The sequence below is a fragment of the Ictidomys tridecemlineatus genome, chromosome 4 (assembly GCF_052094955.1).
Source record: "Ictidomys tridecemlineatus isolate mIctTri1 chromosome 4, mIctTri1.hap1, whole genome shotgun sequence".
Classification (NCBI taxonomy): domain Eukaryota; kingdom Metazoa; phylum Chordata; class Mammalia; order Rodentia; family Sciuridae; genus Ictidomys; species Ictidomys tridecemlineatus.
The window spans coordinates 57,748,184-57,820,272 of record NC_135480.1 but is presented as its reverse complement, the minus strand read 5'-3'; the positions used below and the strand labels follow the sequence as shown (position 1 = coordinate 57,820,272).

General features: G+C 33.4%; 4 protein-coding genes and 2 pseudogenes across 4 annotated transcripts; 3 read left to right on the top strand and 3 right to left on the bottom strand.

Annotated features, from left to right (window-relative positions):
- The window catches only part of LOC101975755 (olfactory receptor 52N4-like), a 966-nt pseudogene extending 454 nt beyond the window's left edge, over window positions 1–512 (top strand).
- A 5,310-nt stretch (window positions 513–5,822) lies between these two features.
- LOC101977996 (olfactory receptor 56B2) lies at window positions 5,823–8,190 on the top strand. Its single transcript, XM_005342296.2, has 2 exons — window positions 5,823–5,830; window positions 7,230–8,190. Exons 1-2 carry the CDS (start codon window positions 5,823–5,825, stop codon window positions 8,188–8,190), a joined length of 969 nt encoding a protein of 322 aa, XP_005342353.2.
- A 7,784-nt stretch (window positions 8,191–15,974) lies between these two features.
- LOC144376674 (olfactory receptor 56B2-like) lies at window positions 15,975–19,062 on the top strand (annotated as a pseudogene).
- A 9,396-nt stretch (window positions 19,063–28,458) lies between these two features.
- LOC144376822 (olfactory receptor 52N2) lies at window positions 28,459–29,415 on the bottom strand. Its single transcript, XM_078045096.1, has one exon. It carries the CDS (start codon window positions 29,413–29,415, stop codon window positions 28,459–28,461), a length of 957 nt encoding a protein of 318 aa, XP_077901222.1.
- Window positions 29,416–44,959: 15,544 nt separating this feature from the next.
- LOC144376673 (olfactory receptor 52N2-like) lies at window positions 44,960–45,931 on the bottom strand. The gene has a single exon (XM_078044927.1). The coding sequence runs from the start codon at window positions 45,929–45,931 to the stop codon at window positions 44,960–44,962; it is 972 nt and encodes a 323-aa protein (XP_077901053.1).
- Window positions 45,932–61,359: 15,428 nt separating this feature from the next.
- On the bottom strand, window positions 61,360–62,337 carry LOC144376672 (olfactory receptor 52N2-like). Its single transcript, XM_078044926.1, has one exon. The coding sequence runs from the start codon at window positions 62,335–62,337 to the stop codon at window positions 61,360–61,362; it is 978 nt and encodes a 325-aa protein (XP_077901052.1).
- Between the last annotated feature and the right edge of the window lie 9,752 nt (window positions 62,338–72,089).

Sequence of the window (72,089 nt, the reverse complement as noted above, 5' to 3'; positions counted from 1 at the left end):
TGAGAGCAGTGCTGCTCATCATTCCCTTGATTTTCATCACCAAACAATTACCCTATTGCAGAGGCAACATGATACACCATACTTACTGTGATCAGCTATCTGTAGCCAAGCTATCCTGTGGAAATATCAAGGCCAATATTATCTATGGTCTGATGGTTGCCTTCTTGATTGGAGGCTTTGACATCTTGTGCATCACAGTCTCCTACACCATGATCCTCCGGGCAGTGGTCAGCCTCTCCTCAGCAGATGCTCGGCAAAAGGCCTTCAGCACCTGCACCGCCCACATCTGTGCCATTGTTTTCTCCTACAGTCCTGCCTTCTTCTGTTTCTTTTTTAACCGTTTTGGAGGCCACACAATCCCTCCATCTTGCCACATTATTGTGGCCAATATTTATCTGCTTTTGCCTCCCACCATGAACCCTATTGTCTATGGGGTGAAAACAAAGCAAATACGAGACTGTGTCATGAAGATCCTTTCAGGTTCTAAGGAGATCAAATCCCAGAGTGTATGAAAGACACATTTCTCAGGAAAAGGAAGGAGGATCCAGGGAAAGAGAATAGGAAAAATGATACAGTTTTTCTATTTATTTAGTCAGAGGCTAGTGATGCCTTCCTAAGAGTCCCACTTTGTCCATGACAAGAGGGTGTTGAATGGTACATTCCTATTAAATAGCCTCAAATTCCAAGTCACTAACAGGTCCTTTCTCAGAGTTTTTATTCTCCACAATTCTATGGAAAACTCTTCTTATATTTAATCCACATTTCCATGAACAAACATGAGGGGAATTGGAGTCATTTTTCAGTAGAAGTGTCCAGAGGATGGAGATCATGAGACCATATGCTAATTCATCTTGTTTTCAAAATTGTGATCAGAATGTCCAGTTTGAAGGGCAGTTGTGACTTCCCCCTGGAAAATGCATGCTGTCATTACCAAAATTCCTCTACTGTCACAATGCTGTTTTCCTAATGGATAAGCTACGAAACATACACGAGGACTTTAGTGTGAAATTTCACTTTTTGGAGTTTTAATTTGTAAATATGTCAGCTGACCACATTTCTCCCAACTTGATCCAAACAATACAATTCCCCACAGACTAAAGAGATACATAGTTCTTTCCATGATCACCTTCAAAATCAAACACACTGGAGGGAAGTCCTTTACTTACATTAAGAAGAATAAAAATAAATATTATCTTAAGAACATAGTATAAGGGAGGTACAAAAATACTTACCTTGCCTTCTTCATATTTGAGAAGGAAACTCATGAAATAAGCTACATTCTCTAATTTTTAAGATTTTTACAAATTAATAATTAGAGGACAGACTTAAGAAATAGTGCTTTGATGTGATTCTATATCATGTACAACCAAAAGAATGAGAAGTTATACTCCATTTATGTATGATGTGTCAAAATGCATTCTACTGTCATGGATATCTAATTAGAACAAATAAAAAATAGTGTTGGATATTAATATCACCAAAGGGATACCAATTAAATAGGAATACACAATAAAGTCAATGATTTAATCTCTCTCCATTCAACAAATAAGAATGCAAATTTATTTACCTGAATCAAATTACATGTACTCATGAATTTTCTATTTAATGATGGTATTTCTTTCTGTTATTCTTATTTAAAAATCCTACAAAATAGCTATGCCAGTACTCAAAATACAATCACCCCTTTAACTACTTAATTAAAGGAAAGCTTCTGTTAAAAAAAAGGTAACATTCACTTTCTTCATTTTCTCCACCAAAATCACTCTTCCTGAACTTGCCATTCCTCCCAGTTATCTTGAATTGCTTTTGTCAGTTTAACCTGTGCTTTTCATGTTAAATTGCACAGATAGTTCTCTGTTCTCATCTAACAGAGCCTCTCAGAAACTCTATCAGAAAAAGAAAAACTAAAAAACCACTATTATTTATTTATTTCTTCTGCCTTGAAACACTACTTCAAAAACACTGATCAATTCATTTTTTTACTTCAGAAACACTAATCATTTCATATTTTCCTTGCTGAAGACATATCACAAGCACCAGAGTTATATGATGACATTGAATACTTTTGCCTTGCTTTTGAAGCAGATGGGAATGATTTTAAATAGTCTCAGTTGAGTGTCATGCATACTGGGTTTTGTACATATACTTTCTTAAGCTAACAAGACTTGATTCAACTGAGTGTTTTTCTTATAAATCAGTATAGAACTCTATAAAATAATTTTTTCTATGCTTTATGTACATATAAGTTAATTATAAGATTCTTAGTTTAATTTTAATATAGTGAAAATATTTAAAAGTAAACTTTGCCTGGTAAGTCATGCATTATCATTGTGGTGAACATGCTGTGATCATAATCTTATTTCAAAACATCACTATTGATAACTAATATTTCAATTATATTTTTATAAAATCATGAAGAAACTATGTGCATAATTTTGTTTTTACTGTCTGTAATGAAATTGCTTTTGAAATTAGTGTTAAATACTTTGCAAATGAATTGAACACCTTTTCCTATTTTACCAAGTTCTGGTGATACTTTATATAATCCAAGAATAATCTATCTTGAAGTGTACTCATCAAAATAGAGAAACAATATGGCTCTGTTGTTTTTTTAACAGCATATTTATTTATTAGAAGAAAAACAGTGAGCTGTATTGGTTTTGATGAAATACTAACTTCTTTAGTAAATTTGCTCTATTTGTATTTGTATTTGTATTTCTTGTGTTAATTTTTTTTTGTCAATTTTGTTAGGAGCTATTGTTTGTAATTTGATTGGCACTCTATCTTGAACTCATGTAGTTTATTTGTTGCAGGGTGATTTTACTTGGGAGGGAGCTCAAATGTGACTTATGCTCTGAATTTTCCTTATTTCCCAGAGATGTATCTAAATTAATAATATTTTTACATGTAAGCTTTTCTTTCCACTAATCTTATCTATTCTTATGCTTTACCTCTGGTTTTGTTGTATAAATTCCTGCCATTGTTATTTTTAATTAACACATATTAATTGTAAAAATAAATGGTATTTATTGTGGCATTCCCATACATGCATATATGGAACTTTGTGCAGTTCTATCCTCTTCTACACTCTGAATCTTATGGAAATCATCTCCTTCTCTACTTTCAGGATCCCATTTTTTGTGGTTTCCATATGTGAGCAAAACCACAATATCTGCCTTTCTGTATCTGGCATATTTTGCTTAACATGTTATCTTCCAGTTCCATTCATTTTCCTACAGATGAAAGAATTTCATAACTCATTACATTTCAATGATACCCTGTCCTGTATTATTGTGTTCTTTATCCATTAATCTATTGACAGTCTCATAGAAGATGAAATTATGCCATTTACTCCTGCAAAAGAGATCATCATTTTGAGCAAAATAAATCAGAAAGACATATATTACATATTTTCTGCCATATGATGAAACTAAAAAAAAATGGGGGTAAGTTTATCATGAATATGAATGTGGCACTATTAGTGTAAAGGAAGGGAATCAGGGTAGAGAAACAAAAAGACAAAATGGAGGTAATAGGGAGTGAATATAACCATGTTATAACCATGTACAATACATGACAGAATGAAACAAACTATAGTATATAAGAAAAATTTGAAGTAAATTTTGATGACAGAGTTTCATGTGATATTTAGCACATGTTTTGGAAAGAGCATAAGTAACTCAGTAACAACATCAAAAGCAAAAGGAAATGAATAAAGGAATATATGAATCGTCAAATGTGAATGATTGAATTATTTTGTACTTAAATAATTTCTATCTGTATCTCACAAGGCCTTATATACAAAGAAATGTCTCAAAAATACTACTGAAATCATGATTTTTATTAAAAGTAACATGATCATTCTCACTCCTTTCAGTATTCATATGCTCATGTGCAAACATGCACATAGGTAAACGCAAATGAAATTATTTCACTTTTTAATGTATTATCACATAGGCCATAGAAAGCTCCTGAAGTCTTTATTCCACTTCCCTAAAATTAATGTTGTTTCCACACCAACTCTGATATATCCTTCAGGATATATAAGATACACTTTCCTTTAAAGGTTCAGTTTAATTCTACAGATATCAAAGGATTTAGACAGTGAGTACCAGGTATATATATATATATATATATATATATATATATATATATATATATATATATATATATATATTAGAATTCTATATTGTTTGAATAAGACCCAGAATAGCTAAATAAGATTGTTTCCATCTCCCTGTTTTGTCATTCAAATGTGAGGTGTTAAAAGACATGCAAAGGGGATACTACTTACAAAGTATTTTTTGTTGATATCAGTAGATACATTGTTGAGAGCTGCTTTGAATATATCCTAGCTGGTAATTATAACCTCAGAAATACAGTTTTGATTCCACCCACCTAGTTTAAAAACAGACAACATTGAGAAGATTGCTTTGTCTTTGAAAATGTTTACTTTTTACAATTCTTAGATTTCTCTACAGTGCTACTTTTCATAATGAGTATGAATATTTGTTTTCGCTAGACAAATTGACAGTATTGGAAATGGTGGAAATCAGGTATAAATTGAAATGGAAAAGAACCAAATTAATGACATTTTGTTCTGATCTGACTCCATTTTATGGTTACTTAACAGGTTTCTTTTCAGCCTCCTGACATCTGGATCTCTGTGGACAGTACAGTAGGACCTTCCTGCATCTCTGACAATGGCCCTTATGTATAACAAAGATGACTATGAACTGTGTCATCAAACAATTTTCTCATGTAATCAAAATATCTCTCTCAACAGAGTCTTTCTGACCTATATGTGCTAATTGTTCTTGTGATTTTTTCCTTTATGAACTGAGTACCTCCAACATTCAGTTGCTGGGAGTTCTTTGAGGTGCTAGCCTGCCATACTCATTAAAGGACTTTTCTCCCCTTTCTCTTTGGCTCAATATGTGTGGTATTTTGTAATTCTCATGCACTCTGTAACAGAATCACCCATGACAAGAAGAAAGAGCTAGAGAAGTGTTGTTAATCACGGCCAGTACCCTATTGTTTTTACCTGTCATTCCTTGTTCCTCCAGAGAAGAATCTAATTAAACTGCTCTTTTCAACATAGACTTAGACATGACTATGTTTCACTCATCTTAGCAGAAGTGACTGGAATGAGCCCATAGTCACGTGGACAGAAGAACTTGGGTTGAAAAAATTGAGTATGATCAACTTTTGAAATAAACTTACCATTTATGGGTTTTGAAGTGAGAATAAACACTGGATGCTTTCAAAATAATATTTTGTAAGCAGTGATGCTCTTGTTCAGAGCTATTACTTTAGTTGACTTTATACAGAATAATGTGTGCCCATTTTCCCTGCAGAAATGTAAAGACATATGGTATTAAAAGCATTTTAGATGCATTGTATAATGTCTGATTTAATTTGTTCTTAGTTCTATATATTACTTGGTATCAGAATTTTAACCCAGAGATTTAAAAATACAATGAACATGAGACATAGACTTTTGTTACAATAAAACCAATATTACAAATTAAAATTATAACTGTGAAGGTGTGATGAGAGACATAGATAGGATATTTAGAGAGAGTTTGGGAATATAAACTCTTGAGAATACAACACAGGTCACTTCAGCTATATATATCCTTTTATCAACTAAGGGCATCCATGTTTTCCCCATTTTTTCTACTTGTTTTTGTTACATCAACACCTAATAGTTAAGAGTTGACTCTTAAGTTAAATTTATTGAGACAGAGTGTTATGGTTTGGATTTGAGGTGTCCCCCAAAAGCACATGAGTGAGACAATACAAGAAAGTTTAGAGGTGTAATGATTGTGTTATGAGAGCCTTAACCAAATCAGTACATTAATTCCCTAATAGGGATTAACTGGGTGGTAAATGTTGGCAGGTAGGGTGTAGCTGGAGGAGGTGCATCTCTGGGGACATGGCTATGAAGTAAATATTTTGCTCCTGTTGAGTGGACCTCACTCTCTGCTTCCTGGTGCTTTGTTCTCATCTGCTTTCCTCTGGCACACACTTCTTCCATGACATTCTGCCTCCCCTAGCCTAGAGTAATGGAGGCCACCATCTATGGATTGCTCCAAGACTGTGAGCCCCCAAATAAACTTTTCCTCCTCTAAAGTTGTTCTCATTGTTTTTTTTTTTTTTTTTTTTTTACCACAGGAGAAAAAATCAGATTAAGACAGAAATGAACAAGTAAAGATTGCAATTTTTCAGCAATTAGTGACAATGTTGAAGATAAGAGACAGGTATATTATACTATTTTATTTATTTTGTTTGGGTTTAAAAATCTGTATTAAAATTCTTGTATAAAAGATGAAGTTTATGTAACATTTACCTCTTAGGATTTTGCTTACCTTTGGGGACAAGGAAAGGAGAAAGCAATTTTCAGTGGGGTATAAGGGAAGCTGATCTGTTTCTAGTTTAAACAAGTGTTTTCACTGTATAATCATGCAGAGAACTTTATGTATGCATGGCTTGTGCATACATTTGTGCATGCATGTTATCTATGAATAAAAAATTTAATTATTAGGAATTGGGATGTAGCCCATTGTTGCAGTGATTGCCCAGTGTATGTGATGCCCTAGGTTCAATCTCCAATACCACCTAAATATTTACTATTAAAACCACATCTATATGTCTAGCTTAATTCCACCATCATTAATTATGACTTAAAGTATGTTTGTTTTAATATATATCTCTACACACACATATAAGTTCATAATATCTCAAATACATAATTTAAAAAAATTATTATGTAACCTCCATCAACCGAAGTTTCATACATAAAAAAAACCTTTATTGTGTCTGCACTTTAGATCTCTAAAGCAACCAATTCATTAGCAAAGCCAAACCTCACAGTCAGACTGTGATATCAGATCACCTTCATCTTCTGCTGCTATTATGACCTACAACATGAATGATCTTTAACAGTCCTGATTTTATCTAATAGTCAGTTCTTTAGTTAAAAACATGGAAAAAAATTACCAAGTTGATGGAATTTTAAAATGGTTTATTGAATAAATGAATGGATTGTGTCTTCTATTGGAATTCCCTTTTCATAGGAAAGAAGTATAAAAAGGGAGTGAAAGGATGAGAACCTGAAGGATCCTAAATTCTCTTTAATATCATGATCCTGAGTCAGACAATTTCCAACACTCTCAGATTGATATTTAAGAGGTGTAACATTCAGCTTTTATTTTCTATTACTAAAGGATGTTCCAGGATCTCAGAGATTCCAACAGCTCTCAGTTCCAGGTCTCTGAGTTCATTCTGATGGGATTCCCAGGCATCCATAGCTGGCAGCGCTGGCTCTCACTACCCCTGGCTCTGCTCTACCTCTTAGCCCTTGGGGCCAACATCCTGATCCTGACCACCATCTACCAAGAGGCAAGTCTGCATCAGCCCATGTACCATTTCCTGGGCATCCTGGCTGTGGTGGACATGGGCCTGGCTACCACCATCATGCCCAAGATTTTGGCCATCTTATGGTTTAATGCTAAGGCCATCAGCCTCCCTGAGTGCTTTGCTCAGATGTATGCCATCCATTGTTTTGTGGCCATGGAGTCAGGCATCTTTGTCTGCATGGCTATAGATAGGTATGTAGCCATTTGCCGACCTCTGAGATATCCATCAATAGTTACTGACTCTTTTGTGATCAAAGCAACCTTGTTCATGGCAGTTAGAAACTGTCTAAGTACAATTTCAGTGCCCATCTTAGCTGCTCAGAAAAATTACTGTCTTCATAATCAAATTGAGCACTGTTTTTGTACTAATCTTGGAGTCACTAGCCTCTCCTGTGATGACAGGAAAATCAACAGTATCAATCAGATATTTTTGGCTTGGCTGATTATGGGAAGCGATCTGGGTTTGATTATTGTATCATATGTTTTGATTCTTCAGTCTGTACTGAAGCTCAACTCCAAAGAAGCTGCATCCAAGGCCCTAAATACCTGCACTTCCCACCTCATCTTAATTCTATTCTTCTACACTGTCATTGTTGTTATTTCCATCACTCATAGTGGAGGAATGAAACTTCCCCTCATCCCAGTTCTACTCAATGTGCTACACAATGTTATCCCCCCTGCTCTCAACCCCATGGTGTATGCCCTCAAGAACAAGGAGCTCAGGCAGGGCTTATGCAAGTTGCTTAGGCTGAACATGAAGAGCAACTAAAATGGAGAATACATGCTTTTTATTTTCTCCACATAGCTACCCCACTACAGTGTTCAGCAACTGCAAATATGAAAAGTTAATAATAGACATACAGTAGCATCTTTTCAATTTTCATAGGAAAGCTATGGCAGCAACAGAAGCTTCTGAACAATACATGTGGAGCTAATATTTGAAATCTCTGTATTACCCGCAAAAATCTCATGACAAGAGTAACATATGATGCTATTTGTTTCAATAAATCCAAGGGAAAGATATGAAGAATTTACAATTTATTATATTATGTATTTTCCATGACTAGAATGTTCAAATAATGTTGAGTAAATATGGTTAGAGCAAATATTTATCAATATCTACTATTAAACTGAGTGTATAGTACTTTTATTTTGATGTAATTATTGATAAAATAGGAGCTATTTTAATTAATATTTATTAATGCATTATAATTACATGTATAATGAGATTCATTGTGACATATTTGTACACACATATAACAAAATTAGTCACTTTCACTCCCTAGTCCTTCCTCTTTTTTTCTCCTCTTCTGCCTCTGAATTCCCTTTCTCAGCTCTATGCCTTCCTTATAATTTTATGAGAACCCCATTTTTTCACTCACTTTTTTCTAACCTTGCACATATGAGAAAATATACAATGCTTGACCATCTGAGTCTGGTTTATTTCACTTAATATAATACTCTCAATTTTCATTCATTTTCCTGCAAAAGTCATAATTTTATTCTTATTTAAGGCTTAATAAAACTCTATTGTGTGTGTATATATATATATATATATATATATGTGTGTGTGTGTGTGTGTGTGTTTGTGTGTGTTGTATTATCACATTTTCTTTATGCATTCATCTATTGACAGACACATAGATTGGTTAAATAAATTGGCTATTCTGAATTGCACTGATATAAAACATATATAGACACTGGAGTTGTGTCTCAGTTATGGAACACTTGCCTTGCATGAGTGAGGCACTAGGTTCAATCCTCGGAATGGCATAAAGATAAATAAAATATGTATTGTGTCTATATACATCTAAAAAATGTGTTTGCATTGTATGTCATTATAGTATGCAGATTTTATTTCTTTGGGATGATTATTAAAGAACAATACTGCAGTGTCAAATGGTGATTTCGTTTCTGGTCTTTAAAAATGTCTTATTATTGCATTATAAGTTACACATTATAATGGTGTTAATTTTGACATAATCACACATGCATAGAATGTAATTTGCTCCATTTCAGTTCCCAGTATTTTCTCTTTCCTTTCTCTCCTTCATTCTCACATCCTCTTTCATCTATTCTCATCCTTTCTTCATCCTTTTATTTATTTGTTTTTAAATTGATGATTTATAAACATAAACAAAAATAGAATTCCATATGGCATATTTACTTACATGCTTAGCATAATTTGGTCAATTTCATTCCTTTTATCATTGCTGTTCTCTTCCTCCTCAATCCCTAGAACCTCTACTCTACAGATCTTCCTTTTATTTTCATGAGATTCCCCCCACCACACACATCCTTTTCTCCTTATTTTACTCAAGCTTCTGCATAATAAAGAAAAAATTTGACCCTTGACTTTCTGATCCTGGCTTATTTCACTTAACATGGTGTTCCATTATTTGCCCGCAAATGCCATAATTTCATTATTCTTTATGACTGTGTAAAACTCCATTGTGCATACATACATACCATATTTTCTTTATTCATCTACTGAAGGGTACTGAGAGCTGGTTTCATACCTTGGCTTTGTGTATTGTGCAGTTATAAATATTGATGTTCTCATATTAGTGCAGTGTGCTAAATTGAGTTCTTTTGGATAAATACCAAGGAATAGGATAACTGAATTACATTGTGGTTCCATTCCTAGTCTTTTGAAGAATATGGTAAGAATTAATTCAGCAGTTTATCATTTGTCTTATTATGTGTCATATCTTTATTTGAACGACAAAGGACTTGAATTTGCATTTCTCTGAGAAGTTATGCAAATCACTAACAAATAACTGGAAATATGCTTGATATTTTTATTCATTAGGCAAATTCTATTTAAAACCACAATAACATATCATTACACCTACTAAAATGGCTATAACTAAAACTAGAAAGAAATCAGCAGATGTTGATATATTGTTGTTGAGATGTAAAATTGTACCATAGCTGTGAAAAATTTAGACCATCACACAGTAATTGTAATGATGATAGGTTCCAACATTTAACTCTGGTGTATAAATCCAACATCACTGAGATCATATGCCAGAACAAAAACTTATACATGAATGTTTATAGTAGCGCTATTACTCAAAAAGTGGAAAGACACTATAAGTATATTTAAGTTCCTGAATGGATAAACAAAATTTAATATAATTATCTATACAAAACAATTATTCCATCAAAATATAACTGTGGGATAAGATATCAGTTTAACTATAATCACTATTTTGCTCTTTGTTATGTATCATATCACATCATCTTGTAAATCTTGATATACAGAATAAAACTTTATCTTTGAAAAGTTCTAGTCAATTAAGGAGTTAAGGGCTTGCTGCATATTACAAAAACAAATCAAACATTAGTGCAGTAATAATTCAAAATAATTAAAAAATTAATGAACCAAATGAATAAAACTGACAAAGTACTGGTACATGCTACACATACACTTGTTTTATGTATACTATATGTATAGTTTCTTTCCACATTTTTAATTGTTGTATTTGAGTTGTATATAATAATGGGATTTGTTGTTATGTATATACCCACAATATTAAAAGATATTTTGGCCAATATCACTCCTTAGCACTTCCCCCATTCCTTTTCTACCTTTCACGCATGGTCCTTTTCCTTTACTTATCTCCCTTTGATTTTTATGAGATCTCCAACCCCCCACATTTCTTTTCGTTTTTCCTCTCTACCTTCCACATAAGAGATAAAACATACAAATCTTCACCTTTTGAGTTTGGCTTGTTTCATTTAACACAATGATCTCTAGTTTCATCCATTTTCCTGGAAATGACATAATTTCATTTTTCTTTATGGCTGAATAAAACTCTACTGTGTATACATACCATCTTCTTTATTGATTCATCTTTTGATGGACATTTGGCTAGTTCTATAGTTTGTGTTGTTATAAACATGGGTATGAGTGTGCCACTATAGTATGATGACTTTCATTTGGATAAATACTGAGGACTGGTATATATGGGTTATATGGTAGTTTCATGCCTAGTCTTTTGAGGAACCTCTACACTGATTTTCATAATAGTTGTACTAATCACCATCCCACCAACATGTAAAGTGTTCATTTTTATCCCCTTACTCTCAATATTTATTATTAGTAGTATTATTGAAGACTGCCATTCTGACTAGTGTGAGATTAAATCTCAGTGTAGCTTTGATTTGCATTTTATTAATTGCTAATGAGTTAAATATTTTTCATATATTTATTAACCTTTCATATTTCTTTTTAAAAGTGTCTGTTTATTTAATTTAACCATTTATTAATTGGGTTATTTGCTTTTTATGTTTTTGTTTGTTTCCTTCTTCATCTATTCTTAATATTAATCCTCTGTCAGAAGAGTGGCTCACAAATGTTTTCTTCCACTCTGTAATTCTTTCTTCATATTCCTAAAGTTCTCTTTTGCTGTGAAGAAGTCTTTAGTTTTGTTTACATGCTTTCATTTTAATTATACATTACAGTAAAGTATATTTTGACATACTTATACAAACATGGTTGTTTTATGCTATCCAATTAATCAACTTTTGACTATTTCCTGAGCTTTAGGGCTCCTATTGAGAAAGTTATTGTCTATGCCTATATATTGTTTTTTTGACCCTACATTTTCTTCTAGGAGTTCCATAGTTTGTGGTCTAATTCCTAGGTCTTTGATCCACTTTGAATTGATTTTTGTGCAGGATGAAAGATAAAGGTCTAGTTTCATTCCTCTATATGTGGATGACAATTTTTCTCAGCAACATTTTAAAACAATGAGTATTTTTTTTTAAAAAAATGTGTATTTTCTCCAAAGTATGTTTTAGGTACCTTTGTCAGGTTTCATTAAAAAAGTGTACCTGTGCTTTTCTGAGTTTCTCTCATGTCATAATATACATCATCAACCTCACTTGAAAATAAATTTTTTGAAAACCAGAGTCCCTGCTATGTAATGTTTCTTTTTTATAGTTACATTCTGCTTTGGTGAGTACTAACTACTGTAAATTCATGAAGCCATAAATGAATAAGAAACATATAAATGCATATGTGTGAGTGATTAAAATGTTTTATACAAGTAATGTTCTCCTCTTGTCTCCAACAGGCCTTAAGCAGAAACAAATCTGTAATAATAGGAAAATTATGAATTTTTATTCAAATTATCTTGTGTTGATTATCATTCCCCTCCATCTACACATGGCCACCTTCAAGCACATGTATTGACATAGGCATAATAAATTATTCTTGTATTAATGTGGTATCATATCATGCAGGCGGTAAAGATGAAAAGCAACCTCTGTTTTCCTGGTTCCATATGAATTATCTTGATTCTTCATCAGCATCTGTGTCCTAAAGCTGTTAAATATCCCTTTGGGGTTTTGTTTAAAGGCTTAGTTAAATCCTACAGCTATCAAGGAAATTAGATATTTAGGGCTATACATGTATATATGTTGCAGAATTCTGATTTTTTAAAATACCAAACCCAGATTGCTTGGACCAGATTGTATCCTGCTTACTCTTTCTACATGCGGAAATTAGGTAATAAAGGGCATGAAAAGACAGACAAAGTAGTGTCAGAAAACTTTTAGTTGTTGTTTTTAATAGCAGAGATATTTTGTTTGTGTGAACACTGTTTGAATATACACTAATTGGTTATAATATTCTCAGAAATGCAGATTTGATCTACATCACCAGGTTTAAGACATTAATGTTGTAAAAGGTGGCTTTGTCTTGGGAAATATTTACTTCCCAAATTCTCATGTTGCAATTAAAGATGACTTTTCATGATGATTGTGAATATTTATTCTTTCAATGAACAAAGAAAAATCTCCAGGATTGCTAGAAAACAGATTAAATTACACCATGATGAGTAGAAATAGCTGGAGAGAAGTTTGGTCAATTTCAGAACACTCTCATTTCTTACCTGCACTCAAAAAAAAAAAAAAAGAATGTAATTTACTTACTTCACAGCAAGTCTCTCTAGAGAACAATTATGACTCTCTTTCAGCCACTTTTGATGGCAAAACTGACTTAGATGAACCCACTACCAAGAGACTTGATCATAGGTTGTAAAGACTGAGGATGTTCAAGTGTGGACACAAACTTATTTTCTATGAGTTCAGGAGTGAATACAGATTACAGATGTTTGAAAGTTGTATTTTCTATGGTGATAATTGTTTTTATTGTTATTACTTCAATGAACCTACTTACTCACAGCATAATAGGAGTCTATTTTCCTTACAGAAAAGTGAAATCAAACAGTATTTAAAACACCTTAAATTTGTGCTGAAAAAGTCTAATTTAATTGTAGTTATTGCCACATTTCATGGTATTGACTTGGATCTTTCCTCAACAACATGAGAATACATTGAAGATAAGAACTAGGTGTTCTCATGTATTAGAAGTTAAAATCATATTTATAAAGGAATTGTGTGAATCATAAATGGGATAATTATGTCTCACATTTAGGAAATAAATTCTTCAGAATACAGCACAAATCATCTCAAAGATGTATTTCGTATTCTCTATTCACAGGTATCCATATTTCCCTTATTTTTTTACTTAGTTTCTGAATACAAAACAAATATGAACTAAGATTTGATCATTCAAATAAACTGAGAGGAAGTAACAAGTAATGATCTTACATTTTAAAGTAATTTGTGCCAATTTTGAACTTAAGGAATAATGTATAAATTTTATTTATTCTGTAGACTTTTAAAATTGTAATAAACAATTGAATAGAAAGGCAAAGTTGATCTACAGTATTAGCTCTTACTTGATTGCCTTTGAGGAGAAGGGAAACAGAAAGTGATGTTCAGGAACATGAGAGAAGTGAGTCATTTCTTGTTCACATGAGTGTACTCACTGCTTGTTCATGCACTGAACTTTACATGAATGCTTTCTTCATCCATGTTTGTACCCTTTTGATATATAATACATATTAAAACTAGTAAGAATGCATTTTAAACTACACCTCGTTTTTATAGTAACCAATTATAAGTTACATACATTTTTAATGTACATCTATGCATATACATATATGAAAGGTTTAATTTAATTTTTAATGAAAAATTTTCAAGGAAATTTGAAAAATGTATTATTGAACACAAACAGTAAATAAAAATTAACAAACCAGACAGAAAAATTTGATGACAAATTTTTGTATACAAAAAGTTGGATACATAAGGAAATACTTTCTTATTATGCAAATTTATCTTATTCTTTGTCTATAATGTAAATTACTTGTTTTTGTTAAACTTGCAATTTTGACCATAGTTCTTAACAGTGCTATTGAATAGGAAACAAAGCAACAGATAAAATGCTCTGATTAAGTAGATTCCCCATATTTCAATTTTGTACTGTGGACTAAATACAGTGAGGAAGTCAATTACAATTTTTCCTATTATTTTACTTGCGGGAAATTATCAAACTGATAAACTCATAGGATGAAACAATTTGGTACTATCAGTTTGAAATACACTATGTCAAGCATGTTATCTACTGATTCTAAAAGTGATATCAAGATAGTGTTTCCTGTCTTTGGTTTCTACAATTGACTGACTTTGATGTTTCCTCCTAACTTTTTTAGTAGGTTTTTATGTTTGCATGATTTGTGATTTCCAAAAGATCTTTTTTAGGTATATTTTGCCTTATGGGTTTTCTTTTGCTTTTTTAATTGCACACATATACATTTTTGCATATACATTATATAAATTGTATCTGTGAAATAAGGTGATTTGTAGTAGGTCTTAATGAATTGATTTTACTTTATTTGGTTTTTTTGAAACACCTCAATGTTTATTGCAGCTCAATTCACAATAGCTAAACTATGGAACCAACCTAGGTGTCCTTCAATAGATGAATGGAGAAAGAAAATGTGGTGTATATATTCAATGGAACATTTTTCAGCTTTTTAAAAATTGCTTATATTTTTAAATACATGACAATGGGATTCATCACAATTCTTACTACATATATAGAACACAATTTTTTATATGTCTGTTTGTATATAAAATGTGTTCACACCAATTCATATCTTCATACATGTACTTTGTATAATAATGTCCATCACATTCCACCATTATTGCTAATCCCATGCCCCCTCCCTGCCCTTCCCACCCAAATACACACCAATATATACACACACCAATATAATAATTCCTAAAGTCTATTATGATATCACATTTATTGATTCATTAATCTGCTCATTAATTCTCAAATGATATTTATCATCTTCTAAGTATACCATACCATGTCAAATGTGGCAAACATAAATAATATGCAATATGTTTAAATATTATAGTTGTGTTTTTATGGGTGATTCAAAACTATAAATAGATAATCATGATACAATTATATTCAAATAACAACAGATATAGATTCCATCAGTCTATATATTCCTTTCTACAAGCCTTCCAATTTCCTAGTTACATGATGTTATGGTGAACTGAAGTGTGGTCCGCTATCTTCTCCAAAAGAGCTGAGTTTTCCTATAAAAGGGATTCCTGACATGGTGGGAAAGAGGGTGAGGTCACAGCATCAAAGAAAGAACTGCAAAATCACAAAGCAAAAGAATGTTAGTGTGATGTGAATAGGAAATGAGAAATAACAACTGAAGAGAACTCTGATCTGGCAGAATACCAGCAATGTTTCTGGTATAAGAACATTTGTCTTTTTCCATTAGAAGTTGTTCTTGATCACCTACTTGCCATTTTTATATATTCCTGCATGATTCTAACATTTTATTTTAACACAAGTAAAGAGCTTTAAGCAATACTCTTATTAAAATATTCATCTTATGTTTCTTTGCTATTTCCAGTATAAGTTGCCTTCTCATTGTCACTCTTCAGTGCAAAACAGGGAAGTAGGGAAAGAATAGCAAATGAGAAACAATGAGCTATGTCTGGTTTGTCCACCAGCCTAAGTAATATAAACTATCTTCTTTTGATGTCTGAAAGTTTATTCAAAGTAGACATTTCAACTAATAATATGTACAGGTGTACATCATATATGAACAAGGCCAAAGAGGAGGCACTGTAAAAGAAGGGGGTTTGAATCAACATTCACATTGAAGTATGAAATTCCCAGTAACCTTTTGTTACTCAATTCTAAGACACTCATTGCCATTTCATTATTTCAATAATTTGCATATTGGTGGCTACTTTGTAATAATAATTGGAAGTGTTTTGGAAATACCTGTGAACAGTGCTAATTAAGAATGTCTATAAAGAAGCAAATGGGTCAGAGAAGAGCACCCAAAATTGATCCTCTCAATGATGCTCACTCATCCACAGTCTTGATAGAGCTTTCCAAAGCCCTTTATTAAGACTGAGTGAGTTGTCAAAGATAAGTAGATTATAATATGAACTTTAAAACAAAAGTCTGAATTCATAGTGAAAAATAAGCAGACAATTGTGTAATAAGTAACTCTAAAACAAATTTATGAAAGTAAGTGATGAGAAGATAGGATTATACTTAAAGAGAAATAAATACATTTTTCTAATTAAACATATTTAATAATGTAACTTCACTCATTTTAAGGACAAATTAGGATGTCATTGGGGCTAAGAAGAAAATACTCACCAGGTCTACATCTGCATTGCATCCTCTGTTAGTTCTTTCATTCTAATCTGCAATATTTTAAAAAATTGTGCATCTAATTTTTACTCTTAAAATTTGATATCTTCAAAACAGAAGGAAAAGCATATGGTAACATTTGGTAAGAATGCATATTGTACATCCATTTTAAATTTTTGCACTAAAATATTGTCAAATATTTATATTAAAGAATTATATTTATATTAAAGATTAAGTAGAAAATGGTTTGGTGTTAATATTTATATTAAAGATTAAGTAGAAAATGGTTTGGTGTTAGTAAGTAATTTATGAAAGCAGTTATATAAATGCATATATTTTGTGCTTTAAAAAATTATGCTCATTGACTGAAGCATGATTATAAGGACTTCAAGAACCATATGTTCAAGTAGATCAAGTAGGTGTAAATTACTATAAAATATGGTTAATGAAATTTAAAGATCATTGGGGCTGCTAAACTACATTATGGCCTTTTATAATTGTTTGGCTTTAGAAAGATGTTTAAAATTTTGATACATCAGTGTCCTTAGTATAAAGTGGGTCTACTTTGCTTCATACAAGTTTACCAAAATTTAAAAGAGCCTATTGGTATTTTATAAAGTCTAATGTACCTGAATAAAAAAGAACTCATTAACATATGTCCTATAATATAAGATCCTAAAGAAGAAGTCAACATGCATGAAAGCTTCTAACAAATATAAATATTAGGTCTGGAAGCAACCAACTTATTAGCAAAGCCAAATCTCACAGTCAGGCAATGATCTAATAATGTCCACACTGTTGTAATTCAATGACTTTCTACTTGAAGGTCATGAACAAAATACTGATATAGTCTATTCCTCACTTATGAAAAGAAGGAAAAAAATTTGAGCTGCATTATGGAATTTTAGGGATGAGACTGAGAATGTTACACTTATCACAGTTTCACTTTTGTAAGAAAAGTTAACTGAGTGTCAATGTCAGAACCGGAATGATAAAGACACAGAATCAATGGTAAAGAAGCATTATCCTGGGTGAGGCAATTTCCAACACTCTCACACTGACAGTTAGGTATGTAACATTCAGCTTTTTCCCCTCTTACTAAAGGATGTTCCAGGATCTCAGAGATTCCAACAGCTCTCAGTTCCAGGTCTCTGAGTTCATACTGATGGGATTCCCTGGCATCCACAGCTGGCAGCACTGGCTCTCACTTCCCCTGGCTCTGCTTAATTCTATTTTCACTTCCTCTACCTCTTAGCCCTTGGGGCCAACATCCTGATCCTGACTACCATCTACCAAGAGGCAAGTCTGCATCAGCCCATGTACCATTTCCTGGGCATTCTGGCTGTGGTGGACATGGGCCTGGCTACCACTATCATGCCCAATATTTTGGCCATCTTATGGTTTAATGCTAAGGCCATCAGCCTCCCTGAGTGCTTTGCTCAGATGCATGCCATCCATTGTTTTGTGGCCATGGAGTCAGGCATCTTTGTCTGCATGGCTATAGATAGGTATGTAGCCATTTGCCGACCACTGAGACATCCATCAATAGTTACTGACTCTTTTGTGATGAAAGCAACCTTGTTCATGGCAGTTAGAAACTGTCTAAGTCCAATTTCAGTGCCCATCTTAGCTGCTCAGAAAAATTACTGTCTTCATAATCAAATTGAGCACTGTTTTTGTACTAATCTTGGAGTCACTAGCCTCTCCTGTGATGACAGGAAAATCAACAGTATCAATCAGATATTTTTGGCTTGGCTGATTATGGGAAGTGATCTGTGTTTGATTATTGTATCATATGCTTTGATTCTTCAGTCTGTATTGAAGCTCAACTTCAAAGAAGCTGCATCCAAGGCCTTGAGTACCTGCACTTCCCACTTCATCTTAATTCTATTCTTCTACACTGTCATTGTTGTTATTTCCATCACTCATAGTGCAGGAATGGAACTTCCCCTCATCCCAGTTCTACTCAATGTGCTACACAATGTTATCCCTCCTGCTCTCAATCCCATGGTATATGCCATCAAGTACAAGGAGCTCAGGCAGAGATTATGCAAGGTACTTAGGCTGAACATCAAGTGCAACTAACATGGAGGAAATACTCAGTCTTTTTATTTTTTATATACTCACCCTTTACATTTATCAGTGAGTGTGACTGTGAAAAGTAAATAATATTGGCACTGTGGCAAGTTTTCATTTATCACAAGTAATTATGGTAACAATCATAATTGGAGAACAATACATGGGGAAATTTTATTTGAAATCTTTGTGCATCAAGAAAAAAATCTTCAAGACAATAAATAACATAATGCTGCTATTTGTTTCAAGGAATCTAAGGGAGAGATATATAGAATTTTATACTTTTCATTATGTTTCATGGCTGCTATAAGTAGAACTTCCAGAGGATGATGAATAGATGTTGTTTGATCAAGTACTTACCAATATTTATCATTAAAGTTGACAGTTTAGTCTTTTTTTAATCTAATTAATGATAGGGTTGAAATTATTTTTGCATTTTTTATTTGCCTTGTTATATGTTCTTATTTTTAATTAATTTATTTTTATTAGTGCATTATTGTTATATGCAATACTGGGGTTTATATGAACATAATCATGCATGCATGCAATATAATTGGTTTCACTTCAGTCCCCTGTACTTCTTTTTTCTCTTTTCACTTTGATCCTTCTGTCCTCTTTCTTCTACTCTACTGGTATTCCTTGTACTCATTTATAGTTTTTTTTTTTCTGAAATTGGTGCTTTACAGATACACCAAAAGGTGAAATTCACTAATGGTATATATGTACACAGCATAGTTTGGTCAATTTCATTCCACCATTCTTCTCTTTTCCTGTTACCTCCCTGTCACCTGCAATAATACTCCACAATATCCTTTCTCTTTCCATGGAATTCTGAACACTGTTTTTCCTTAGTTTGATCTAACATCTTTACATCAAAGAAAATATTCAACCCTTGACTTTTTGAGTCTGGCTTAGCATAATCTTTCCCAATTTGATCCATTTACCAGAAAATGCCATAATTTCATTTTACTTTATTACTGAGTGTAACTCCACTACATTATCTTTATCCCTTCATCTGTTGAAGGGCACCTGTTTATCTGTTGATCATTGCCCAACTTGGCTGTTGGAAATGGCTTTTATAAAAATCAGTGTTCCTGAATCACTATAGAATGCTACTTTTAGTTTCTATGGATAAATACCAAGGAGTGGCTATAAGTGGGTCATATAGTGGTTCCATTTCTAGTCTTTGAGCATTCTCCTCCTACTTCCAAAATGTTTGTGCTAGTTTGAAGTCCCATCGACAGCATGCCACTTTTTCCCCCATATCCTTAACATCATTTATTATTATTTGTATTTTTGATGGTTGCCATTTTAACTGGAATGAGATGAGTTCTTAATGTAGTTTTGCATTTCCTTGGTTGTAAGAGATGTTGAATATTTTTTCATGTATATGTTGGTCTTTTGTATATCTGCTTTTAAGATACATCTGCTTATTTCCTTGGATGATTTATTAATTGAGTTATTTGTTTTCTTGGTGTAAAGTTTTTTAAAGATATATATATATATATACACACACACACTCTAAATTTTAATCCTTTGTCAGAGGAGCAGCTGGCAAAGATATCCCAGTCTGTAGGCTATCTACTCATAGTCTTGTTTCCTTTGCTGTGGAAAAGATTTTTCAATTGATGCTCTCCCACTTTTTGATTTTTGGTTTTATTTCTTGTACTTTAGAGGCTTGATAAGGAAGTCAGTGCCTTTGCCAATATGTTGAAATGCTGAAATGGCATTTTTCCCTAGAAATGGCCGAGTTTCTGGTCTAATTCCTAGACCTTTGATCCACTGGAGTGGAATTGTGCAGGGGGAAAGACAGGGATGTAGTTTCAATCTTCCACTTTTTTTCCTATTCACTATGATATCTGCATTGGTTTGTCCTATATAACCTTTATAATGTTAAGGTAAGTTCTTCTATCACTACTCTCTCCACTGTTTTTGACATGGATGAATCCATGATTTTTGTCATATGCTTTTCCTGGATCTATGGAGAGGACCATATAATTCTTATTCTTAATTCTATTCATGTGGTGAACTACATTTTTCAATTCAGTTATGTTGAAGAAATCTTGCATCTTTGGAATGAAACCCATTTGGTCATTGTGATCATCTTAATGTTTTTTAATGCAATTTGCCAAAGTTTTATTAAGAATTATTGCATTTATGTTTATCAGAGATGTTGGACTATAGTTTTATTTCCTTGATGTGTCTTTGTCTGATTTTGGTATCAATATAATACTGCCTTTATAGAGTAAATTTGGAAGTGTCCCCTCCCTTCTATCCCATGGAATCATCTGAGGAGTATTGACATGAGTTCTTCCCTAAAAGTCTGATTGAAATTAGCTGAATTAGAATCCATCCAGTTCTGGGCTTTCTTTGTTGGAAGGCTTTTAATTGTTGTTTCAATCTCATTGCTTGATATTGGTCTGTTTAAGCTGTCTACATCTTCATGATTCAATGTGGGTAGATGTTATGTTATCCAGAAATTTGTCTCTATCTTCACGTTTTCCAGTTTACTGGAGTGTAAATATTCAAAATAGTTTCTAAAGATCCTCTGAATTTTACAAGTGTCTGCATTAACATTTTGTGTTTCTTCTCTAATTTTGTTGATTTGTGTCTTCTCTCTCTCTTTCTTTTGATTGGTTTGGCTAAGGGTTTATCAATTTTGTTTATCTTGTCAAAGAACCATTTCTTTGTTGCATTGTTCCTTTATGTCTTTTTTATTCTCAATTTCATTAATTTCAGCTCTGAAATTCATTAATTCCTGTGTTCTTCTGATTTTAGAATTAGTTTGTTCTTCTCTAAGGCCTTGAGGTATAAATTTAATTTATTTGCAACCTTTCTATATCTTAATCTTTACATATTATTAAGTAGGAACTTAATGTTATAAACTTTTAAAATGTAGTTTGCCCCATTTGATTTAATAGTACCTCAAGTCTCATTTGTTTCAAAGAATTTTTTTATGTCTCCCCTGATTTCTTCTGTGATCTATTTCTCAAGAAGAAGAACACTTAATCTCCAAGTGTTAAGATAGTTTTTTAAATAAGTCTTTTTAGTTGTTGATGGACACAATATCTTTATTTTATTTATTGATTTTTATGTGGTGCTGAGGATCAAACCCAGTTCCTCATACATGCAAGGCAAGTTCTCTAACACTGAGGCACAACCCTAGCCCCAAGACAGTTTTTATTTTTATCTTGTTGATTTCTAATTCCATTACATCATAATATGATGAGATGCAAGAAATTAGCTCAAATTTTTTATTTGCTAAGACTTTTTTGCATCTTAAAATATTAAAAAGAGTCCCATATTCTGCTGAGAAGAAAGTGAACTTGGTTGTCAATTTTTAATGAGCAAAGAATTTGAATACAACTTTCTCTAAGAAAATGTACAAATCACCAAGGAATACCTGTAAATATAATTAGCATCATTAGTCATTAAATATTAGGCAAAGTCAAGTCAAATTATAATAATGTATAATTATACCTGCTAAAATAGTTATCATTAAAAATTAGAAACAGCAAGTGTTTATAGACATATAGATATATTCCTATTGATATGTTAAGTAGTAGAACAGCTGTGAAAAAAATGTTTGGCAATTACTCAGGCAGTTAAAAACAATGGGAAAAAAACCCAGCACTTTGTTCCTCGGTATAGACCAAGCATAATGGAAAGCAACTATTATAACAAAAACTTGTTCTTTTCTTTTATTGGTTCTTTTTAGTTATACATAATCGTGGAATTCATTTTGACAAAATTGTAAAAGCATGGAATATAATTTTTTTCTAATTTAGTCCCCAGTATTTTATCGTTGCCTCCTCTTATCCCTCCCACAGTTCCCTTCCCTCTGCTCTAATAATCTTTCTGCTATTTACTTACAGTTTTTTAAGAATTACTGTCATGTATGTAATGGTGAGATTCACTATGATATATTCACACACCTACACAGGAAAGTTAGGTCAGATTTGTTTCAATGTTCATTCTTTATTCTATCCTTCCTTCCTCACCATCAATCCCTTTGTCTACTTCATAGATCCTTGTTCTAATTTTTACCCTCATTCTTTATTTTGGATAACCTTCCACAAAATTCTGCATACATTTTTATAATAACACTATTAGTTCAAAAGTGGAAAAAACCTACATGAATTAACAAAATTAAGTGGATCTACCATTAGAAGGCATGAAAAGAGCAATGAATTAATCTTTCAATCAAAATCACTTCAACATAATGCCATATTTATACTGTAAATTCAATTTGAATACTTTTGACATAAGGCATAGATTTTCTTTATCTTAAAATATTATTTAATATTAATTATTATTATTTGATAATAATAATCCATTATTCACAAGAGCCAGGAAGTAGAAACAACCAAAATAAGACTCCATTAATTTAATGGTTATTGACTTAAAATTTGTAATGTAATTATGCCTCTCACATGGTGATGTTTTAAATATGTAGCTTTCCAAAGACACAGTACAAGTAGCATGGAAGATTTTTGAGATCTACAGAACTAAATCAAAAATATCCATTAATCCTCATAACCACACAGAGAATTTCAGGTCTACATCTAGATCCTATCTGGTTCACACAGAGATGTGGACTTTTATCAAACTTCAGTGAGGGAATTAGACTAGAAAAAAACAAGTATCAGTAACAGCTAAATAGAGACCATGGGTCCCTATTAGCAACACACTGTGTTTAACTTGCTAGTTATCATAAGGTAGTGGATAAAATAAAAAAAGTTTCTTCAATGTATGTTTTTGGTACCTTTGTCAAATATAAGATAACTGTATTTATGTGGATTTCTCTCTGTATCCTCTATTCTGTATCATTGGTCAACATGTCTGTTTTGGTGCCAATACCAGGTAATATATGTTAATCCAGATATCTAGAGCCAACTGAATTTTTACAAAACTCTTAAGAATATGCATTAGAGAAAGTATAGTCTTTTCAAGAAATGGGGCTAGATAAATTGGGTATCCATGTGTGGAAGAATAAAAATTAGAGCCCCATCTCTTACCAGTTCTAAAAATCAATTTGAAATAAATTAAAGACTTAAATGTAAGACACAAAATAATGAAGGTACTAGAAGAAAATGTACAGGAAATTCACTTAGAACATTGGAATGGGAGTGGATTTTTTTTTTAAATAAGACTCCAAAAGTATATCAAAGAAACACTTGGGCTACCAAATATATTGCAACATTACTCATAATAGCCAACAGTAAAATGATGAATTGATTAAAAAAAGTCATACATACATGCAATAGAATACTCTTCCATCATAAAAAAGAACAAAAATCTGTCGTATGTATAAATAGCATTAACTAGAGATAATTATGCTAAGTAAAAAAACCAGGCACAGAAAAATGAATGCTGTATGATTTTATTCATAAATAGAAATAAAAAAGAAAGGAAACCGTAGTGACTTTAACTTGTTGAAAACAACAAAAGATAACAAGTACTGGCAAGGATATAGGGAGAAAAAGAATAACTATACACTGTTAAGGGGAACATAAATTAGTAAAGCCATTATGGAAACAAACTCTCCTTAAAATATTGGTAACACTACCAAGATGTTTGGATCTCATTTAGAAATAAAAAAATGAAATCAAAGAGGTATGCAAATCAGTAGATAAATGACAGGTAGATATAGATATGTAGATATAAAGAAATTCAATGAATACAGAAACTTTTCCTAAAATATTGCCAACATCAGTCACCAGGGTCAGTAGATTTCAGCTGGAAGTTCAAAAATAAAATTGAAGAAATATTTAGGTAGGTAGATAGAGATGGAGATAGAAATATATTTGAAGCCAAAAAAAATTATTAAATATATCAAAACTTAATATATCAAGTTCAAATGGATATTAAAGGATAGTTAACCTTTTATTTTTGAATCTAGTATATTAATATTTTCAACTAATTTTATATATTGTTTGATGTCTCTTTGAAATAACATGTTTTTGAATACTTTTGTTTATAATATTAACAAAAATAATATTGTTTATACTGATATGTAAATAAATGTTTACTATGTAAAAAAAAGTTCCTCAAAATATTGAAAATATAACTATCATGTGATCCAGCAATTTCTTTGCTGAGAATATATCTAAAGGAAATAAAGTCAATATCTCAAAGAGAGGTACACATCATTGTATTCATAGTAGCATTATTCACAAGAGCCGAGAAGTGGAAACAACTCAAATATTCATTGAAAGATGAATGGATAAAGAAAATGTGGTATATGTGCACAAGGAAATATTACTCAGCATTTAAAAAGGAGGAAATTGTACTTTTTGTAACAGCATAGATAAACCTGGAGGATGTAGTAAGTGAAATAAACCAGGTACAAAAAAACAAATACTGTACAATCTCTTATATATAAATATTAAAATGTTTATAGTATATTATGAAATAATATGAGAGTTATAAAAATTATTACCAGCATAACCATAGTTTACAGAAGAATGTAAGTCTTTTTTTGGATTTTTATTTTAATTTTCCCACTTGGTCTATCTCCACTTTCAAATGGAATTTAAAAATTCCTTTCTCAGCAATGAGCTTCTGACTCATGTCTAGGTGAGGTGCTTGGTGATATGTTTTTATTGCATCTACCATGTAGCAGGCAATAATTTTGGAATTTGAAATACCTTGGTAAATAAATCGGGTAAAGATCCTGATTTCATGGCATTAATAACCTAAACTTGGTCTTAGTCAAAAGGCTAAGAAGCGATCATGGCAGTAATCATCTATATAGTAGGGTTGGTGGGGGGACACCCAATAAAAGTCTTGAAAGCAACATGCTCCATGAAAAACACAAGAGCAGGATAGAGAGCACACGTTTTCTCTTGCAATTATGTGCACTTGAGTCAAATATTGTGTGGGACCCTTAAGAATCTGAAGGCAGTTCTGTATTTTCATAAGTCATTCTCTCACACGAGAATGAATACTCTTCAGTCATAAAGAAGTACAAAAGAGAATCTCTTCACCCAGGGTAGGGTCACCATAAGGGACTTCTCATTATCCCAGTCATAAAAAGAAAATTATGCTACAAACTTTTAATTCCTTAGAAAACGATGTAGTATATTGCAGTTGTTAAAAATAAAGACGCTGGGTCCAGGTGGCCTGGATGTAAATCCAAGTTCTGCCACTTGCTGGCTATATGACTTTCATTGTCCAGCCTCCCTGTGCCTCAGTAAGCTTGCCTGTAGAAAGGACGTGAAATAGTGCCATCCTCACACTTGTTTTAAGAACAAATGTGCATACAATGCTTAGAAAAATATCTGAAAAATAAGGGCCATATATGTTTGTTGTTGTTATAATCTTGAAACCATGTTCTTATGAAAATGCTCAACACCTTCAAAAAAAAGTAGAGGAAGACAAGGAATCTACACTGTACCCAGGAACACCCTTTGAAGAACTCAGGCTGGTTCACCAAAGAAGGAAGTAGAACTGAGAAAATACAGTCTATATGGAAGAGAGAAGAAAGCAGGGAGGCAGACAGGCCTTCAGAGACAGAGGTTATGGTGTAGATATGAACAGTCCAGGAAAGTGACCAATGGACAGCAGCTGCTCAAGGCTAAGGGCCATTCTAGGGCCCCTGTGGCCTCTCAGTGCTGATGGAGGAGCAGCACCTGATGCTCCTGGTGTCCTGCCCAGGCTCACAAGCAATGCACCTCCCAGCAGGGCTTCTACCTTTCAGACCCATCTTTTTGTCTTCCTCTTTCTCTTTTGCTTCTGAAGACATTTATCTGCCCAAACTTGATATTGTTTGTTTAACCTTAACATTTTACACAAAATATATGAAAATATTTTATTGTGTTAAATAATCCCATTTTCTCTTTCTTTTAATACTCATGTATAATTCAAGATTCATTTCAAATCCTACCTTCCCTGTAAAGAATTTATTTACTAACTCTAATTGATATTGATGATCCTATTCTCAGTTTCCATGATTTTTGAAAATCTGTTGCACTATTCGCTATTTTTAAAAAATAGCAAACAAAACTTGTTACATTGTCTGGTAGCCATTCCAAGCATTTTTTATCCTCTATTAGAGTAGAATTCACTAGAGTTTTTGTAATCATTTATATTTCACAGTACATAACATAAAGCCAGGTACCTAGAGGGTACCCAGAAAAACTTGTTTGTTCATATTGACAAAATGTTTGTGAAAACTCAATGCAAGCTTAACCATGGAAATCTAATTGTCCACTGACTGTACAATTGGAAAGATTTCTCCTGCGACTGTGATGTTCAGAATGAGACAGAGTAGAAACTAATAAGTCATAAAAAAGCAAAACTTGTCCAAAACCATGCTACATGCTTTTACTTTTTTAAAAAATTACATATTAGAGCATGTAATTGGCCAGATGCATCTTTGTTGTTGTTTTTTTTCCTCACTTGAAAAAAAATGGAGGTTGAGACTTAAATTAAGTAGTCTGTTAAAGTCTAGGCACTAGATATTAAAAGACAGAGTATTTAAACTTTGGGACTAACTAGATATTAAACTCATGTTATATCTCCTCAAACTCTTTCCTACTAACTTTTTGGTTCCTCCACATTTCATCCATAATGATCTATCCTCCTTTTTTCACATGTGTTTCCTCTCATGTATCCTGGTCCAACATCTAGATTCTACACACTAAGGCCTGAGACTGAATTATTTTCAACTCTGCCTCTCTTTCATTAAATTCAAGGCATGACAAATATTACTATCAGTGTCTCAAAATTAATGAATGAGTGAAGGAGTGAATTAATTAATAGGTATACTAATAATAACACATTTGCCTCCTTGATATTTAACAAGACAACTATATCCTTTAGATACATTTTAAATAAAGGTTGCAAAATGATTACATAGGACAAAATAGAACACTTAGAAATTTTTGTATGAAACAGAATTTTTTCAAAAATAGTGAACAAAACTCAGAGGTTTTATAAAACATCAAATCTTGGTTGCCTTAAAAATTATTAGAAAATATTGCAACCCTGGACCCTTATGGCCCCATGGCAAAAATGCATTTGATCTGCATAGAATTTGTTCCTAGTGGAGAGGATGTGCTTGCTCACATTAGTCTAGCCTCCTTCTTCTCCATACAATGTGTGGATACATCAGGCTTACCTTTTGACTTTTATTAACTTTCTAGTGTCACTAAACATATGATTATATAAAAATTCATAACAAACATACTCTTTATTGGGAATAAGTATTTTACCTTTTTAATTCTACATTCTGTATTTTGGCAGATATTTACAAACAATAAACATTTAAAAATATACACTTGCAAAGACTTCAGAAAATCTATGTTTTAGAATGATTTAATATTTCATTTTCACCTTTTATGAATTCTTCTCCACTATTTTCTCTCCATCCCAAACAATGCATTGTGTGATTTGCTTGTCTTAAGTGAGGCCAGTCTTGTCTCCAAATAGGAATTTGATGACTCCTTCACGAATCTGCTTTGTCTTGACTCCATAAACAATTGGGTTCATGGTAGGAGGCAACAGCAGATAAAGGTTGGCCACAATGATGTGTATGTGGTGGGGAATATTGTGGCCTCCAAATCGATGAGTGAAGAAAGTGAAAAAAGCAGGTACATAAGTGATCACAATGGCACATATATGAGATGTGCAGGTGCTAAAGGCTTTGTGACGAGCATCTGCTGATGACAGGCTCACTACAGCCCGCAAAATCATAGTGTAAGATGCAGAGATACAACAGATATCAAAGACACCAATCAGGAGGGCAACCATCAGACCATAGATAGCATTTACCTTAACGTTGCCACAGGACACCTTGGCCACAGACATGTGGTCGCAGTAGGTGTGGGGGATGAGGTGGCCCTGGCAATAGGGCAGGCGTTTGGTGAGGAAAGTGAATGGGATGATGAGCATCACACTCCTTAAGAAAGTGGCAAGACCAGCCTTGGCGATGACAGGGTTGGTGAGGATGGTGGTATAGCGTAAGGGGTAGCAGATGGCTACATAGCGGTCCAGGGCCATGAGCATGAGCACCCCAGACTCCATCCCAGTCAACATGTGGACAAAAAACATCTGGACCAGGCAGGCATTAAAGTCTATCTTCTTGAGGTTGAACCAGAATATACACAGCATGTTGGGCACAGTGGTGGTGCACAAGGTGACATCAGTGGAGGCGAGCAGGGCCAGGAAGTAGTACATGGGTCGGTGCAGGGCCTCCTCATGACTAATGAGGCAGATGAGTCCCACATTCCCCACAAGAGCAATGATGTACATGAGGCAGAATGGCAGGGAGATCCAGGTGTGCGAAGCTTCCAGCCCAGGAACACCATTCAAGATAAAGAATCCTGGTGTCAGGCTGGAACTGTTGGCTCCAGACATAATGGCTGACAGGAAGAGAGCATTTTAGACTCTTTAACTGTGACAATTCCCTGGGCCAGAAAGGAAACCAAAGGTAAGTAGAGAGCATGAAAACATCTTTTACTAAATTATTTATTTTATTTATTTTTTTACTCTGTGAATTCTTTTTTTTAAGTTTGTTCTTTTTATATATACATGATAGGAGAATGTATTTTGACATATATAAATGGATTATAATTTATTCTAATTTAGGATCCCACTTTTGGATAGTACCATGATTTGGAGTGTCTTTAGTGGTTACCTGTGTGATTTCAATAAGAACTTTGCAATGAGAATCTATCAGATTCCCCTGGAGTCACTCTGTCTAGTTTCATCTTCCACCTGTTTCTAACTGCACATAGCGTATGATATGAATGCGTTGTTTAACCACATTATGCCTCAGTTTTCTCCATCTAAATGAGATCATTGCATTGTTGTCATGATTATTTATCAGGATTATTTAATAATTTAATTTTATATTATGTGCTAAAACTTTGAATAGTGCAGAGTGAATACTTAATACATATAAGTAATAATCACAACTGCTATTATTGTCACTTCTGGGTCAGTTTAGAGCATCCAAAGAGATCAAGCTTACATTGGATAATAAGTGTAGATTCAAATAAACCTACTCACCCTCTGTAAACTCAAGTGCCATTGTATATTTTGAGTTAAAAGGATACTTTGAATTTTGAAAATATCAGCTATATCAAGAGATTGGCAAGTCAATAATAGAAAATACATGCATTAATATGACAGGAGATTTAAACATGTGCCTGAGTTTTAGATAGAAAAAAATATAAACATAAATGTCTTTTAAGATCTGGAATCAGATCCAGGAAAATATCATTCAACTAAATCCCTTCAAAGATCTTCCTACTTCTAAGGTAACTAATCCTGTGTCTATTGGAATCCCCAAGAATAGAACTGGTCTGTACACAATGCTGCCTGTGTCTCTGTTTTCAAGTAGCTAGAAGCCACCAGAGCTACAAGACTGGAGAAAAGACAGGATATCAGGAGAGTGGGGTTTTTAGGCTTTTCACTGCTGGTTTGTAAAGCTGGTCAGCCATCACAGACTCATCCAAGCATCAATAATATCAATAAATCTCAAACCATACTCATTAGTTTACAAAGAGACCCACAAACTCAGAGCCAGTTTATCCTTCCCCCTCCTCAGTTCATAAATATTTGTGTACAACTTCCCTCACAATGACACTCAAGGATTCACATGGATTCTGCTGTTAGGGAAACTAATTATAAAATTAGAATATATACAAAAGAAGAAAAAGTAGATGACTAAGTGTCTGCTTTCAGAAAATATGAGATCTGATTTTTTGCTTGCTTACTATGGAGACATGGGCACCCCAGACTCCCTGGGCTAAATCTTGTTTCCAACACTTACTAACTGGATCAACTTGAGCAAGTTGCATATTTCGCCTTGCAAGTATATTCATAATTCTCAAAGGATACTAATAATAATATATACCATAGACATGTTAGAATGGCTAAATGATACTTTTTTCAGCAGTGCTTGGAATGTGGACATCAGCACATGTTATCTAATTTTAAAATTGTCAGAATATATGATGAGGACTACACTCTTTGCTTAACAGGTATTTATTGATTGTTTCCAACATTTGTGGCACCTTTCTAGTTTCTAGGGATATACTAATCAACCAAGTCAAATCTCTTCCACTCAGGCTGCTAATATTTCAATCTAAATATCACAAATTTGTTATAACCATCATTTTATACATGAGGAGATGGAGATGCAAGGTTAATCAAAATATCTATCCTCATAAAAGCTTAAAACTGGTAAAGGCAAAGTTTAATCAAATTAAAATTTGACTTTAAAGCCACTTGTCTAATCAGACTCCATCTGTTATAATTATTTACCGATCCTAAACACTGAAGAACATTTGCATAAGCTGAACATAACTAGACTAAACAACTCATGGTGACACAGAAAGAAACTGATTTTCAATTACAGGAGAGAAAAAAAAATCTATTTTTATTGGTGCATAATAGTTATACATAATAGTGGAATTCATTGTGGTATATTCACATGCACAAATATTTCTTAATTGTATCTTAAGGAAGAGGTAGAACAAATGTGAGAAGTTATAGTTACAGCAAGTCAAAGTTACAGCAAGTCAATCCTTAGAAAAGGGAGATCTGTGAAGAGAGAGAATGTATCTGTGTCATTGCTGAATTCTCCTCCCTGGACTTGTTCATACAGATGCTATATGACACCCATTTGCAGAGGGAGGGGGTCATGTGGGAGGATTTCTCTATTGAAGCTTCTTTTAACAAGTGCTCTCAATACTTTCTTGGATTCATGTCTGATACTGGTTCACTTTCCACTCCCCCCCCACACAAAAAATTCCTACTGAAAGCAATTCTGAGTGTAGTGATGCAATAATTAAGGCAAAAGATTTTGTTTTCCTTTTATTGCAATACACTATTGCACATATTTTGCTATCTCCAGTGAATTATTACTTAGGTTTTAAATTTATTTCACAACTCCAGAAAACCTTTCCTTTCTTATTCCCCAAAGAAATGGTAATGTATTAGGGTGAGAGCAAAAAAAATAAATACTGAATTTGCCATGAACCACATATCACACACTTGTGTTTCTGGCCTAGATGTTTTCATTTGTTGAAAATATGAGTTTTGGGAATCAACCTAACTCACCTCAGTGTTAGCAAAGACCAGACTGGTGTGCATGCCTGAGAGTTCTGAGCACCAGGAGTCCCACAGCAGTCAGGTTCTGCCTCTTCTGAGTATCATTGCACCTTTTGAAGATTATCCAGACTCTAATGTGTTTACCTGCTTGGGTCTCTGCAGTTCAGTGTCTCAGGAGGTTCTGGTTCAAAGGAAAAGATCCTTTGGGACTTTTGAGACAATTTCTGCATATTTCAGCATTTTAAGCAAGGAGAAAACTATAGAAAAAAATGTGTTGAAGTTGTTTATCTTCTCCCTGAACTTCTGACCAAGGGTCTGATGGTCCCAGGAAACGCTTTTCATTTATATTGATCACAATATTATGGTCACCACAGCTCACCACTCACCATATACATACATATGTATGTGTATGTATATACATGGCACATTAACATACACATAAAAATGTATAGATACCTAATTCATAAAGATTTATGAAATAAAAATTATACATTTCATATGAGTATCAGAGGAGTGTGCTCTGTCTAATAATGCTTTGTCTTGAGTTTCTCAAGTTGATGAATACATAAATGTGTACAAATAAGCATATGTATGTTAATGTGTTTATTTTGGAGGGCAAAAATTTTGGCAAAAGAGTTCTAAATATATTTTGTTTACATTTTTCTCCCTGAGTTTTCCTTTTTATATTTTATTTTAAAGAAGACTGATTCTGAAGGGACTGAAAACCTAATTTGAATGATTTTTCTCACTCCCGTTGATGAATATATAAAGATGTCTTTAAGTTTTAAGATTTATTTAAGTTTTAATTCAAAGTATATCACAACCCTGCCCCAAGGGAATAAATCTACTAAATTGATAGTGTAAGTATACACTGTTGTAACTATTAAATATATTGATGTATATGTAACTTAATAAGAAATTGCAAGAACTTGAGTAATTTCTTGTTAAGTTTTAATACACTAACCTTATTACCTAGAACTTTCATTCTTAGGTTTTTAGTGAAAACATTTGTTCACACAACACATATATGTATGTTCCAACAGCAAAAGTAGTGTTATAAATGGAACAGGAATGAGTAGTGACTTCATGGAATGAAGATCACACGGTTAATAGCAGCCTCTAATGAGACCCTAAGCAACTTAGTGAGAACCTGCCACAAATAAAAAAAAATTTAGAAAGGGCTGGGGTGAGACTCAGTGCCAAAGTGTCCCTAGGATCAATCCCTGGCACCAAAGAAAGGTATAAATAAATAAATAAATAGATAGATAGATAGAAAAACCACAAGATAGTGGAGTAGGGAGGGGGAGCATGGGAGGATTAGATGAATTCTAGATAGGGAAGAGGGGTGGGAGGGAAAGATAGGGGGCGGAGAATTAGGAAGGGTGGTGGAATGTGATGGACATCATTATACAAAGTACATGTTTGCAGACTCGAATTGGGTGTCAACATACTTTATATATAAAGAGAGAGATAAAAAATTGTGGTATATATGTGTAATAAGAATTGAAATACAAAAAAGTACATGTATAAAGGCATGAATTGGCGTGAACATACTCTATATACAAAGATATGTAAAATTGTACTCTATATGTGTAGTAAGAATTGTAATGCATTCTGTGTCGTGTATTTTAAAAACTAAAATCAATACAACTAAAACAGCAAAAGGAAAACCAGAAGCTATTGGCATACTTAAGGCATATAAAATATATAGTAAGCATTGTAGTTAGTGAAATATTAAAGGCATTTATCCAGATATCAGATCAAATCTCCGGTTCCAGCTATCAATTCTTCTATTTAGTATTCTAGTGAAATTCCATCTAATGAAAGAATGCAATAATGGAAAGGATTGAACACAAATAATTAAAGGTGATTTTTGCAGAATGATTATAAATACAGAGAAGTTAAATGAAATATGCAAATTATTAGCACTAACTCATTATCTTAAGAATGTCATTAAAAACAAATGTCATTGGTAAACAAAAATGTGCTTTATCAATGATCTACTAATAGATTAAACATTTACAATTAAAAACTGAGGTCATTTGCAATAGTTTTAAATATCTAGAATTTAATTTAATTAAGAATGTGAAAAATCTTTACTGAAAGCTTTATAAAAAACCCTTCCACAGATTAGAAGACTGATATGGTACAAAGATAAGTTCATTCCAATGTAATATATAAACTTAGTGAAATGTCAAAATTCCAGAAATTATTATTATTTTTAATGAGGAACAGATATTAACATTTATTATGAAAAACAAAAGCAACAATAATTTACTCAATATGTTTAGACCCAGAACAACTAAAAATAAACCCCACAAAATTGTGGCTGAAGAACATTCAACTGTGAAATACAAAAATTTAGCTTTTTTTTTTTTTTTAATAAGCATGTAGTGTATCTCCTGTTGTTGTGGTTGTTTGGTTTCACTTGTCTTCTGTTTCTGGGAAAATTGCTGTTTTTTAAAAGGAAAAAAAACAATATTTGAGTACTTTATTGACTAATGAGGTATACTATAAAAGTATAATAACCAAGATAGTCCAATCTTAAAATGAAATATACACATTGAGCAAAAGGGAGTGTCCAGAAACAAATCGATGCTTATGTGAACACTCAGTATAAGCAAGGTGGCATCGATAAGTGGAAAAAGGTAAATGATCATAACAAATGGTGATGAGTCAGTGGCTACCATATGAGAAAAGTAAGTTCTTAGTCCTGAATCTTAGCATTAACAATAGTCATAGCATAGTTTATTGTTTTGTTGTTGTTGTTGTTGTGTTGTGTTAAGGATCAAATCCAGGGCCTTCCATGTGCTAGGCAAGTATGCTCCCACTGATGTACATCTCCAGCCCCAAACATATTTTGTTGTGATTTTTAATTAGAATGATAAAATAAACCTAAGGAGATGACATATAATTTTATGTTCAAGATTGTAGCATCGTAAAACTTTTCTTAAAAATAGGACAAAAGTTGAGAATACTTAATTTTTATTTTTCATGGTTTTAAATAAACAAAATTGGTGTAAAAATTATAAAACATCTTGTAAATTAAAATACATTTTCTATTTTCCAACCAATTTTATTGACTATAAATAATAGAAGAGTATATTTAAGATCACCAGTAGTATGTACATGAATGTTTGTTAGAGCAGTTTTTCTTTATGTAATATCAAAAAGCAACAATAATAAAAATAATGTGATAAATCAAGAATTTTGTGAATCCAAACACAAAATTATAAGATAATAAATATGTAAGAAAATCTATGCCAACCTATGTAACTAATAAAGATGCCTAATAGTAAATAATGAAATAATAATAATTAACAATGAAATCTTACATATTAAAAGAAGTTCAATAGAGAAATGGATGAGTTTTAAGTTGCTACTCAAGAAAAATAAATTATTTAGTATATAAAAATTTATTAGGGCTGCGGTTGTGGTAGAGAGCTTTCCTACCATGAGTGAGGCACTGGATTCTATCATTGTCACCACATAAAACAATAAATAAAGTAAAGGTATTGTGTCCATCTACAACTAAAATTTTTTTAAAAACTTATGAAATTTTCCACCTTCTTGGTCATCAAGGAAGTGCAAATTAAATGCATGGATTTTATAAAACTGATAATACTAAGAGTGGGGAATGGTATGGGTAACAGTAGAACTTTCACATAGTTGGTGAGAATTTCAATGAATACAGCTGTCTTGGAATACAGCTGACACAATATACCAATAGTGAACTAAAATGCTCTAATACATTCTTGGACATTAAACCAAAGAAATATGTAAACATGTGTTCCAGAAAACACATACAATGATATTTGTAGCAGTATTATTCAATGATTCCACAAAAATATCTCTCAAGAGTATAATGAATAAATTTATACAATACAATACCTGTATTCAGGAATTGATGATATGCTACATTCATAAATAAATTTAGGAATGAAAGTGATAAAACTAATGTTTCTAAGAACAGCATGGATAATTTTAAGTACAATTATTAACACTTCAAATTTCAAAACAAATCACCTCACTCTTTTCTAGTTTGGTTTGTCAAATATGAATCTACCTTTCCTAGCCTCTTTTCTTCTTCTCTTCTACATCTTTTGACATTTCGTTTTCTTTTCACTTATTCTTTTCATCATTCCGTTCTTTTATTTATTTATTTATTTATTTATTTATTTATTTATTTATTTATTTATTGTTGGTTGTTCAAAACATTACATAGTTCTTGACATATCATATTTCACACTTTGATTCAAGTGGGTTATGAACTCCCATTTTTACCCCGTATACAGATTGCAGCATCACATCAGTTACACTTCCATTGATTTACATATTGCCATATTACTGTCTGTTGTATTCTGCTGCCTTTCCTATCCTCTACTATCCCCCCTCCCCTCCCCTCCGCTCCCCTCTACTCTCTCTCTACCCCCTTTACTGTAATTCATTTCTCCCCCTTGTATTATTTTTCCCTTTCCCCTCACTTCCTCTTGTAATTTTGTATAACCCTGAGGGTCTCCTTCCATTTCCATGCTCTCGCTTTCCCTCCCACCTCTCATCCCTGTTTAATGTTAGTCTTCTTCTCATGCTCTTCTTCCCTAGTCTGTTCTTAGTTACTCTCCTTATATCAAAGAAGACAGGTATCACTTTTATTTTCTTTATGTTTAAACCATTGTTTTCTTTTTTTATGTGGACTGAATTTTCTTTTTATTATTATTGCAATGCATGTTTTTAGACTATCTATACACATTTCTTGAAATGCTTTTCTTTTCTATGCTGACTTTCTTTAAACTGGAACACATGTATCAGTATTGATTTTTGTTTTATTATGTTTTTTATGAGTTTGAATATTATTTATGCTTCAGTCCTTGTAAATTAAATTTTCTTTAGTAACAGCAAAAACTTTCATGCTACCTCTTCCCTGTCATTTCTTTTTTCTAAACATTTTTACCTTATTGTCTTTATCCATGGCATCATAAATCAGTTTTCCATGTATGTGTTCACTATTTCTAACTTATTCTGCAATCATAGATGTTAATGCTTTTATTATGTTTTTACTTTTGTAATTAAACTCTTTCTTGTTTATCTTTGTTTGATCTCATTCTTTTATATATTAATCTTATTCTGGTAATACTAAATAGTTCTGCCATTTTTTTCATCTTTTACAGAGATCAAGTGAAATTTCATGCATTTTTAAAAGACTCACTAAGTACTCTGTAATCTTGAAGTAAATAAGTTGTGCACCTGATAATCGTTTTGCTCTGCCACCTGCTATTTTTTTTGCTCTTTTTTTTTCTAGGACAATTTCATAGGCTTGATATAAGCATTGCTACTTGTGGAGGTACTTATTTCTCTTTGTATTCCTCTTTAGCCAGAGTTACATCTGTCTATTCAAGGTGTTTTTCAAGAAAAACGGATAATTGAACTTTTTTTTTTCTTTTTCTTTTTTGCAGTACTGGGGATTTACCCGAGGATCTCACACATACCAGGCAAGTGCTTTACCAGTGAAATACCTTTATTTTTATTCTGACTTTCCTTTCATTCCCTCTCCTACCTGAACATAAAGGGGAGAGCAATGTATATGTTACCAATCAACAGTCAGTCTCTAGCAACATTTGATTAGTGTTTCTCTTTTTTTCAGAGAGCTTTCTCCTATTTGTGAGGCTTCATGTCCTTTGGCCCACAAACTGTATAAGGTCTAATTCCCAGAAGTTCTTTAAATCTGGCTCCATTATACCACTCTCCACCTATGATAATTATTAATGAAGACATGAGACTAAATATGTTACTGTGTCCTTAATTATTTCTCCCTCTCAATACTGACTGCCTATCTTACTATGTTTTTACAGTTTCCCACACAATGCTGAATGTAGGCTTATATAAATGTACATTCCACAACTACCAGCAATGGTACAAGGTTTGGATTGATTATAATTCACAAAACTAAAAACATTTTGCCTCAGCTAGATTGACTTCGTCTTATAGAAGAATGTAGGCCTGGAAATCATAATAAACAACATCTTCAGGCTTGGTAGGGGCTCTTGTTAGGCCAACATTTGTACAGGATCTTCATCATATGGACTCTTAAATATCAACACCTCTTTGAAGTCAGATTTCATGTGTGAGTTTCTATTGTGCTGGCTGGTCTTGAAAAAGATCATTGCTATGAAAATACCTTGGCATCTACTTTCCTAGATAACTTAATTTTATTTTGAAAAAAAATCTATTCAAATCAGTTAATATGTATTTTATCTGTTAATAGTGAAAGGGAAAGTGTTTGTATTTAGGAGATATTTTTACAAGTTGCTCATGGCATTCTGGGTATAATTGGAGTTGTTTCTGGACTTACAGGGCAAAGAAGAGCACATATGTGGAGAAGAATCGTTGTTCACAGCACTATTGTATCACTGTATTGTAACTCAGGGAAGAACAATAATCCAGATCTCCAGCATCTAGCTGGAGCTTGATTGGAGCATGTAAACAATAAAGATGCAATGTGAAGATGTTAGCTGAACCTTGAATGAAGGCACAGGATAGACACACATCAGTACAGGTGGCCAACCAGGAAACAGGAATCTGCTCCTCAACAGCAATGACCCCAGCTTAACATGATGAATTGTTTTGCCATCTCCTATATTTCTTAAATTTCTCTGTATTTTATTTTCCCTCTTATATGTTCACTACCCTGATTCCCTCTTACTCTTCTTTTAACTAGTGACATTGAATTCTTCTAATCAATTCTTCTAATCTCTTTCTGAATGCATGCCTACCTTACAGCTGTCTGGAGGATGTTAGCTATGGCTTAATTCTATGAAATTAACCAAACACCAATATTTATTCATTCTATGGGTGATGCTCTCCATATGTACCACCACCTTCCAATATTTTCTAAGACTTATTCTACATCTCCTTCAAAAACTTCTCAACTATTCTTAAGAAATTGTGTTTACTGTTTTGTTTTCTCTCAATTGAGTTTACTTTTAACTGGTATATGAAAACATAAAGATTGCATTTTTAATATGCTAATGGTGTGATTATTGGGCACATGCATTCATTTGTGATCTTTGAAACAGGTTAGACATATCTATCTCATTGTTTACGATTTCTTTGTGGTGAAACATTCAATCCTCTTTTATAGCATTTTTGAATTCTACAGCACATTATTGTGATCTGTATTCAGCATGCTGTGCAACAGCACCAGAACTACTCCCTCCTACTCAACTGTACCTTAGTGCTCATTGTTCAAGTCCTTCCTATCCCTCTGTACCACCCTACTCTCCCCAGATTCTACCATTCTACTCACAATTTCTCTGAGATCATATTTTTTAGATTCCACACATGTAGTACTCATGTAGTACTTGTCCTGTGCCTGACCTATAAGACTTAACAAAATGATCTCCAGTTTCATTCATGTCATTGCAAATCACAGGACAATTCTTTGCAAATGGCTGAATACAATTCTATTTAGTATGTGTTTATCATATTTCATCATTAATGTTTTATTTATTTTATCTTTATAATTTAATTTATATGTATGAATTTACATGTTAATTGGATTCAATGTTATATTTCCAGGCATGCATACAGTGTACTAATCAGATATATTCACTTTTTTCCTACCATACTCTCAATCCCTTCCCAATGTACCCTAAGGACTATTGTACTATGATGTGTGTGTGTATGAGTGAGAAAATGCAGTACTGATCTGTATCTTATTTATTTCTTCTTTTAAGAGAGAGAGAGAGAGAGAGAGAGAGAGAGAGAGAGAGAGAAAGAGAGAGAGAAATTTTTAATATTTATCGTTTAGTATTTTTTAGGCAGACACAACATGTTTATTTGTACCTGGTGCTGAGGATTGAACCCAGGGCTGTGCACATGCCAGGCGAGCACGCTACCACTTTAGCCACATCCCCAGCCCCTAATTTATTTCACTTAACATACTTACCTTAAATTTCATTCATTTTTCTGCAAATAACAGGATTCTTTTTAATGTCCAATAATACTTCATTATATGTATATTTTCTTTGTCCACTCACCTGTTGATGAAAAGGTAGGATAATTCCACCTATTTGATTAATGACACAGTAAACATGGGCATACAGGAATCTCTTTGGTATCTCTTTGGTACATTGATGTCATTTCCTTTGAGTATGTATCCAGAAGTAGGTTAGTTGTATCATATGGTAGATCTATTTTTATTTTTTGGAGGAATCCTCATACCCTTCTCCTAATTGCTGATAATGCTCATCAACAGATGGCCTGACAGCAATTTGATCATGGTTAATGATCTTTTGAGGTGCTATTGAATTTAATTTGCTAGTACTTTGTTGAGAATTTTTGCATCTATGTGCATCATGGATATTGGTCTATAGTTTTCTTTTGCTATTGTTGTGTACCTGTCTGATTTGGATGACAAGATAATGCCAGCCTCGTAAATTTAGAAGTGTTCCCTTCTTTTCAATTCTTTGAAATAGTTTGAGAAGAACTGCTGTTCTTCTTTTAGTTTGATAGGACTGGGAGTGTAGTTCACTGGTAGAGTACCTGATTAACATACAGGAGGCCCTATCTTCAGTCCACAGCATTACAGAAAAAAAGTAAATAAATAAAGGTTTGGTAAAATTTGCTAGTGAAGCCATCCAGTCCTGGGGTATTTTTTATTTTTTTATCTTTTTTATGAATGTGTTATAGTTATACTCTGCCTGCCTTTCCCTGAGTCTGGTTGGGCACAAGATCACGAGCCACTCACAGCTTTGTAGATTCAAACAGCAATTCTTTATTCCCAAACTCACACTGGCCCTCTACAAACACGTTATGGGGAAATCCAAGTTCTGCCCACAAAATTCACGTACTCTACCAGGCTTTGAATCCCAAATACTTTCTGAATTCCATGAGAACTCAATGGGAACTCAAGGACCAGGAGTGCCCGAGGCAGCAGGATACGCTCTAATCCCAGCAGGAATAACCTTAAACCTGGAACTGCCCTAAACCCAGATTGTTCTAAACCGGGAATGCCCTAAACCCAAGGAGCGGGATACTCCCTAAAACCTGATCCGCCCTAATCCAGTAGGATCCTCCTTAAACCCGGATCCACCCTGGTCCTTTCTCAAGCATACATGCAACGTCACAGCGAATGTCCAAGTCAAGTCCATTTCAACGAGTCCTTCCTCTAAGCAACATGGGGTACGCTGGCAAGGAAGTTTCCATGCGTCATTCCTACTTGGCAATGGCCCTCAGCACATATATGTACACATCAAAATTTGGTCAATTAATTTCTTCATTTCCTTCCATTTCTCATTCCATCTTCTTCCCTCTTACTTCCATCCATGTACAACACTGTTTTTCCTTCTAATTTCGTAAGAACTCTCCATAACTTTTTACTTCTTATTTCAGTACAGTTTCTGTGTATGAAAGAAAATATTTGACTCTTGATTATCTGAGTCCATCTTATTTCATTTACCATGACTTTTTTCCAGTTTCATCGAATGCCCAAATTTCATTTTAGTTTTATCTGAGTAAAATTTCATTGTGTATGTACACCACTTTGCCTTTATCCATTCATCTATTGAAGAGCACCTGGCCTGGATCCATAACTTGGCTATTATGAATTGTGCTGCCATTGCTGTGCCTGTATTCTGCAGTTTTCTGATTTTAGTTCTTTACAATAAATGTCAAGGGCTTGAATCAGTAGGTCATATGGTGGTTCTTTCTAGCATTTTGAAGAAACTTCATGCTGCATTCTAAAATGGTTGCACAAATTTGCAGCACCCATTTATGTTAAAGTGCTGGAGAAAGCAGTGATAAAAGGCACTTACCTCATTATTATGAAGCCTATATATGACAAACCCAAAGCCAACATCATATTGAATGGAGAAAACTGAAAGCATTTCCTATAAAATCAGGAACCAGAAAAGGATGTCCACTCTCACCACTTCTATTCAATATACTATTCAAAATTATAGCCAGAGGAATTGAGCAAGAGGAGGAAATAAAATAATCATTCATTATCCATTCATCTCTTGAAGGTCACTTAGGTGGTTTTCATAGCCTGGCTATTGTGAGTTGATCAACTTACAATCCATGCTATAAACATGGATGTGGCTGCATCAATGTATTTTGCTGTTTTTAAGTCCTTAGGGTATGGACCAAGACTGGGATAACTGAGTCAAACGGTGGTTTCATTCCAAGTTTTCTGAGGAATCTGCATACTGCTCTCCATAGTGATTGCACCAATTTGCAGTGCCACCAACAATGTATGAGAGTTCCTTTTTCCCTACACCTTTGCTAACATATATTGTTACATCTGTTCTTTATAACTGCCATCTGACTGGAGTGAGATAGAATCTTAGTGTAGTTTTAATTTTCATTTCTCTAATTTCTAGAGATGTTGAACATTTTTTCATATATTTTTTGACTATTTGTATTTATTCTTCTGTGAAGTGTTTCCTCAGTTCCTTTGCCCATTTATTGATTGGGTTTTATGAGTTCTTTGTATAGCCTTGAAATTAATGCCTCATCTGAGGTGCTGGTGGTAAAGATTTTCTTCCATTCTGTAGGATCTCTGTTCATGTTCTTAATTGTTTCCTTTGCTGTGAAGAAGCTTTTCATTTTAATACCATCTCATTTATTGATTCTTGATTTTGCTTCAGAGGCTTTAGGAGTCTTGTTCAAGAATTCATTTCCCAAGTCAATATGTTGGAGAACTGGGTCTACTTTTTCTTCTAGTTACTGCAGAGTCTCTTCTCTAATGCATAGGTCTTTGATTCACTTAGAGTTGAGTTTTATTTAGGGTGAGATATAGTGGTCACTTTCATTCTATTACATGGATTTCCTGTTTTTCCTGCATCATTTATTGAAGGGGCTATTTTTTCTCCAATGTATGTTTATGGCGCCTTTGTCTATGATGAGATAACTGTGTTTATGAGGTCCTGTCTCTGTGTCTTCTATTCTGTTCCATTGGTCTTCAAGTCTGTTTTGGTGCCAATACCATGCTACAGTATAATTTAAGGTCTCAGGTTGTGATTCCTCCTGCATCACTTTTCTTTCTAAGTATTCCTTTGGCTATCCTGGGTCTCTTATTTTTTCATATAAATTTGATGGTTGATTTTTCTATTTCTGTGAAGAATGCAATTGGGATCTTTATAGGGAATGCATTAAATCTGCATAACACTTTTGGTAATTTGGCCATTTCAATAGTATTGATTCTGCCAATCCCCCCCCAAAAATAAAGGCTCAATGTTTTTTGTCTGATTTGGGGATGTTAACCCAAAACAAAAGAGGTTGGGCAGGGGAATAATAGAAATTCATGGGACTAGACAAAAGGAAATGAAGGGAAGGAAGAGGGGAGGGGAATAAGAAAGACAATAGAATTAATTGGACTTAATTTTCATAGCCTTTTATTCGTGTACACCAGCAGGGTAACTCCACAATATGCACAACCACAAAAATGGGAAACTTAAATATGATATTATACTTTATTTATATTCTGCCAAAATACATTCTACTGTCATGTATAACTGAAAAAAAAATGTTAAAATCCACCAAAAATAGATACAAATGGGAAAGGAAGATGGCACATTATCACTGTTTGCAAGTGAAATGATCCTATACTCAGAAGGTCCAGAAATCTCAGCCAGAGACTGCTAAATCTCATAGACTAATTCAGGAAAGTAGCAGGATATAAAAACAGCATACAAAAATAATGGATCTCATGAAAAATAATCAAGAAAACTAATCCATTCATAATAACCTCAAAAACATAATGTAAAATTTTGAGAATAAACCTAACCAAGGAGGTCAGAGACCTCTATAAAGTAATTTAAAAAACTATAGAACATTGTAGAGGGAAATTGAAGATGACCTTATAAGATACACAGACTTCCCATGTTCTTGGACAGTCAGAGTCAATATTATCAAAATGGCCATATTACCAAAAGCATTATGCAGGTTAAATACAATCCTCAGTAAAATATCAATGACAGTCTTCATAGACTAGGAAAAAAGTATGGAAATTATTTTGGAAGAATAAAAGACCAAGAATTATCAAAAGAATCCTGAGCAAGAAAATTGATTCTGGAGCTATCACAACACCCAATCTGAAATGATGCTATAGAGCTGTAGTACGAAAACAACATTGTATTGGTATCAAATCCAACATGAGCACCAATGAAACAGAATAAAAGAAAACAGACATAAATCTACATTGATACAGTCAGATGATCCTTGACAAATATGCCAAAAACATACATTGGAGAAAAGATCTCTTTTTTAGCAACTAATGCTAGGAAAACTGGATAACAATATATAGAGGAATGAACTACATCCCTAACTTTTACCCTGCACAAATGTCAAATCAAAGTGGATAGAAGACCTGTGAAAATTATGTAGAGAAAAGAATAGTGACCATAAATGAATTCACTAAAATTTAAAGGTCTTTTGCCAATCTTGAGATTGTTTAAATGGATTTCACTCAAAACTAGTCTTTATAGGCTGAGAAAGTACTATCATGTCCTTCTCATGTACATCCTATTTGAAATCTGTTCAACATGCAAATTGTATTAAATTAATTAAATTAACTAATACAGCAGTGTAACAAAATTATCCTGTTGTGAATTTTTTAAAAAAATACTCAAGTTTAGCATGCTTACTTTGTTAATTTACTTACTTAATTAATTTACTTTGTTAATTTACTTACTTTGTTAATTACTTTGTTAATGAGTTCTACTAAAATAATTTTTTCAATATTCAACAAATATTGCTTTCTGCAAGATACCAATGTTTCTTTTTTTTAATTTTACACTCAAATTTCCTTTAAAATATTATTTTTATTTGTTTTTGATGTTAATTATTGACTCTGTTTTATATCTAAGGCATCTTTCTCTTTGCAAAATAGCTTGATCACTCCTTCACGGATCTGCTTGGTCTTTATTCCATAGACAATGGGATTCAGAGTGGGAGGACATATCAGATAGAGATTGGCAATAAGGATGTGTACATGATGGGGAATACTTTTTCCTCCAAAATGATGAGTGAAAATGCTAAATAATGCTGGAACATATGTGATGACTATAGCACCTAGGTGGGAGGTACAGGTGCCAAAAGCCTTGTGATGAGCATCTACAGATGACAAACTCACTACTGTTCGCAAGATCATAGTATAAGACACAGAGATACAAAACATATCGAAGCCCCCAATCAAAATGGCTGCCAAAAGCCCATAGATAGCATTGATCTTGACATTGCCACAAGATACCTTAGCCACAGACATGTGGTTGCAGTAGGTGTGGGGGATGAGGTGGTCCTGGCAATAGGGCAGGCGTTTGGTGAGGAAAGTGAATGGGATGATGAGCATCACACTCCTTAAGAAAGTGGCAAGACCAGCCTTGGCGATGACAGAGTTGATGAGGATGGTGGTATAGCGTAAGGGGTAGCAGATGGCTACATAGCGGTCCAGGGCCATGAGCATGAGCACCCCAGACTCCATCCCAGTCAACATGTGGACAAAAAACATCTGGACCAGGCAGGCATTAAAGTCTATCTTCTTGAGGTTGAACCAGAATATACACAGCATGTTGGGCACAGTGGTGGTGCACAAGGTGACATCAGTGGAGGCGAGCAGGGCCAGGAAGTAGTACATGGGTCGGTGCAGGGCCTCCTCATGACTAATGAGGCAGATGAGTCCCACATTCCCCACAAGAGCAATGATGTACATGAGGCAGAATGGCAGGGAGATCCAGATGTGTGCAGCTTCCAGCCCAGGAACGCCATTCAAGATAAAGAATCCTGATGTCAGGCTGGAACTGTTGGCTCCAGACATAATGGCTGACAGGAGGAGAGCATTTCACACTCTTTAACACTTACAGTTTCCTGGACAATAAAGTAAACCAAAGGTAAGTAGAGAGCATGGAAACTTTTTTTTTAACTCTATGAATTATTTTTTTGAAAGTTTGTTCTTTTTAGATATACATGGCAGAAAAATGTATTTTGACATATTATATATACATGGATTATAACTTATTCTAATTTAGGAGCCCACTCTTTGGATTGTACATGATGTGGAGTGTCACTGGTGGTTAACTGTGTGATTTCAATTAGGGTTTTGCAATGAGAAGCTATCAGATTCCCCTGGAGTCACACTGTCTAGTTTCATGCTCCCCCTGTTTCTCACTTCACATAGCATGTAATATGAACAAGTTGTTTAAACACATTATGGCTCAGTTTTCTCCATCTAAATGAGATCATTGCATTGTTGTCAGGATTATTTACTAAGTTAATTTTATATTATGTTCTAGAGGTCTGAATAGTGCCGAGTGAATACTTAAGAGATATAATCAGTAATCACGACTGCTATTATTGTCACTTCTGAGTCAGTTTAGAGCATCCAAAGAGATCAAGCTTACCTTGGTTAATAAATGTAAATACAAATAAACCTACTCACCCTTTGTAAACTCAAGTGCAATTGTATATTTCAGTTAAAAGGATAGTGTAGAATTTTGAAAATTTCAGCTGTATCAAGATATTGGCAAGTCAATTATAGAAAATAAATTATTTACTATGATTGTCAGGAGATTTAAACATATTATTGTGTTTTAGTTAGGAAAAAATAAAAACATAAATGTCTTTTAAGATCTGGAATCATATCCAGGAATATTTCATTCAACTAAATTCCTTCAAAGATCTTTCTACTTCTAAGGTAACTAATCCTGTGTCTATTGGAATTTCCAAGAATAGAACTGGTCTGTACAGAATGCTGCCTGTGTCTCTGTTTGTTTTCAAGTAGCCAGAAGCCACCAGAGCTACAAGACTGGAGAAAAGACAGGATATCAGGAGAGGTGGGGATTTTAGGCTTTACATTGCTGGTTTGGAAAGCTGGTCAGCCATCACAGACTCATCCAAGCATTAATAATATCAATAAACATCAAACCATACTCGTTAGTTTACAAAGAGACCCACAAACTCAGAGCCAGTTTATCCTTCCCACTCCTCAGTTCATAAATATTTGTGCACAACCTCCCTCACAATAACACTCAAGGATTCACATGGATTCTGCTGTTAGGCAAACTAATTATAAAATTAGAATATATACAAAAGAAGAAAAAGTAGATGACTAAGCGTCTGCTCTTGGAAAGTATGAGATCTGATTTTTTGCTTGCTTACTATGGAGACATGGGCACCCCAGACTCCCTGGGCTAAATCTTGTTTCCAACACTTACTAACTGGATGGACCTGAGCAAGTTGCATATTTCGCCTTGCAAGTATATTCATAATTCTCAAAGGATACTGATAATAATATATGCCAACACGTTAGAATGGCTAAATGATACTTTTTCCAGCAGTGCTTGGAATGTGGACATCAGCACATGTTATCTACTTTAAAAATTGTCAGAATATATGATGAGGACTACACTCTTTGCTTAACAGGTATTTATTGATTGTTTCCAACATTTGTGGCACCTTTCTAGTTTCTAGGGATATACTAATCAACCAAATCAAACCACTCAGGGTACTAATATTTCAATCTAAATATCACAAATTTGTTATAACCATCATTTTATACATGAGGACATGCAGATGCAAGGTTAACCAAATATCTATCCTCATAAAAACTTTTTTCCTTTTTAATCCTCATAAAAACTTAAAACTGGTAAAGGAAAAGTTCAATCAAATTAAACTTTGACTTCAAAGCCACTTGTCTAATCAGACTCCATCTGTTATAATTATTTACCGATCCTAAACACTGAAGAACAGTTGCATAAGCTGAACATAACTAGACTAAACAACTCATGGTGACTTAGGAAGAAACTGATTTTAAAGTGCAGGAGAGAAAAATCTATTTTAATTTTTTATTGGTGCATAATAGTTATACATATTAGTGGAATTCATTGTGGTATATTATCACATGCACAAATGTTTCCTAATTGTATCTTAAGGAAGAGGTAGAACAAACATGAGAAGTTACAGGTACAGCAAGTCAAAGTTACAGCAAATCATTCCTTAGCTATGCAAGCTCTGTGAACAGAGAGAATGTGTCTGTGTCATTGCTGATTTCTCATCCCTGGATTTTTGTTCATACAGATGCTATATGTCACCCATTTGCAGAGGGAGGGGGTCATGTGGGAGGATTTCTCTATTGAAGCTTCTTTAAACAAGTGGCCTCAATACTTTCTTGGATTCATGTCTGATACTGGTTCACTTTCCACTTCCCCTCAAAAAACATTCCTACTGAAAACAATTCTGAGTGTAATGATGCAATAATTAAGGCAAAAGGTTTTGTTTAGTTTTCCTTTTATTGCAACACATTATTGCACATATTTTGCTATTTCCAATGAATTATGACATAAGTTTTAAATTTATTTCACAACTCCAGAAAGTCTTTCCCTTCTTATTCCCCAAATAAATGGTAATGTGTTAGGGTGAGAGTAAAAAAAAATAATTCTGAATTTGCCATGAACCACATATCACACACTTGTGTTTCTGGTCTAGATATTTTCATTTGTTGAAAATATGAGTTTTGGGAATCAACCTAACTCACCTCAGTGTTAGCAAAGATCAGACTGGTGTGCATGCCTGAGAGTTCTGAGCACCAGGAGTCCCACAGCAGTCAGGTTCTGCCTCTTCTGAGCATCATTGCACCTTTTGAAGATTTCCAGACTCTAATGTGTGCATCTGCTTGGGTCTCTGCAGTTCAGTGTCTCAGGAGGCTCTGGTTCAAAGGAAAAGATCCTTTGGGACTTTTGAGACAATTTCTGCATTTTTCAGCTTCTTATGCAGTGAGGAAATTACAGGAAAAAAAATAGTGTCATATTTCTTTGTTTTCTCCCTGATCTTTTGAGGAAGGGTCTGACAGTCCTAGGAAACATTTCTCATTTATCTTGATCATAATATTATGTTCACCACAGCTCACCAATCACTATATACATGGCACACTAACACACATATATACACAAATATATATATAGATATATAAATTTCATAAAGATTCATGAAATAAAAATTATACATTTCATATGAGTAATAGAGGACTTTGCTGTGTCTAGTTATGCTTTGTCTTGAGTTTATCAAGTTGATGAAAACATAAATGTGCACAAATATGCATATGAATGTTCATATGTTTACTATAGAGGGCAAAAGTTGTGACTAAACAGTTCTAAATATATTTTGTGTACATTTTTCTCCCTGAGTTTTCCTTTTTGTATTTTATTGTAAAGAAGACTGATTCTGAAGGGACTGGGAACCAAATTTAAATGATTGTTCTCAGTCCTGTTGGTGAATAAATGAAGATTTCTTCCAAAATCAGAACCAATGTTTAAAGTAATCTTTAAGTTTTAATTCAAAGTATATCGCAACCATAACCCAAATGTATATATCTAATAAATTGGCATGCAAGTATAGGATGGTGTAACTATTTCATATGGTTGATGTATGTTTAACTTAATAAGAAACTGCACAAAGTTGAACAGTGTTTCGTTAAGTTAAAAATACACTAAACCAGGGCTGGGGATGTGGCCCAAGCGGTAGCGTGCTCGCCTGGCATGTGTTGGGCCAAGGTTCGATCCTCAGCACCACATACAAACAAAGATGTGTGTCTGCCGAAAACAAGAAAATAAATATTAAAATTCTCTCTCTCTCTCCCTCAAAAAAATAGACTAAACCTTATTATCTAGAACCTTCATTCCTTCATTCTTAGGTTTTTAGTGAAAACATTTGTTCACAACACACACACACACACACACACACACACACATATATATATATATATATATATATATATATATATATATATATCCAAAGAGCTCAAGCAGTATTATAAATGGAACAGGAATGAGTGTTGACTCAATGATATACGCAATGATATATAACACAGAAAAAGGAATAAACACTATGAAATATAACATAGATGAATCTCAAAAACATGATACAGAATTAGATAAACATAAGACCATATTATATGAGTTCATTTATATGCAGTCCAAAAGCAGGCAAAACTATCTTAAATTGATAGAAAAGAAAAAGTGATATCTTCTGGGGAGAGATAATGACTCATAGGAGCAAGAAGGAAATGTCTGGGGATAGAAATGTTCTTTTCCCTATTTTATTTGGCAATACACAGATTTATGCTACTATCAAAATTTATCAAATTGAACACAAGAGTCGTGGATTTTATTATTTTTGATAAATTTTAATGGAGCTGGGCATGGTAGTGCACACCTCTAATCTGGGGTGACTTAGGAGGCTGAGGTAGGTAGGAAGATCACAAAGTCAATGGCAGCCTCAGCAACTTGGTGAGACCCTAAGCAACTTTAGTGAGAACCTGCCACAAATAAAAAAGTTTAGAAAGGGCTGAAGTGAGACTCAGTGCCAAAGTGTCCCTAGGTTCAATCCCTGGCACCAAAGAAACCTAAAAAATTTAAATAAATAGATAAATAGATAGATAGATAGAAAAGACACAAGCTATTGGCATACTTAAGGTATTTAAAATATATAATAAGCATTGTAGTTAGTGAAATATTAAAGGCATTTATTCAGACATCAGAGCCAATATAGGGTTCCAGCTATAAATACTTCTATTCAGTATTCTGATAAAATTCCATTTAATGAAAGAATGCAAAAAGGGAGATGATTAAACACAAATAATTAAAGGTAATATTTGCAGAATGATTATAAATGCAGAGAAGTTAAATAAAATCTGCAAATTATTAGCACTAATTTATTAACTTAAGAATGTCATTAGAAACAAATGTCATTGGTAAAGAAAAATATGTTTTATCAATAATCTACTAATAGGTTAAATAATTAAAATTAAAACTCAGGTCATTTGCAATAGTTTTAAATATCTAGAATTTAATTTAATTAAGGATGTGAAAAACTTTACTGAAAGCTTTATAAAAACTATTTCCACAGATTAGAAGACTGATGTGGTACAAAGATGAGTTCATCTCAGTGTATATATACACTTAGTGAAATGCCAAATTCCAGAAATTATTATTTTTTAATGAGGAACAGATATTATCATTTATTGTGAAAAGCAACAATAATTTACACAATACTTTTAGACCAAGAACAACTAAAAAACCCCCACTAAATTGTGGCTGAAGAACATTCAATTGTAGAATACAAAAATTTAGCCTTTTTTTTTTCAATAACCATGTAGTATATCTCCTGCTGTTGTTGTGGTTTGGTTTCTCTTGTCTTCTGTTTCTGGAAAATTTTGCTGTTTTTTAAAGGGAAACAAAAACAATATTTGAGTGCTTCATTGACTAAAAAGGTATACTATAAAAGTATAATAACCAAGATAGTCCAATCTTAAAATGAAATATACACATTGAGCACAAGGGGATGCCCAGAAACAAATCCATTCTTAGTTGAACATCCAGTAAAAGCAAGGTGGCATTGCTAAGATGAAAGAGGCTAATGATCGTAACAAATGGTAAGATTCAGGACTAAGGACTTACTTTCCTCATATCGTAGCCACAGCAAAGGAAAGAAGAGCATGAAGTGAGAGCCTACAGAATGGGAAAAGATCTTTGCCAGCTACTCCTCTCACAGGGGACTAATATCCATAAATTTTAAAAACTCAAAAAACTTAATATCAAGAAAACAAATAATCATTAAATGGGAAATAGAAGTGAAGAGACTTATTACAAAATCAATAATTATAACTTTTCTATTTCATCTGTTTCTGCGCTAAGGTTTAAAATTTCTTTTCTTCTACCAATTATGGATCTGGGTTTTTTATTTTCTAAATCCTTGATATGCATCATTGCTTTTTAAAAAACTGAAATCATTCCAATATTTGATGCAGGCAATGATTGCTCTAAACTTCCCTCATAGTACTGCTTTGTTGCATACCACAAATTTTGGCATGTTGTGTTTCATTTGTTTGGGGAAATTTTCCATTTTCTTCTTTTGACTTTCTCAGCAAAAGTGTGTTGTTCAGTCTCTATGCATTTGTATAATTTTAAAAATCACTCTTTTTTTATTTATAGTTTATTCCATTGAAAAATTTACACAAGTTACAATTTTGATTTTCTTGAACTTATTAAAACTTGTTTTGTGGCCCCATATACAACCTATTTGAGAAAAGTTCTAGGAGCTAATGAAGTTAATGTGTATTCAGCAGTTCTTGTACGGAATGTTCTATGTCTGTTAAATCTATCTTATCTACAGTATAGTTCAGTGTTTCTTTGTTGATTTTGTCTGGATGATCTTTGACTGATGTTGAGATTCCCCCATTTTTATTGTACTGTAGCCTATCTTTCCCTTTAGTGCTAATAGTGTTTGCTTTATAAAGTGGTTGTTACAACATTAGGTCTCATTGGTAAATATTTGTTATATCTTCTTGATGAACTGATGCCTTGAAGATTATATAGGACCTTGCCTGTCTCTTACATGCTTTGTCTGACAGTCTATTTTCAGATCTAGCTCTAGCAATTCTTTTTCATTCTGTTTCCATTTGTTTAAAATATCATTTTCCATCCTTTCTCTATCACTGTGTGTCTTTATTCACAAGGTGAACTTTTTGAAGGCCACAGATTGTTGGAATTTTTTTAATCCATTTTATCAGACCATATATTTTCATTGGAGAATTTCATCCATTTACACCCAGGATTGTATTGTTATGGGTCATTTTGTTGAGTTTCTTCTGGTGTTTTGAATGTCCTCTGTTCTTTTCTTCTTATTCATCTCTGTGGTTTGATGATTTACTATAATTATAACGTTCTATTCTTTTCTATTTCACTTTGGGGATCCTGCTTTCGTAGTGGGATCACATACTTTCATGATCACAATTATCTTTTTTTCTCTTTTGGATATACAACATGCCTAAGCATCTTTAGTCAGACTATTCTAGTGGTCATAAATTTCCTCCACTTTTAATATATTTTGAGGATTTTATTTTCATTTATTTTTAAATTATAACCTTGTTGGATGCAGTTATGTAGATGAGCTGTTACTTTCTTTCAGATCATGGAATATTTCATGTCTTTCCCTACTGGCCTGTACGCTTTCTGCTGTCAGTCTACTGGAAATTGCTCTTAAATGTGACCTGATGATTTCTCTTGAAGATTTTACATTTTTTCTTTGTCTTGTGCTTTTGCCAATTTGACCGTAATATCTCATGGTGACAATCCTCTTTGGTTATGTCTATTTGGGGTTTATTAGTCTCCTGTATATAGATGTCCATAGGTTTCTCAAAATTAGGGAGACTTTCTGCTATTATTTTATTAAACAGATTTTTCTCTGTTCTTTGCATTTATCTACTCATCATTGATTATTCCAAAGATGGAAATATTTGATTGTTTGTTTTCTTTTGTTTTTTGGTACTGGGGATTGAACTCAGGGGCACTCAAACACTGAACCACATCCCCAGCCCTATTTTTTTTTTTTTTTTGTATTTCATTTAAGACAGGATCTCATTGAGTTGCTAAGGACCTCACTCTTGCTGAGACTGGCTTTGAACTTGTGAACCTCCTGATTCAGCCTCCCAAGATGTTGGGATTGTAGGCGTGCACCATCGTGCTTGGTTGATTGTTTTAAGTTGTCCCAAAGATCTTGAAAATTCTCTTATTCGATTTATCTTTTTGATTTTTTGTTTGTTTTTTGAGGGGGAGAGGTGACGGGATAAGGGACTACTGCAAAAGACCTGTCTTCAAGTTCAAATGTTATTTCTTCCACTTGATCTAGTCTGTTGCTGAGGTTTTCAACTGTACTTTTATTTGACCTATGGAACTCTTAATTTTCAGGATTTCTGTTTGATACTTTTCTAAAATCTCTATCTCTGCTAAATTAGTCATTGGTATCTTTCATAGTCTTCCTAATTTAATTTAGCAGTTTATTGTATTCTTATTTTATCTAACATTAGTGAGTTTTTTTATTAATCACTTTAAATTATCCTTCCAGTATTTTATCCACCTTCATTCCCTTGTAATCTGTTTTTAGAGTTATGTTCTTTGGGAGGTAATCATATTACCTTGTGTTTTCATATTTCTTATTTTGATGTTGAGATTTGTTCATCTGGTGAATCACATGTCCCTAGCACATTTATAGGTAATTGACTTTCTTAGTAAATGGCTTTCTCTTGAATGTGTAACTTAGGGTGTCAGATTGTTTTGCAATGCTGTCTTTGGTTCTCAATAGACACCATAGAGCAGTCTCCCTGTAGCTTCTTTGGCTGTGATTACTGAGTTTGGGCACAGGTCAGACAATGTCATGGTCAGATAGGCCCATGTCTCTACAGATCATGCAGTAGTCGGGACACTCTAGCAGTTCAAACAACTGTGGGGTTGACAGCAGTTGGTGTGGGGTGCCTACTCTGTGGCTACACCTATGATGGAGGCAGTGGCCCTGATCAGGTGATGGGGATATCCGTAGGCACTCCTGATGCCAGTTCTGCAACTAGCAAGGGCTTGTGGCACTGGCAGAATCAGCAGAGTTCAACAAATCAAAGCATTTGTTCTCTGACCAGTGACAGTGGACAGGACAGATGCTGCATAGGTAGGACCATGGCAACATCTACAGCACCCCTCTGTGTCCTTTACATCCAGTCTTGGCAACAGCATGTGGTTAGACAAGGTGTTTCAATTGCCAGCAGAAGGAACTGCATAGGTGGGTTTCAGCAGTATTCATGAATTTCCTCTCTCCTGCTACTATGGTAGTGCCCACCTGGGAGCTGGACCTCAACCAGAGATGAGTGGGTAAAGGCACACTCAATCTCCTTAGCCATGCACATTCATGTGTAAGCAACATCTGGGTCCTGGGTCCTTGTCATGGAGTTACTCAAGGACTTTCAGCAGCTTCTGTGGGCAAGGCAGAAACAGGAACCTCCCCTCCCTGCCCCGTGGTGACAGATGCCTGATCACAGTACAGGGAAGAGATGCTGTAAGTATCTGCCTTCAGCCCTATCAACAGCAGGAGTCCACAGATCATTGACCACATCTTTGGTCTTAGGGTTCCTTCACTCCAAACTCCTAGTTAGAGATCAGTGCCATCCATCCCCTTCTATGTCAGAGCACTGTATCCGATAGTGAGGGTCATGGTCAATCTGCTAGGACAAGTTGGGTTCAGCAAAAAGGTACCCCTTCAGTCAGAGCAGTGGAGTGTGTGTGGAGTCCCACAGGTGGGAATATGTTGGGGTTTTAGATCCATAGAGCAGTCCAAATTAAGACATCAGTTCTCTTCTGAAGATGGTTCAAGACTGTAGCACACTAGAATTTTCCCTGGAAGATGATGTGAGATCCTTTTCCAAAGAAAGACTACAAGGAAGATTACTTATCTAAGTGGGCTAAAAACTCTTTTGGATTATGAAACTTTCCAGTCACTAAGATTGCTAGAGTTTGCTCTAATAAAATTTATTGCCTCTTTTCCTTTTACTCTTACCTCTAGAGAGAGGAGAGTCCCTTTGTCTCAGCTGTGCAGTCAAGGTGGCAGATGAGAGGTGTTTTCTCTTAGTAGATTGTTGCCCCAGGTTTTTGAATGTTGCAAGTTTTCAGTTTCCCAGTTGTTAATTTCCAGAATTTCTCATGATCACTCACCTCAATATTAAAATATAGACCTGTTACTTTAGGTCATTGTGGTGGAGCAAGAGGTGAGTTCTAGGTATCTCTATTCACCTATCTTGAATCCCCTCTACCACACTGTCTTTTTCCATTATCATTTGATGGGCATTTTTGTAATTTCCACTTCTTGGCTGTTAGAAATAGTGCTACAATGAATATGGGAGTGCCTAAATTTTAAGTTCTGGGCCTGAATTCCTTTGATTGTCTCCACGTCATTTAGATCATATTGAAATGAATATATGAGTATTATTTTCTTCACGGTAGGAAGTCAACATTAATCCGCTATACATAAGATATATGTATAAGCAACCTGTGAAAATTATGTAGAGAAAATAGTAGTGAGCATAAATGAATTCACTAAGATTTAAAAGTTGTTTTCCAATCTTGAGATTGTTTAAATAGATTTCCCTCAAAACCAGTCGTTATAGGTTGAGAAAGTACAATCATGTTCTTCTCATGTACATCCTTTGATATCTGTTCAACACGCAAAATGTATTCAATTAATTAAATTAACTAATACAGCATTGTAACAAATTTACCCTGTTGTGGATTTAAAAAAAAAAAGCACTCAAATTTAGAATGCTTGATTTTTTACTTGTAAGATTACTTTGTTACTTATGAGTTCTACTAAAATATTTTCTTAAATATTCAACAAATATTGCTTTCTACAAGATATCAGTGTTTCTCTTTTTTTAAAATTTTAAACTCAAATTTCCTCTAAAGTATTATCTTTATTTGTTTTTATGTTAATTAATGAATCTATTTTTATCTGAGGCATCATTCTCTTTGCAAAATAGCTTGATCACTCCTTCACATATCTGCTTGGTCTTTACTTCATAGACAATGGAATTCAGAGTGCGAGGACATATAAAAGGTGAAACTATCAGGTGCAGGAATTTCATTTTTGAGAAAATTTATATTACTGATTCTATTTCCTTACCCATTTTTGGTTAAATCAGATTTTCCTGTTCTTGATTCAGTAGTTTTATGTTCTATGTGACTAGAATTTCATAGGTTTCTTCTAGTTTATCCAATTTGTCTGTGTAAAAGTAGTGACATTAATCTCATGGTATTTAAATTTTTCTATGGATTCTGTTATAATGTTTCCTTCCTCTTTTTTATTTTCTTAATGTAGCTAAGGGTTTGACTATTTTGTTTATCATTAAGAAAATGATTAGATTTATGGATCTTTATTTTTCTCTAGTCTTTATTTCTGCTATGGTCTTTATTTTTTCTTTACTTCTCCAAATTTGCATTTATTTTGTTCTTCTTTTTTAAGTTTTATAGTATATCATTAATTTGTTTGATCCTTTTTTTTCTTCTTTGATATAGGCATATGTAATTCTAAATATCCCTCTTATAACTGTTTTGCTGCATCTTGTTTTTCTATGTTATATTTTTGTTTGTCTCAAGATATTATTTAATTTATATTTATTTTTTTCTTTTATAATTTGTTGTTCCAAACATAATGTATAACTTCCACATATTTTTCTTATATTATATGAAAGTTTTCTTGTATTTCTCCTACTATTGATTTCTACTTTCACACCATGGTATTCAGAATAGATATTAGACATGATTTCAATCTTCTTAAATTTATTAAAACGTGTTTTATGATATATACAGGAAATTTGAGTTATGTGTCATTGAAAAGAGTGCATATTCTGCTGTTACTGGATTAAACAACCACACCACTTTTAAACAAACCTCTTTTCTTTTGAATCAAATACCTTTTACTCCATATTTTAAATATAGAAGAATGAATTCAAGGTTCCAGTGTATTGTGCAATCTTGCTTATTTATCACCTTTTCTATAAGATGAATTTGGAAATCATTTTAAGGTTGGCTCCACAGTTTAGCTATTGTGAATTGTGCTGCTATAAACATTGATGTGGTTGTGTCCCTGTAGTATGCTGTTTTTAGTTCCTTTGGGTATAGTCTGAGAAGAGGAATAGCTGGGTCAAATGGTGGTTCCATTTCCAGCTTTCCAAAGAATCTCCATACTGCTTTCCAAATTGGCTACACTAATTTGCAATGAATGAATGGATTAAAAAAATGTGGCATTTATACAGAATGGAATATTACTTTGCACTAAAAAAGAATAAGATCATGGCACTTTCAGGTAAATGGATGGCATTAGAGAAGATTATGCTAAGTGAAGTTAGCGGATCCCCAAAAAACAAATGCTGAATGTTTTCTCTGATATAAGGGGGGTGACTCAAAGTGGGGTTGGGGGGAGAGCATGGGAGGAATATTACCTCTAGATAGGGAATAGGGGTGGGAGGCAAAGGGAAGGAGAAGAGGAATAGCTAGGATTGTGGAAGGAGATGGTCATCATTATACAAAAAACATGTATTAAGATGTGAATTTGGTGCCAACATACATTATTTATACAAACAGAGATATGATAAATGGTGGTATAAAATGTGTTAAGAATTGTATGCAAAAAAATAAGAGAGCTCATGTATAATGGCATAATTTGGCGTGAACATGCTTTATATACAGAGTTACAAAAAATTGTGCTATGAGTAGATATTTATGAATGTAATGCACTCTACTATTGTCATGTATGAAATAAATAAATAAATAAATAAATAAATAAATAAATAAAATAACTAGTCTTGGTTAAGAGATTGAAAAAAATCATTTTAAGTTTTTTCTTCTCCCATTGGGCTGAGGATTTCTTTGTGTGTTTTTTTTAAAGAGAGAGAGAGAGAGAGAGAGAGAGAGAGAGAGAGAGAGAGAACTTTTTTTAATATTTATTTTTTATTTTTCGGCGGGCACAACATCTTTGTATATGGGTCTGAGGATTAACCTCAGGCAAGCGCGCTACCGCTTGAGCCACATGCTCAGCCCTCTTTGTATGTCTTGAAAGAAAAACCTCATCTATGTTATTTTTCTCTTTAAAAGAATGTAAATTTGTCACTGACTGATAATAAGAGACAGAACTCTGTTAAGTAATATTCCAGTTGAACTTTTGGCTTCCTTTTGCCTATTCTGTGACACACAAACCTCAAGCAGCATTGGAAACTTGTGGGAGGAAGCAGGTCACGTGGTTGCTTGTGGTACTTTGTTTCCATTTTCATCATATGTCACACGTGTGGCCATCTGAAATGGTTGGCTAAATGGTCCGTGACATCAGGAGAAGCAGGACAAGTTCATTACATTTGGTATCACTTCACCACTCTTTCCTTTCCCTTTCATTGAGGATATTAATATTTCTTATGTTTAGAAAGAAAATTTTGGTTTTACTAAATTGAAACCTTGGATTTCTTTGAATCTAATACTTTGGTTCTAGATCTAATCAAAGTTTGTGAGGATGGTATAGAAATACCAGGGCTTTTTCACCAAACTCACCACTGATCTCTGTCTCATAGGCTAGGTATCTGGGTACAAGATGGAATTTAACATGAGGCCTCTGACACCAATTAACTCTCCAGTCCTCTCTTCTCCTCTGTGTTCCCCCTCAACTGTCTCTCTCTTCTCTCTCTCTTTCTCTCCCATTCCACCCCCATGAACAAGGATTAGAATTTGTTTCATTACCACCTACTTTATTGTTCTTTTAACAGTTCTCAAAGATTCCAGTAAATGGAATCAATTCAGATATGTCCTAATTTTTAGAGTTATGGCTTTTCCCCCCTGAAACCCATTTTTGAGTTCTTAATGGAGAACATGATAAAATCAATTGGAGATGGTTACTCAAATGACTCAGATGAATTTTATCCTTCCAGATTTTTAACTATGTTCTAGTTTTACATTGTGGCTATTAAAATTCCCCCATCCTCCACTAAATCATAGACCTAAGAACATTGTAATTATTGAATTTTAATCTTAATGCTCTAAGATTCACCCAGTTTAGCTGCTCATCGTGTTTATATTCCTCATTCATAAAGTAGTTTTATTGACCTCATAATTTTGAAGAAAATAATCTCAATGAAATTAATATGTATGAAGAATTGGTATAATGCCTTACAATATGTATATGTTTAAAACTGGCAATTTAAAAAAGTAATTTTTGAAGAGTGTGACCATATTTGGTGTGGCTTAAAAGAGATTCCCAGATAAACAAAATTTACCAAATTCGAAAGCATAGTTCTTTGAGTACCTTTAATGATGAAAGCTTATAATGTGCATTACACAGAGCAGATATAATGTTGGCAAGCTTTAAAAACAATATTCAGGGTTTTGCTTCCAAACATAAAAATTATACTGAAAAAATACATGGTATTATTAAGCTATCTCAAAATCACTTGACCACACATACAACATGATATTAAAAATATATCTTTCATATTAACAGACAATAATTTTCATTACTATATTATCTTCATCAACTTGTCTGTTCATATCTATTTCCTGAAAACATTCTATGTATTACAGTTATCCTTTGGATTGTGTCTTACTCTTTCACTGTTTAGTCAATCTTCCTATTTATTGAGAGTGGTATTCACTACTCTCAACATCTTACTCCCATTTCTTTTCTATTTTTTTCTGAAACTTTAGAAATATAAATAAATCCTTCTTATACTCCTTAGCCACATTGTTTCTCCCTCTACATTAAAGTCAGAGCAGTAAAGCATGGGTTTTTTTGCTTGGCCATATATATGAATTTTCTTTACATTTCCTTTCTTCTACTAAAAAAAATCCCCTAACACTGCCAAATAACATCCATTGTATTCTTCAAAATTCTTTTTAATATTAACTCTAAGGAATACTTCCCAGAATGTGATAACCTTCAGTAACCATATTTATTGCAGCTGTTTATATACACTCGGGTACATTGAAAAGAAGCCAAATAATTATTAAGGCAGCATAATGTCAGTGATAACAAGCAGGCAGAAATTTGATGTTTGCCCCTGAAACTGATACAAGTTTCATGTATATATGGAATAGAAAAGATGGCAGGATCCTTGGACTTCAACACAAGCATTCTGAAGAACAGTTTCCTGCTTCCCTGTAACAATGGGGACAGAGTGTGTCTGTGGTGTGCCGTTCCTGCGGACTGTGGTCGCCATTACATGATGGTGCTGGCTCCGTTGTGGTCTGTGAAGGACAACTCCATATCAAAGAGAGTTGGCGTGTTCCCAGCTCCTTATCAGAGAAAGTTGGGAGTCATTTTCTAGCACCCTGTGAGAAGGGTACACGTGGCAGCTTTGCATTGGGGTTCGCGGTGCTTTATTAAGGCTGGGAGGGGCATCCGAGGTAGTAGTAGAAGAATTATTAGAGAGTAGAAGAATTATTAGAAGAATATCAAGGGCCTGAATAAACTGCTGAAAGAAGATTCCTGAGTCGCATCTTCCTTGCGGGCAAGGGGGGTCGCGACATGTGTCTTTGCCTTCCCAGTGTTCTTTATTCTCTGTGGTCTATCTGTCATCCTTTATTCTTTCCTAGATACTCCCTAGAGTGCCTAGAACACAGTTCATTCATCACCAAGAATTCACTTGAAGTTGGATATCTTACTTTCCCTTCTTTACATACATTCCATGAGATCCAACTGAACATTAAAAAAGGTAAAAGCATGTTTTGTGTTTTCTATCAAATCAGAGGTCTTGGATTAAATATTTTGTGATGGTTTCGTGAACTTTTTTTTTTTTTTTGCAGAATATTCACTGGTACTTTCTCCTAGACTTACAATTTTGAATTTTGCAATTCCTCCTCAAAAACATCCTTGAGATTTATGCAAAATACAAAATTATATATCACATAGCCATCGCAGGTTGAAACCTTCTTTCTCCTTACAAAACAATTTTATCACTCCCTCACGGATCTGCTTGGTCTTCACTCCATACACAATTGGATTCAAGGTGGGAGGCAGCAACAGGTAGAAGTTGACTATAAAAATGTGAACATGGTGAGGTATCGTGTGTCCCCCAAAGCGGTGAGTGAAGAAGTTGAAGAAAGCTGGGACATAGGTGATGACGAAAGCACAAATGTGTGATGTACAGGTACTGAAGGCTTTGTGGCGAGCATCTGAAGATGATAGATTAATTACAGCACGGATAATCATGGTATAAGATGCGGTGATACAGAGTATATCAAAGCCCCCAATCACTATGACAGTTAGGAGACCATAGAGAGCATTAGTCCTGATATTGCCACAGGATAATTTAGCCATAGACATATGGTCACAATAGGTGTGTTGGATAAGGTTACCCCTGCAGAAGGGAAGACGCTTGATCAGGAAAGTAAATGGGATTGTGAGCAACACACTTCTAAAGAAGGTGGCAAACCAAACCTTGGTAATGGCAGTATCGGTGAGTATGGAGGAATAGCGTAGAGGGTAGCAAATAGCCACATAGCGGTCCAGAGCCATGAGCATGAGTATGCCAGATTCTGTTATTGTCCACATGTGGATGAAAAACATCTGTACAAGGCAGGCATTAAAGTCAATCTCTTTGAGACTGAACCAAAAGATACATAACATTTTGGGAACAAAGGAAGTGCATGCAGAAACATCGGTAAAGGACAGCAAGGCTATGAAGTAATACATGGGTCGGTGCAGGTCTTCCTCGTGGCTGATGAGATAGATAAGGCCACAGTTCCCCACGACAGCAAGGATGTACATACAGCAGAATGGCAGGGAGATCCAAATGTGTGCGGCTTCCAGCCCAGGAATCCCATTAAGGATAAAGTATCTTGGTGTCAGGCTGGAGCTGTTGGCCTCACCCATGGTGATCAGCTAAAAACATAATACATTCTGTGCCAATAGAGGCATCCTGCACAAGAAGAGAACACTGAGATTATTTTGCTCCAGAGCAAAGCATGAATATATATTTTACATGATATAAAGAATAAATTTAGAGTGTAATTTGGACCCAGATCATATTCTTTGATCGTTCTGAGTGATGCTAAGCCTTTTACTAAATCAAAAGAATGTACATACAGTGCAAACCTAGTGCCAAAACAATGGCCTGACAGATATCATACAGGAAACTCTGTTTTCATGTACCTACTCAGGTTCCCATGCCAATCACATAGGCTGGATTTTGCCCCCTCAATCCATTTCCAAATATGGACTCTGTTTATATAACATTAATTATCTTAACTATCCACAAAATTTCACTTCCTCCAAGAAGTCCTCTCCCTTGAATCCACTGAGTTACCTTCCATTAAATTATGTGAGCACCTACTTAATACGCAAATCTATAATGTGGCTTAGATTGATTTGTTTACATATGTAAGTATGAATTTTACAAATGAGAATAATCAGAAAGTGAAAACAAAATGAAACAAAAAAACAAATAATTACTTACAATTGATAAAGCATAATCATGTGCATTTTACAGAATAATTCAAATTATTTCTTGCTCATAAAATATGAAGAGATTTTTATAATATTTATACTTAAACACAACATTACTAAGCTTTAATTAATTATCTTCTTCTTGTTCTTTTCAAATACCTCTGTAGATAAATATGATTATAAAAATATTATGCATATAATGCCTATATACTTAATCATGAAAAATATATATCATGCTATGAATCCATTCTTATAAAATGCATTATAATAATTTGTGTTCTTTTGGAGTATGACTTTTATTCTCAAAATCGCCAGAGACAATTATGTTCACTAGGGTATAATCCTTATTTTGTTAGTCTATGTTTTAAAAATATTTTTTTTCATCATTCTTCTTAATTCTCAGATTCTATCTTGAAAATGATCCTGATTAAAATCATAACACTTTAACATTCTTTTAAAGAAAATTCTTGTTTACCTTATATTAAACAAATATTTCCATAGTTTTTTTATCGTTTTAGATTATCAACGTGAGTTATCCATTTTTCATGACCTGAATATTTTATTGCAATTTCACAATTCATTTTATTTATATCATTTTCAATATTTTAATCTCCTGCAAATAAAAGCCATTTACTAACTTTTGTTGCTTTTCTCTCTCCTTTCTGGTAGAATTTAACCTAGAGTTTCTTTCTTTCTTTCTTTTTTTAACCACTAGGTTGAATCCATTGAGAAGTTTTCAAAACGGTGGCATATATATAATCTAAAATATAAAAAGTAAAATAAAATCTGGAAAGCAGAAAAAGATTAGAAAATATAGCTTTAAAGCATTTTCCTCAATTGTAAAATGCTCTCAGCATTAAGTAAACTACAAAAATTTTCAGTACAACTTGGAATATAGACAACAAAGTACATAGTACTATCATAATTATTTTTAATACAATTAGCATGATTTTTGCTCTGTAAAATAAATGTAAGTAAAATCATCTCTGGCCATTTCTTAATCCCTCCTTCCATCCCACTGAGAGCAAAAACTGACATCTTATGTTTGTTTACAAAATCCTGTACAATTAGGAGCTTTTAAATATCTGATTATGTCCCAAATATCCTATCTCTGACACTCTCAGTCCATCTTTATCTCCTGAGATTTCTCAAACTCAGCAAATGTGTGCACTTATGACATTTCCACTGGCCATTTTCACTGCTTGCTGTGCTCTTCCTAATGTAGGACAATGGCACATACTTTCTACCAATTCAGATCTCTCTGCTCAGTGTCATCCTCAAAGCAGAGCTTTCCCGCCTCCTAATTCAAAACTCCAACTCCCAGACCCCCACCCTCCTGGCACAACATCTGACTTTACAGCCTTTCTGTACTCCACAGCCATTAGAAGCACATGTTGCCCCTCAACTACTAGTTGCATTAGTAGTGCCTTTTGCAAAACTTTTAGAATTTTTGTTTACTTTGTTCACTACTAAATCTCAGCAGATGAAAAAAAATCATATAATGAATGAATGGATCAACAAATTCCAAATCCTCCTTTTTGGTTGGTCCTAGTGTTTGTATATATATAGATATCATATAAAATTAGTATTAAACATTGAAATAACAAGACTGGATCTGGAGAAGGCAAACATGGTTTCAAGATGTCTTTCAGACAAGTATCTCCCCTTTCCTTGTTTTCCCTCCCCTGCTCCCTCTGGCAATCCTCACTCTTCTTTCTATTTCTCTGTGTTAAACTTTTTTAGATTCCAATTATAAATGATAGAATATAATATTGATCTTTCTTTGTATTGCTTATTTAATTACCAGAACATCTACTAGATTCATCTAGATTGTTCCAATAACAAAAATTCCTACATTTTAAAGGCTGAATAGTAATTCATTGTGTACATACACTGCATTTTTAAAAGTCCATTCATCCATCAGTGGGCACTGCAGTTATTGCCACATCTGACTCTTGTGAATAATGCTACAATGAACATAATGAACATGAGGATGTTTTGAAGACATTTTGTGCTGTCCAAAAATTTATAAATGTAAATGAACAATCAAATAGAAAAGCAGTTTATTGTTATGCCCAAATACTACTTAAGACCAGTTATAAGGAAATATTGACAACCAATAATACATCATTTTACTTAAATAACATTAAAATGTTTCCCCAACTTTATGGTGTTGTCACAATGCCTTCACCACCATTCAAAATCTGTAAAAATTGTGAAAAAAGTATTGAAAAATAACTGAAAAGGCTTTTAAATCAAATAGTTTATATAGTACTGTTGATGTCACTGCAAATATTTGCATTTCAGTGATACCTGTATACATGATGAAGATATAGTACTGTAAATCAGACATTTGAGAATTTTCCAGTTGCACATATTCTGAAATCATTTATTTGTAAAACTGCTTTTAATATGATAAGCCAATAATTGTGAAATAAAATTAACATTTTCCATAGAAATAGGTTTATTCCCATTTTTAGCTATTATCTTGAAAATATACATTTGCCATCAATATCATATTTTAGATGTCTTAAGAAACACAAATATTTGACTACTAGTTAGCATTATTTTCAAAAATTGAGAAAGTACAATAATGACAACCTGCCTTACATGGATTGTTTACTCATTAAATTGTAACTATATCACAATTTTAACATATAGTATAATTATTTAAAATTTGCTTATGCAAAACTCCCATACATATCTAACATGCACTGAAAGTAAGCTTTTATTGCAAAATGGAAAATTAAAAATGAATAAAATTGAAGCTATTAAGATGTCAGAAGTGCATACAGTAGGTGCATATAAATATGCTCCTTGTATTATTTTACATGCTTGAAGGACATATAAACAATGAATAGAAAATTACCCATAATGTTATTCATTTATGCAGATAAAGTAACATGAGAAAATGATGAGATCTCTGTCATAGATGTGTTTCAGAAAAGAGAAAATGACAAGAAGATGAGCTACAGATCACTGCAATATCTTGAAACTCTTGAACTAATTCATTTCCATTGGTAGATAGCTTACACTTCCCACAGAAGACTCCTCATTTTTTGGAGGGGAAAAAAAGTTTTCCTATTATTTTATGGAAATAAATTTGAAAGAAACGGAAGAAAGATGCTTGCCTGTACACATCAGCTTCATGGTGCCTTTTTCCTCCAATGCCTGAACAGCATTTGATTTCCCTCTTTCATGTCCCTTCTCAAAGCAATTTGCAGAATTCTAAAGAGAGATAATTCAGAATTTTCTTTATGCAGCCTCCCTGTGACTTAAATGCCTTTTATTTAGTAGCACTTTCTGGTGCATCTTATGTTTGCTTTCTTCTGTTTCATCTAAGCTCACCCTGATGCCAGATGTTTTTAAATATCCACTCATGACTGATATTACTCACAAATAATTGTGTTGTATTAATTGGTAATCTTCTATATAATAAACAATCTTTTCTCTGGCAATTTTATAAGGAAAAGTACAAAAGTTATGATTCTACATTTAAGGTGCCATAGATTTCTATGAGGCAGAGGAGGTAACTTTACCTTTGTGCAAACAAAATCCACATTTTGAATACAATGCAACTTACAATAGCCAAATTAAGGAACCAGCCCAGATGCCTGTGAACAGTTGAGTGGGTGAAGAAGCTTTGATCTATATGCACAAATAGAGTTTTACCCAGCCATAAAGAAGACTGAAATTATGACATTTGCTAGTAAATAGATGAAACTAAACAACATCATCACAAGTGAAAAAAAACCTTACTTAGAAAATTAATTATTAAATGTTTTCCCTAATATGCAAAAGCTACAGAAAACTAATGGGGTAAGGGAAGACCTTGTGAAAATAGAAATCAATTGAGTAGATGAAAGGAATACAGAGGTAAACAGGAGAGACAGGAAAAAAGAATGAACTGTAGAATGAAATTAACCAAATAATGTTATGTACATGTAATATTATACCACCAGGAATTTTATCTGCATGTATCCTTATTAAGAATCAATTTCAATAAATAAATAAATAAATAAATAAATAAATAAAAAGGCAGATCGGTAGAACCAAGGAACATGCATGGGGAAAGGGAAGGGAAAGAGCAAGGACTTATTACTAAATAAAGCCAGTTACATTCCATGCATGCATGATTATGTCAAAATGAAACTCACTATTTTGTATAATTATAACACATTAATAAAAACTAAAAAAAAACTTCCTGAAGTGGATACATTGTTTTTGACCTGTTTCTTAGGTGTAAACCCATACACATCAAATGAGGGATTATTTTTTCTTCTTTTACTTATGAAAGTGCAAACACTTTACACTAAAAATGACAGAACTTTATTAACACGACTAAACTTGACTTCAGGTAAGAAAGAGTTTTAGTTTAATTTTTTTCACATGGATTAATTGCTTTTTAACTTGTTGTTGTTGTTGTTGTTGTTGTTGTTTTCCACAGTAGAAAATAATATAGTGGTGATTTGTTAATTGTTATTATGGGTAAGATGGAACTACATGTTCAAGAATTTTCTTTTGTGAGTTGGTGAGTTGGAGCCTGATGAAAGACAAATTTGCACAAGATTTGGAAGGCAGAAGTGGAGCAGTAGCCATTGCTCTTTAAAAGCTGTTAAGTTTATGTGCATTCCAAGATAGATTGGAGAGGTGATGGTCCATTCATGCCTATTTTTGTATGCCCCCCAAATAATAGCAAAAGAATTCTTTTCAATTTGGGGGTACTAATATAGGACAAAATAAATTTAAAAACACAGAAAGTATAGTAAATATAACCTTTTACTAAAAGATGCTGATTAGAAATCAATAATAATAAAATACAGAACGTATATGCAATTAAATTCTATGTAACTATGGATCAAAGAATATTACCATACATTAACCTATCTAAGTATGATGTATTAAGCTTTATATGTTAAACTGTATATATTAACAAGATTCCTAAATGAAAAGTTCAAATCATAATATGAATATCTGTTGAGATGTATATAATTCAAATTAAAAAAACTTTGCTCTTTCAAAGACATTATTCATAACATACAATATGAAAACACAAAACACAGTGAGGAAAAACTTTCAGAAAATATATCTTACTAACAATTTTTTAACCAGAGTATACAAAGAAAGCCTCCAACAATAATATCAACAACTCAATTAAAAATGGCAAAATATTTGAGTGAATATTTCACAAATAATGGCATACTTGCAATAAATAATCTTTCACCACTTCTATTCAGCAGAGTCTTTAAAACCCTAGACAAAAGAAAGAAATTTTATAAAGGATACAAATAGGAAAAGAAGAGCTCAAACTACCTCTATTTGTTGATGATATATTCTATATTTAGAAGACCCAAAAAACTTTACTAGAAAGACTCTAGAATTCATGAATGAATTCAGCAAAGTAGGAGGGTATAAATACACACCAATAAATCAACATAATTTTTATACGCCAAGAATATATTAGCTGAAAGAGAAAACAGGAAAACTATCCCCTTTAAATATCCTCAAAAATAAAATACATGCTAATCCACCTGTCAAAAATGGGAAAAGACGTCTACAATGAAAACTACAGAACACTACAGAAAGTAATTGAAAAAGACCTAAAACTAGGAATGGAACCACCATACCACCATATGACCCAGCTATCCCACTCTTCAGTATATATTCAAAGAATCTAAAATCAGCATGGTATGGGAATGTAGCCACATTAGTGTTTATAAAAGCAGCATGATTCACCACATCCAAGCTATGAAAACAACCTAGATGCCTTTCAACAGATGAATAGATAAAGAAAATGTGGTGAATATGGATTATTACATATACATAATGAAGTATTACTTAGCAATAAAGAGAGAAATTAGGGAATTTTCTAGTAAATGGGTGGAACTGAAAACTACCATGCTAAGTGAAATAAACCAGACGCCCCAAAATGAAAGTTGAATGTTTTCTCTGATATGTGGAAGTTAGTCTAAAATAAGAGACAAGAAAGAGAAGCGGAACAAAATAAAGCAAGCAAGATGAGGTTCGGGATCCCATCAAAATAGAAGAAAGATCAGTGGGGTAGATGAAGAGGATCCAGGGGGAGGAGGGATGAGAAAAGAGAACAGTGGAATGAGTCTGACCTAACTTACCTATGTATATATATATATATGAGTATATCACACTGAATCTCACCATTTTATGTATCCACAAAACACTAATTTTAAAAAAAAATTAGATTGTAAAAGCTGGGCTTGGTGGTACATGCCTGTAATCCTAGCAACACAGAAGACCCTGGCAGGAAGATTGAAAGTTCAAGGCTAGCCTCAGCAATTTAATAAGGTTATAAAAAACTTACTGAGACCCTGTATCACAGTGAAAAACAAAAAGGGCTGGGGATGTAGCTCAGTGGTAAACTGCCCCTAGATTCCTGTATCAAAAAGAAAGAGAGAAAGAAAGAAAGAAAGAAAGAAAGAAAGAAAGAAAGAAAGAAAGAAAGAAAGAAAGAAAGAAAGAAAGAAAGAAAGAAAGAAAGAGAAATAAAGAAAGAAAGAAAGAAAGAAAGAAAGAAAGAAAGAAAGAAAGAAAGAAAGAAAGAAAGAAAGAGAAATAAAGAAAAAAGAGAGAGAAAGGAGGGAGGGAAGGAAGAAAGGAAGGGTGAAGTAAATAGAAGAAAGATCAGTGAAGTAGAGGAAAGAAAATAGGAAAAAGAAGAGGTGGAAGGAAAGATCAAGTAGTAAGGACTGAAATAGAGCAAATTACATTTCATGCTTTTGGGATTATGACAAAATTAATTCTAATGTTATATATAATTGAAAAGAACCAATAATAAAAACTATAATAAAAAAATCACTTTTAAAATCACACTGCGATTTTCCTGGAAATTTAAATAGCTTCTATTATATGACTCAGAAATTACATTCCTATTTACATGATAAAATGAAAATATATGTCTATACAAAGAAACTTTCCTGTGAATGTTCATAGCAGGTTACTGCATAATAGCTCCAAGCAGGAAACAAAAGAATATGCATAAATACAAATGAATGAACACATTGTGGTATATCTACATAATGGCAAACTGAAAGAGATTTTAAAAATAAATCACTAGCATAACACATAGATAAACCTTACAAATATTACATTGAGTGAAGGAAACCTGACATAAGGGAGTACACTATATGTTTTCTTGCATATTAATTTTTAAGAAAAGCAGTTTTAATCTATACTGTTACCAAGAAGATCAGGAATTATTTGGGTCATGACATATAATTGGCATTGACTGAGAAGGGACATAAGGAAATTTGAGGAGGTGAAGAACATTTCTATATCATAATTGAGTAGTAATTGTGCATGTGTGTATGCTTATTAAAGCTTCAGGAACTCTCTACAATATGTGCCTTTTATGGAATGGGAATTATACTTTGATCAATTTGATTTAAAAGACAAATCAAAATAAATCAATGTTTAAAATAAAAGAAAATTATCATATCATTACCCAATAGAAGTAAGTATCTACTGTCATAAAATTCAAAATCTGTTCATAAGAAAAAATAACTGATCTTGGAATAAAAGAGACATTTACAGATGATAAAGAATACCTCTGGAAATTTATAGAAACACTATGCACAATAGTAAATTATTTTATGTTAATCCCAGGATTATCTCACTGGGAATGTATTATACTTTACTGAGCATCCCAATCAGACATTTTAGGGTGAGTGTAGAGATTTGTTTGAAAATATAAATAAGTTTTTTAAGCATCTGAAATTATTACAAATCAGTGTATGTTACTATAATCATTTAGCCAAATATCATTCCTTCTGTATAAGGGATCTGTTTTCAATTTATAACATGTTTTATTATTACATGGCTGTGCTTCTACAATCTGCCATACATTCAATTCTTCATATGATCATTTGGAACCAGGACTCTTTCTTTCTAGCAGGCTTCATTATATCCAGTCATCAATAATGAAACAAATATAGGTATCTGTAATCACTGCTCCTGGTAAATATAGCATAGGATGGAGATCCTAGCTGTTGGAAAAGGGTAAGAAAAATATATTAAAATCGGAATAAGAAGAAAAAAAATTCATCTTCCACAGACACTGTGATATTACCCTTCTAGATAATCCTGAATGACCTACACAGAAACTGCTATAACTAATGACCAAATTTATCAAGGATACTAAATACAACACCATAAATAAAATTCATTTTTGTATACAAGCATTATTTACTTATTCATTATGTGCTATGTTTTGAAAAAGTTAATATAAAAATCTGTCTACCAAGTAGATTTAATGCTGAAAGTACAAATGGCTTCTGACCTACATAGTTGTCCCTATGAGAGACTGTATCTGCAGGAGTTTCCAATTATAATGAGCAACACCACAGTTCCTAGGACAATTCCCAGTAGCTCAGCCAGTGTCTTAGAATTGAGATATACCTGATTCTTAATTCTCCATTTTACACACTGTGAACATATATATACACATATACATATGGGAAATCAATTCCCCTTGTGATTATAGTAAAAAGAGACATAAGAAATCTCTCTGCTTCTACTGAGACAGTAACAGCTGAGTCTTCTTCCACTTCAGAATATATTGCGCACTCACAAAATGCACTCAAACCCAGAAGAGAATGTTCCCTCCCTGACTCATCTACCAAGGTTTCAACATTGGTCATACATTTTCCATGCAGGTCTAAAAGCACCACATAGACATGAAAGCGACTTAATTCATGGATACATTCTCAGTTTCTTGAGGAATTCAACCAGTTTTCAAGGTAAGAGGATTTCTGAATTGGGGTTGCATTCTTCTTAATGAAGGATGAATGCAGGTTATGGCAGCTGCCAAAGGAGAATGAATGTAAGTTTCAGGTAGGACTATATCCTGACTCAAAAAAACCACCAATATTTCCCACTAATGTGCCTCTGCATATTAGCTTCTGTGTTTCATTTTTTATTTTAGATGAAACATTCATATTTCAACTGCCAAAACATAGCTCTTATGCAGAACATTTTAAAGAGAAGCACGTCTTCAGTCCCATTGGCTGTGAAAGCTAAAAGCAACACTTCTGAGAGACAATAATTTATTAATAAGATGGTAGAAAGAAAAGAACTCTGACAGCCATATTCCATACTTTTCTCTAGTTTCTTTTCCTTTCTTTAAAGAAAATGCATCTATTTGACAC

Excerpts from the sequence above, each read along its gene's own strand:
- LOC144376822 (XM_078045096.1), bottom strand. The coding sequence starts at position 29,415 with ATGTCTGGAGCCAACAGTTCCAGCCTGACACCAGGATTCTTTATCTTG.
- LOC144376673 (XM_078044927.1), bottom strand. The coding sequence starts at position 45,931 with ATGTCTGGAGCCAACAGTTCCAGCCTGACATCAGGATTCTTTATCTTG.
- LOC144376672 (XM_078044926.1), bottom strand. The coding sequence starts at position 62,337 with ATGGGTGAGGCCAACAGCTCCAGCCTGACACCAAGATACTTTATCCTT.